A 72,089-nucleotide genomic window follows, 5' to 3' on the forward strand; every position below is an offset into this window, starting at 1 on the left:
AGAAGGGGACAACATAGGATGAGATAGTTGGATGGCATCACCAACTTAATGGACATGAATTTGACCAAGCTCCAGGAGTTGGTGATGGACAGGGAAGCCTGGCTGCTGCAGTCCATGAGGTTGCAAAGAGTCGGACATGACTGAGTAACTGAACTGAACTGAACTGAATGTAGGAAGGTTGAATAGATAAATAGGCGAGTTTTTATGGTGGTGAAACTATTTTTCATGATCTTATAATACTGGATACAAGACCTTAAGCATAGTATTTTCCATCATAGAGCATTAACCATACTGCATGCAAAATTTTAAAAAATTAATAGTTGAGCTGATTCAAGTACGGAATACTGAATGTGATGTAAGTACATTACAAAATGAATGAAACGGGCTTAGTGAATGGAGTCATTGATATTTCTCCTGGCAATCTTGATTCCAGCTTGTGATTCATCCAGCCCAGGATTTTGTATGATGTACTCTGCATATAAGTTAAATAAGCAGAGTGACAATATGCAGCCTTGATGTACTCCTTTCCCAATTTTGAATCAGTCTGTTCCATGTTTGGTTATAACTGGTGCTTCTTGTCCTGCACACAGGTTTCTCAGGAGACAGGTAAAATGATCTGGTATTCCCATTTCTTTAAGAAGTTCTCATAGTTTGTTGTGATCCACACAGTCAAAGGCATTAGCCTAGTCAGTGAAGCATTTTCTTTGGAATTCCCTTGGTTTTTCTATGATCCAATGGATGTTGGCAATTGATCTCTGGTTCCTCTGCCTTTTCTGAATCCAGCTTCCACATGTGGAAATTCTCAATTCAGGTACTATGAAAACCTAGATTGAATATTTTGAGCATTTCCTTGCTATCATGTGAAATGAGTGCAGTTGTGTGGTAGTTTTAACATTCTTAGAATTGCCTTTCTTCAAGATTAGAATATGACCTGACCTTTTCCAGTCCTATGGCCACTGCTGAGTCTTCCAAATTTGCTGGCATATTGAGTGCAGCACTTTAACAGCATCATTTTTTAGGATTTTAAATAGCTCAGCTGGAATTCCTTCACCTTCACTAATTTGTTTGTAGTAATGCCTCCTAAGGCCCAGTTCATTCCCTCTGAAGGATGTCTGGCTCTAGTTGAGTGCCCATACCATCATGGTTATCCAGATCATTAAGGTTTGTTTTTTTTTTTTTTTCACAGTTCTTCTGTGTATTCTTATCACCTCTTAATATCTTCTGTTTCTGTTAGGTCCTTGACTTTTCTGTCCTTTATTTTGCCCATCTTTGCATGAAATGTTCCCTTGAAATCTCAGATTTTCTTGAAGAGTTATGTAATCTTACCCATTCTTTTTTTCCAGCAACAGACAAAAACAATGTATCAATTATGAATCACTAATTGTAATAAATGTACCATACCACTATGAGTGCAAGACACATCAGTTCAATTCAGTTCAGTTCAGTTCAGTCACTTAGTTGTGTTCAACTCTTTGCGACCCCATAAACCACAGAACGCCAGGCCTCCCTGTCCATCACCAACTCCCAGAGTTCACTCAAACTCATGTCTATCGAGTCGGTGATGCCATCCAGCCATCTCATTAAAAGACACATTGGAAACCTCTATACTATCTTCTCAATTTTTATAAATCTAAAATAGTTTTAAGTAAAAAAGTGTTTTCACAAACAGCTCCCAATTTAGAAAGTCAAGATACTGTTAATATTATTTATATTGTGCAAAGTTAAGAGAGATACTCTGGGTCATATTGAAAAATCAGAGGAAGGTCATATACTTAAATCTGTAGAATCCTTAAAAATATTCAGTATTTGTGAGAATTATAATGATAGTGCAAATCCTTAGACAAACTTGTGGTATAGGGGTTACTTTTCTCCTTTTACAGATGAAAAAATGAATTGAACTTTTGACAGTGATGTGACCTGTCTACTCAAGGCACCTGTCCAGTTCCTTAAATCTGTCTGACTCTGAAATATGATCTATTTAGCCACTATGGCATTTATTCTCTGTTATAACTGTGATCAGAAATATTTTTGGAATATTTCTTAATAATGAAGTGATATCCTGTGCATAAAACAATTGAGTGAAAAACTGCAGGACTTATGCCTTGGCTCAAGTTAAGTAAAACAAACCACCCACTCCAAAAAAAGATTCTGATGTAAATCAGAAATTAAGAATTTGAGGCCTGAAAATTAGTTAGGGAGCTGAATCATGTGTGAGCTCATAGAGTTTCAAATACAGGGGGTATTCTGAATAAAAATTAAAGCCTATCTGAAAAAAAGAGGGAACATGGTAGTTTCAGGAACATGGTAGTTTAAAGTGGTTTTATCAGGGGCTGCATTTGGAACCATGATGAAAAATAGAAGGCAGGAAAAGTTAAACAGTAAGTTACAGGTGGATAAGTTAGTATCAGTTCAGTTCAGTTCAGTCGCTCAGTCGTGTCTGACTCTCCGCGACCCCATGAATCACAGCACGCCAGAGATCCCTGTCCATCACCAACTCCCGGAGTTCCCTCAAACTCATGTCCATCGAGTCGGTGATACCATCCAGCCATCTCATTCTCTGTCGTCCCCATCTCCTCCCACACCCAATGCCTCCCAGCATCAGACTATTTTCCAGTGAGTCAACTCGTCGCATGAGGTGGCCAAAGTATTGGAGTTTCAGCTTTAGCATCAGACCTTCCAATGAACACCCAGGATTGATCTCCTTTAGAATGGACTCGTTGGATCTCCTTGCAGTCCAAGGGACTCTCAAGAGTCTTCTCCAACACCACAGTTCAAAAGCATCGATTCTTTGGCGATCAGCTTTCTTCATAGTCCAACTCTCACATCCATACATGACCATGGGAAAAACCATAGCCTTGACTAGATGGACCTTGGTTGGCAAAGTAATATCTCTGCTTTTTAATATGCTATCAAGGTTGGTCATAACTTTCCTTCCAAGGAGTAAGTGTCTTTTAATTTCCTGGCTGCAATCAGCATCTGCAGTGATTTTGGAGCCCCAAAAAATAAAGTCTGACACTGTTTCCACTAGAATTAATGCTTTTTAGAAGATTCTAACCAAGGAGCCATATAATCTAATTCACAGTTCAGAAATAGCCTTTTGTGAGAGTTCTGAATAAAACATAGGGAAAAGCTCCTTGACAATTACTCCTTGGAAGAAATGACACACAATGTAAAGACAAATAAAGCAAACATCAACAAATGGGGCTATATCAATCTAAAAAGCATCTGTACAGCAAAGAAACCATCAACAAAATTAAAAGGCAACTTGTGGGATGACAAAAAATATTTGAAAATCGTATATCTAATGAGGTAAATATCCAAACTATGTAGGGAACTTATACAGCTCAATAACAAAAAACAATCTGGTTTCAAAATGGACAAAATACCTGGAAAGACATTCTTCCAAAGAAGACAAGTATATGAAATGTACAAATAGCCAAGTACCTGAAAAGATGTTCAACATCACTAATCAACAGGGAATTGCAAATCAAAACCACAATGAAATATTACCTCACACCTGATAGAGTGGCTGTTATCAAAAAGTCAAGAGATAAAAAATGCTGCAGAGGGTGTAATCTTTTAGCAGGAATGTAAACTGGTACAGTGTGGAATTTCCTCAAACAAAAATATGATTACTGTATGATCCATCAGCCTCACTTCTAAGTATATCCTAAAGAAATAAGTATCTTAATAAGAATGAAAAGGTTATCTGCAATCTCATGTTCATCACAGCATTATTTGCGATAGCCAAATCATGGAAACAACCTAAGTGTCCATCAGCAGATGAATAAAGAAAATTGTGTGTATGTGCATATCCAGTCATATTTAAAAAAAGGAAATCCTGCCATTTGTGACAACATGGATGGACCTTGAGGACATTATGCTAAATGAAATTTAATGGGGAAGATAAATAGTGTATGATCTTCCTTGTATGTAGAACATAAACCATCCAAACTCATAGAAACAGAGTAGCTCGGTGGTTTCTAAGAGCAGATTGGTGATTTTGTGCTGTGCTTAGTCACTCAATCGTGTTCTACTCTTTGGGACCTCATGGACTGTAGCCTGCCAGGCTCCTCTGTCCATGGAGATTCTCCAGGCAAGCATACTGGAGTGACTTGCCATGCCTTTCTCCAGGGGATCTTCCCAGCCCAGGGATTGAACCCAGGTCTCCCACATTGCAGGCAGATTCTTTACTGTCTGAGCCACCAGGAAACTGAGGAAAATGGGTAAAGCTGGTTACAGAGTACAAACTTCCAGTCATAAGATGAGTAAGTTCTGGGGACGTAATGAACAGTATGGTAACTATAGTTGATAGTACTGTATTCATTATTTGAAAATTGCTAAGAGAATTGATCTTAAAAATTCTTACCCCTACACACACAGAGACTTACGCAAACATAACTGTGAGGTAATAGATTGATGCATGTGTTAACTAATCTTATTGTGGTAATCATTTTACCACTGATATCAAATCATCACATTGTAATACATCTCAAACTGACAGTGTTATAGGTCAATTATATCTTAATCAAGTTGGGAAAAAAGGAGCATATAGTGATTGAGAGATTGGTTAACATGTTTATAGTAATCTAGTTAAGAGCTGATGAGGCATGAACAGTAAGAATAAACAGGCAGGTATGCATTTGAGAGATGTGGAGAAAAGGGTTCAATACTATTTGAATCTTAAATGAATATGAGAGATTTTTTAAAAGTAGTTCATTCTTGGGTGATTCCCAAGGTTTCAACTGAGAACTCAAATCAAAGCTGTAACTATTATAGGGAATAAGAAATGGGTCTGAATATAAGGGTACAATTATGAATTTAGCTTTTTGTATGCTGATTTTTGAAATCCCTGAAGATTTCACAAGAGTAGTTATCCAACAGGTAAGTGGACATTTGATGTTTTTCAGTAAGTTCTCTGTAATATAGATGTGGAAGTTAAACTAACCAGGGTTCAATTTCAGATATAATTCAATCTTGCAGATTTTTGTAGAAAAAGATTTATTACAAGTTATTTTAGATTTCATGTCTACTGACAAACTGTCTAAAGGAACAGACTCAGGCCTGGACTTCTAGGGGAAAATGACTCAGCCATAATCAAGAATCTGCTGAATCAGGAAGTGATTTTTGCTATGGCTAATAAAAAAAAAAATTACTACCTATGCCATGATTAAAGAGCTGCCTCTAAGATACCGACTACAAAACTATGAAGGGGAAATACCACTCATGGCAGCACAAACACATGCTTATTACATAGTCTGCCTCCTAACTTACTGTGAGAAGCTGAATGATAACCGGGGAAGCTCGGCCTGTTACCTAACATGGCAAAAAGGGCTTTGCAGATTGTAATTAAGGGTATGGACCTGGACATGGCTAGATTGTCCTGATTATCCAGGCGGTCCCAATTGTTAGAGGAGGTCACTTAAGTGACTGCTGACTGATCTGAGAACAGGACCCTGGCAATCAGAACTTCCTCACCCTATCTCCTATTCTTGGAGTGTATGTTTTGCTCATCATTTTCACTCCAGGAGCTGTTTCAGGAACTTAGACTTAAGAGGGTAAAGAGCTATTGAGATCATCTGATACTGAACCATTCCCTGATATGCAGCAAGATAAAATGCTGAGATGCCAAGGTTTGCAGCAAATATAGGGTTATTTTCAAGGCAGCTAAGCAGGGAAATGGGAGAAAAATTCTTAAATCTCCCTGAATGCAAGGGGCTTGGGGTACTTCTGAGATAAAGCTACAAAGCAGTCTGAGGCGTGCGGGGCGTGGGGAAATGTGATTGGGAAAAGGTGCAGCAATGAGCAATCCTCCTTCTGCGCAGGCATAAGGAGGCTGTAGGCCTCGGCACTTTTCAAGAAGGAGTTTAGCAGAAGGCGCTTAGCACGGTCTGAGGCTGGAGTTTTCAACTCTCTGGCATCCAAAGGTTCAGGAATGGTCTACCAGCTTAGCTAGAACTGGACAGAGCTGACTTCAGGTTCCTAGAAAAACAGCTCTGGCAAACATCTTACTGTTTGGACTGTTTGCCACTTGGAGGATGCACACATCTTAAAAATCACTTTTATTAGTGAAGCAGGTTATAGGTGAAGCGGATTCAACTAATGATAACCCACAGTTTCACATTGGGACTGAATTCATGACTAAACCGCCTTACGGCCTTTTAATAAGCCTTAAGATTCTAGCAGGTGGAATAGGACATTTCTTCTTGCAGCCATTCAAGACAAGCCTCCTGTGTGAGTTCCCTTGCTTATTAAAGCTGCTGCCCCTCAGTCTGCAGCGATCTGCCTTTTTCTTCAGTCTCTTGTCCTCGGTGTTCAGCAACTGGTTTTAGATTTTCCCAGGGAACTGCCCAGTTTGTGACCCAACAGCAAGCTAATCTCGTGGGTTGTTACAAGTAGAGAGAACCCTTTACAGCTTCAGGGAATCAGAGATTCAGCATAAGGAGGATTCAATCCACCTGTTGCTGGCTGTAAGCTGGAGGAAGGCAGCCAGAAACCAGGGAACGGAACTCTTTCTGGAAGAAACGTTCTCCAGCAGAAATACAACCCCTACTGACACCTTGATTTGTTTCCACTGAGACCCATGCTGGATTTCCAACCGATAGTACTCTAATAAGATAAGAAAAAATAAAATTGTGGGTGTTTGTGTTTGAAATACGCCTTAAATTTTTAAAAGTTTCTAATTGTGTTAAATATACAAAACATGAAGTTCACCGTTTTAACTGTTACTAACTGGCAGAAAGTGAAGAGGAATTAAAAAGCCGCTTGCTGAAAGTGAAAGAGGAGAGTGAAAAGGTTGGCTTGAAGCTCAACATTCAGAAAACAAAGATCATGGCATCTGGTCCCATCACTTCATGGGAAATAGATGGGGAAACAGTGGAAACAGTGTCAGACTTTAGTTTTGGGGGCTCCAAAATCACTGCAGATGCTGATTGCAGCCATGAAATTAAAAGACGCTTGCTCCTTGGAAGGAAAGTTATGACCAACCTAGATAGTATATTAAAAAGCAGAGACGTTACGTTGCCAACAAAGGTCTGTCTAGTCACGGCTATGGTTTTTCCCGTGGTCGTGTATGGATGTGAGAGTTGGACTGTGAAGAAAGCTGATCGCTGAAGAATTGATGCTTTTGAACTGTGGTGCTGGAGAAGACTCTTGAGAGTCCCTTGGACTGCAAGGAGATCCAATCAGTCCATTCTAAAGGAGATCCGTCCTGGGTGTTCATTGGAAGGACTGATGCTAAAGCTGAAGCTCCAATACTTTGGCCACCTCATGCGACGAGTTGACTCACTGGAAAAGACTCTGATGCTGGGAGGGATTGGGGGCAGGAGGAGACAAGGATGACAGAAAATGAGATGGTTGGATGGCATCACCGACTCGATGGATATGAGTTTGAGTGAACTCCGGGAATTGGTGATGGACAGGGAGGCCTGGCATGCTGTGATTCATGGGGTCGCAAAGAGTTGGACACTACTGAGTGACTGAACTGAACTGAACTGTATGTACAGTTCATTAAGTATATTCACAGTATAATTTTCGTCCAATCTCCAGAACTATTTTTGTCTTACACTGAAGTTTTATACCCGTTAAACAATGATTCCCCCATTCCCTCGCTCCCTCCAACCCCTGATAAGCACCATTCTATTTTGTCTCTACGAATTTGACTGCTTTGGTTATATCATGTAAGTGGAATTATATATAGTATTTGTCTTTCATGACTGGCTTATTTCATGTGACATAACTCTTTAAGGTTATGCCTATTGTAGTGTCCAAAATTCTTTCATTTTTTTAGGCTGAATAACATTCCACTGTATGTATATGCTGTATTTCATTTATATATTCATTCTTTGATGGAAGCGTGAGTTGTTTCTATCTTTTGACTATGAATATTTTGCACAATGCTGCTGTGAAACGAATGTACAAATTAGTGTTAAGCCACTAAGTTTGTTGGAATCAGTTTACTGACATTTTGTTAAGGCCGTTTGTATCTGTGTTTATCAGGATATTGGCCTGTAACTTTCTTTTGGCTCCCTCATTTGGTTTTGGTATTAACATGAGTTCCTGTCCTAAAATGAGTTGAGTGTTCCCCTTCATTTCTAGTTTTTTGGGAGAGGAGGGAAGAATTTGAGAAGGGTTGAGATTAATTCTTTAAACGTTAGATGAAATTCACCAACAAAGCTGTCTTGTCCTGATGTTTTATTTGTTGGGAGGTTTTTGATTTTTGATTCAGTCCCCTTACCCATGATTGATATGTTCATATTTTCTATTTCTTCATGAATCAGTCATAGTGGATTGTATATTTTTAGGAATTTATCCATCTCTTTGAGATTTAAGCCACTAAGCTTAAGTAATTTATTAAAGAAGTAAGAGAAACTAACACATCTGCTTTCAGTCTTTTTGAGATCCTAAGTGTATTCATCCATTCAATAAACCCTAAGTCATATCCATATATCTAGCTGCAAGGGGCTCTGAGAAATGTAGCATTTACTTTTTTCATCTCTGTAGTCAAGAAAGCTTACTAATTCAGAATTTGGAAATACCACTCACCAGAGCACCACAGGAGTTAATTGCTGTAAATGTGGTAATTGATGCAATGGGTGGGGATTAAGAATACGTAGGACTTTTATTTATTACTTTCCATGGATTGAAGAGAAAAAGCAATATTGCAAGTTGAGCAGAGGGGAAGGACCTAGTTCATATTACTAAAGAGAACTACCAGTATTTGTGTGTGTATGTGCTTATGTATGGTGTGTATGTTAGAGAATATGAAAGAATATATGAATATAGTATGGAACCAAAAGTATGGTTTTGAGGATGAGTCAAATGGCCAAAAGGGTCAACTGGCATATAGGAGACAAGAAGGATAAGGTTTAGAAAGGTCGAGGTGGTAATGTTGGTGAGAGCAGTTTCTGGAATTTGTATCAACAGAACATAAATTGCAGTGAAGTGAAAATGACTGAGGGATCAGGATATTTCTCTCTTTTTGTTTTCCATAAATAACATAGATTGATAATTTGATACTTCTGAGTCTATATTTCTCCATATCTTAGAGAATTTGAAAACAAGTTATGTATTCTGCACATACCTGAAGGAAAACCTTAAAAGCAATCATAATAAAAGAGAAGCAAAGCCTAAGCAATGCAGGGAGAAAAAATGTTAGTCTCAACTTTTTCAAAAAGGTGGTATCTGGTAGAAGAAGATAAGAAACAACTTAATACTCTAGTAGGGGGAATCTCCCAGGTAATAATCAGCTTGAAAGATTTTGTTTGTATGTTTCCCTCTAAGTTGAGGAAGGTCTCAAAAGCCACTCTGACCTCAGCTGTAGAAAGTATTTTCATAGGAGTCTCTTACGAGTGGTTTGCTGCAGGCATTTTGCAAAACACAGAGGGAACTTGAATTCATCACTTCAGTATTGGGACAGATAATAAAAACAGAAATATCTAAAGGGAAATAAATATAAGTGATGTCCCTGTGTAGTCAAGGTATATATATTTTAAGAAGGATCTTTAAACAAAATCAGATGAGAAGGTGATGAGTGTTTTGTTGGTAATCAACATTTTCAGTTTCAGTGTATGCCAAGAGGGCCTGCTTGCCTCATAACAATAACATGACACATACTCCCACAGCCCAAATTGAGGTTCAGGATCATCAATTCAGGACATGCAAAAGGAGTGTCTAAATTCCTTTCATGCTTCTTGGCTCTAAACACTTGGGATTATGATAGAATTGTATTGGAGACAAAGAGAATTTCAACTTCCCTTGCCATCATGGAGGGGGATGAGGTAGGAGAGGTCTCAGTTTTCTCTTTCTTCTGGGATGATGAGAATAGCCTTCTAGTGATAGCATTCCAGGATAATAAAAAAAGAAAAAAAAATCAGCTTTACACATACTTCAGTCCCACTGAACAGAACAGTGCAGCTACTCAAACCAGTACTAGTACAAGGGGGACATTTTATTTCCCTTACAAAGTTGGAATCTCAGGAAAAGCTAAATTTGTCTTTTTCCTCACTTTCCCATTTCCAGACTAAACCAGACTTGATAGAATAAACTCTCTCTGAAACTTTTCAGAATTTTGTTTACTGGACTAGAAGCAATAACTACAACACTGAAACTTTTTTTTTTTTTTTAAAAACCTGAGGTTTTCTTGTGATTTAAGAGTAAGCAAATAAGCTTTAAGTCTGCTGCTGCTGCTGCTAAGTCACTTCAGTCGTGTCCGACTCTGTGTGACCCCATAGACGGAAGCTCACCAGGTTCCCCCGTCCCTGGGATTCTCCAGGCAAGAACACCGGAGCAGGCTGCCATTTCTTTCTCCAATGCATGAAAGTGAAAAGTGAAAGTGAAGTTGTTCAGTCGTGTCCGACCCCTAGTGACCCCATGGACTGCAGCCTACCAGGCTCCTCCATCCATGGGATTTTCCAGGCAAGAGTACTGGAATGGCTTGCCATTGCCTTCTCCGTAAGCTTTAAGTCTAGGTAGAGGTTTTATTCTGAAGCAGGAAAAATGTATCCCCACCAAATAGATTTCTACAAGTGTGGAGAAGATATATTTGCTTTATGATAACACAGTATGAGTCTTGTTCTCTAAATAAGCTGTATATAAACTAATCTTTTCTCCTTGTCCAAGAACATGTGTAACCAGAGGAAAAACTCATCCTTCATATTTCCTCAGGCTTTTCCCTTAGCCAATTTGTCTGTGCTAGTCTTCCTCATCTGCCTACATTCTTGATTTTAAACATTGACTTCTCATGTGAACTCCCTCTTCCAATTGTTTTGATCTTTTGCTGGTTGAGTTAGGTTCTTGATGAGCATAACTCTTCAGTCAAAACCATAGGCAATTGCAGAAGAGATGTTCTGAGTCATCATCTGAGCTAACTAGCTCCCTTCTCTGTGAGTGCAGTATCCTTCACAGACTATTACTGAGCTGCATACATCTGATGCCAGATATCAGTTTAGGGAAACTAATCTGCTTAGCAAGAAAAGCTATGCATTAAGCCAATAAATGATTTATATTTTCTCACTTGACCTGTTTGCTGGCCTCTTTACTGTAGAACCAAAGGGACGAACTGCTCATGATCCTTGCTTCATTTTCTGTTTTATTGCATCTTATTTTTTCTGACTTAGAAGAGTAATAAGACTTTTCTGATTATGACATTGTAAGTCACATGAAGATGATGATATGTGTTTTGTAACATGCAGCATTAAATTGTCAAGATTCTCTCACTTAATAGCATATTTTTTTTCAGTTCACCATATCCATCTGTATTGGGAGTGGATTCAATAGTATTGCCAGCCAGAGTGCACAACACAAAAGTGATGGTGTCACTCTGGAAACTCAAATGTCTGTTAAATTTGCTGTAGAATTTTTTACATTCTATGCAACAAGCCATAATTACTGTCCTGATCTTACATTTGAAATACTGAACTGGTATTTAGGCAGTTTCAATGCACATTAATACATTTTTAAAGGGTTAGGGAAGGCACTATCTCCTGTCAGATGTAAATGTGAAAAGTTGATTTCAACTCGTCGTGGGCAATTTTTACACTTTGTCAAATTGCAGTGGAACTGGAACCTTTACCCATTTGTTGGTTGACAGGGTACTTTAGTTTCTGAATCTCATGGCAAGCTACCTGCAGAGAACTGTTCTTTTTACTGCTGAAGAGCAAAGGTTCGGATTGAATTGAACTCATTCCAAAAATCAGGTGCAGCAAACCAAATGTTGAGATAGCAAAGTTTACAACAGTTTATTCTAAAGGCAGCCAAGTAAGGAGACAGGAGGACACATTTCTGTTGGTTATGAGTTTCTGTTAACACTGTAAGCCTTGGTTTTGGGATGAGTTTTTCAACGCTATTTGGCATGGTTCCAAAGCCACGTATCTCTTGAGAAAGTTTCCCCTCTTGGATTGTTATCCACTTTGCACTCTTCATTTTCCATCAGAGGAAGGGGAGACCACATTAAAAAGGAAAAAGTAAGGGAGCCAACTAGACAGTAGAGGAGATGCTTTTACTTTCCCTCCCCCTAAAAGCCCAGTGCTATTAACAAAAGTGAACTACTGCACTACTGTCTACTATCCACACCACTTTTTCTCAAATGGATATCTCACTGCCCCTGAAGATTTTTTTCTCCTTTCTAACATGCCATGACCTCCACTGTTACATCCACTTCCAGAGAAGACCTTCTGAGTCTTCCCTAGAGTGAGATCACCCTCCATCTGGTGAAACTTCATTATAGCTTCCAATTGCCATACACAGTGGAGTTTGTTTTAAAGACTGTGCATAAAAGTGCATAAAGTGAAAATGACACTTGATAATTTCTTAAATCTTAAAAATCACCTCTGAAGTTGGTAATTAATACACTGTCTTCCAGGAAACTTTTCTTAACTCTAACATGAAAAACTTTCCCTAAAGTTAGAATGCATTGTTCATTCTTAATTGTGTATTTGATATAATAGAGGCTCATGCTTTGGAAAACAATGCTGTGTCTAAACAATTGAAGCACCTCACCACTGCAAGATGCTCATGCTGGGAGAGGCACAGGGATTGAGACAGGCTGAGAAGACTGTAGTCTCAAGTTCCCTTCACACTTCCCTGCAAAAGTCTCTTGAATTTCATGGAAGGAAAAATGATCAACATATATTTATCTGAATTGTTTTACTCCATCAGCTTCATTAGGTCTAACTTTCTTTTCTTCCTCCCCTTCCTTTTTCTCTGTAAGTCTAAAATTCCCTCTCTGAAATTTAAGTACAATTCTCTCCTCTTACTGGCCTTTGGTCTCAAGGTCAAGGTACACTTCCGAGCTATCTAAATGCTTAGCAAAATGCTTAGCAAAGAATAGATTCTCAAAAAATAGCTATAGGGTAAATGTTAAAACTTCTGGGTCAACAGTACAGTAGTTCTGAACTAATCTGTGTTAAAATTTTACTGGGTGTGACTTTTAACAGCAGAACCCTCAATAAAATGAATTCATAAAGAAATGCATAAAATATTGGTGAAAGCACAAAAACAAAGGTTGATACAGGAGTAGGTGGAGTTAAGATTAGAGAGCATTGTGGTTATTTCTGCTCTTCATTTGGAAGTCCTTAAAGGGGCCCTGCAGAACCCTAAAATGGTTGAAACTTTAGTCCGAGAATCACTATTTTAGGGTAGTTATTTATAGAGTAAGTTCTGCCATGTGAGAGTGCAGAAAAACATGACGCTTTAAATGCCATATTGGGGGTGCTGCTGCTGCTGCTAAGTCGCTTCAGTCGTGTCCAACTCTGTGCGACCTCATAGCAGCCCACGATGCTCCTCTGTCCCTGGGATTCTCCAGGCAAGAACACTGGAGTGGGTTGCCATTTCCTTCTCCAATTTTAGGGATAAATAAGTTGGAAAAGAAAACATTTAAAAAAAAAATACAAGATGTAAATGGAAGAAAAATTTCAAATGGAGTGTTAGAGTTTTTTTGATCTAAATTCTAGTGAACGTATTCATGCCATATCCTTTGTACATAATCTGTGTAGAAATGGCATGTAACTTAAGACATTCAACTAATTTGGAAATGTATCATCAATAGGAGAAAATGTTTTAAGAACAGAAAATATGAAATTTTTCTACTATATTGTCTGTTAGCATGATGTATAAAAGTTAGAACAAATAATAAAATTGTGTGACAAAAAAAATAAATAAATAAAATTGTGTGACAAGTTACAGTAATACATCTCCTAGAGGAAATATTAGTGCCTCCAAATTTGTTACGATTGAGAAAATGGTCCCTATTCTGCAGTGTGTTCCCAGAAACATCAATAAAATGCAAAGTAGCTGATCTACCATATAATACTTTAAAAAGATAAACTGAGGCAGAGGCATATATTAAACATTTAGAGTTTATTTAAGCAAAAGCCATTTCAAATGGGGCAGCATTCAATCTAGCAGAAAGAAAGAAGCTCTGAGAACTGTACAAAAGGAGCAGGAACAAACAAGCTATACTACACAAAATAAGAAAGGGTTCGTTATTGCAAAGTTATTTTTCTTTAGAGGATGGTGAGGATCTCTCAGGCAGATTATCTAACTAGAGCTGATGAGGTGATTCTTTTTTATTTATTTATTTATTTTTAATTTCTTTTTTTTTTTCTTAATTTCTTTTTTATTTATTTATTTTTGGCTGTCCTGGGTCTTCATTGCGGGGCTGCTTTTATTTAGCTGCAGCAACTGGAGGCTACACTCTAGTGGCAGTGTGTGGCCTTCTTGTTGCAGTGGCTTCTGTTGTGGAGCACAGGCTGTAGGGCGCCCACGCTTCAGTAGTTGCAGGATGTGGGCCCAGTGGTTGCACCCTGGCTCCAGAGCACAGGCTCGGTTGCTCTGTGGCGTGTGGAATATTCCTGGGCCAGGGCTGGAACATGGGTCTCCTGCTTTGGCAGGAGGCTTCTTTACCTCTGAGCCACCAGGGAAGCCCTGGTCGGGTGATTCTTGATTGGCTTTTTGGAGAGTTGAAACTATAATTAAGTCTTACTTTGGTGATGTGGAATTTGGCATCAGCATAATCCATTTTGGGCCTGTTGACTTATATAGGTTAATTGTATTTTTGTCAAAAATAAGGGGAAATTTTAAAAATCCATTAATTTTATCAGTATTAATAGTAACAGCTAAAACTTAGATCAATAAGCAGACCTACTTGAAAGGTATAAATCAAGCTTCATTTTTTTCATGTGATTTGTTTTCAGGGAATATATATACATATGAAATTGTGTTGTAAAAATCAAATGCGTCTATAACTATGTACCTCACATGATAGTGTAGATATACTGGTGATTCATTAATAATCAATTAGAATAACATGGGAAAATTCTGTTCATTGTGAAGCATATCCAAAAATAAAAGCAGGACTAATATAGACATTAAGAAAGGGCTGTCCATATTTGTTTTCCTATGTTTATACCCTTTGTCGTCGTTAGACATGACAGGAAGTATATGTTAGGCCCACATAGTTGGTTTGTTTCCCAGAATAACCTGTCCAGGGTCAGTGGTCTACCTCCTCTTCCTGCATCATGGTTTCCTTTGCAGAATAATTTTTCTTTAGCATGTTTCAAAATAGCTTCTTCATGGAGCTAGAACCCAATACTTTCTCATGCGCTTTTTTTTTTTGCTCTTTAAACAGAAGCATATTCTGTTATTCTGTTGGCTCCATTGTTTCCAATTAGTCACTGGCCTGAAATGATAGCATATAGTGACCCTGTTTTTGTTATATATATTTGAACACGTTTGTAATAAAGTAGAATTGGTCAAATAATAAAAATAAGATGAACAGTATAATAGACTAATCATAAATTAAACACCTAGCTTCAACATGCCAGTGTTGACTAGTCTTATCTATTTGCCATATTTTTTGCTTCAGTATTTTTAAACTACCCCTGACATACCATTTCTCCCTTAAATACATCACTGTGTGGTATCTCTAAAGCTTAAGGATTTCTTTAAACAACACGTTATCACATTTATCCAAATTAATAGTAATAGTAATTCTTCAATGTTAGTTGATACCTAGCCTGTCAAAATATTCCTGGTTGTCTCTCAAAAAATTTGTAAGTTTGGTTTGATCAAAAAGGATCTACATCATGTCCACATATTGCATTTCACTCATGTGTCCCTTAAATTTCCTGTAATCTGTGATGTCTTTATGCTCAATTATTTTTCATAGCATTATTTGTTGAAGACTTGCTCTGTAGACTTCCCCACATTCTAGGTTGACCAGTTCCTTTCTAATAGGATCATTTAACACATTTCTTTAGCTCCCTGGGTTGCCTCTAAATTGTATATCAGTCTGATGGCACCATAAAATTCAAGTTGAATTTTTAGCAAACATAGTAATTAATAATATATCTTAACTGGTTATGCATACTTAATATTATCATATCAGTGTAAAAGTATAACCAAACAGAAACCTCAATAAATAGTGCTAAGAGTCCAGAAAGGGGACCTGCCATGTTCTATGAGGATGTCAAAGCTCAACAGAAATACAGACTTCTCTTTCCTGGCAAGGACTCAGCCAGTGAAAAGCCATGGCCTCTTTCTTGACTGTAGCTTTCCCAATTTCCTTTTCCTCTGCATAAACACAGTTTCCTCCTCTTGCTCTGAAAGTACTTGCATGTGGCTTGCCTTTGACCCCAAATTATAATTCTCTGCTAATCCAGAATAAGCCCATTTTTGCCAAAGAGATAACTGGCAGTCTGTTTGCTTCAGGTCAACACTAGGAGTCACTGGATGTCTGATTGTCCCAAATTTAGCCATCTTAAAAAAAAATGAGTTAGTGTATAGTTTGTCTTTTCATTTACTCTGTATTTATTAACTGGACTTTGTTCTTTTAATAAAGAATAACTTTATCAACTACATTTCATAAATCTAAAATACAGCTCATAAGAGAAAAACCAAATAAGTTGCTTTGCTATTTTCTTTAATATATCTTGGTTCTTGCCATTTACTAATTTGAACTTTCTAATTTTACCATCTTATAGCAATTTGACCACCTCATGCGATGAGTTGACTGGAAAAGACTCTGATGCTGGGAAAGGTTGGGGCGGGAGGAGAAGGGGACAACAGAGAATGAGATGGCTGGATGGCATCACCGACTCGATGGACATGAGTTTGAGTGAACTCCGGGAGTTGGTGATGGACAGGGAGGCCTGGCGTGCTGTGATTCATGGGGTTGCAAAGAGTCGGACATGACTGAGAGACTGAACTGAACTGAACTGAACTGAAGACTATTTATGTCAATAATAGCATTAAAGACAGTTTAGTGTTTTTTTGTTTATATTCTTTTCATAGGATTATTTCACCTTGAACTGTCAAACTGTGGTGTTTTAAAATCTCTTGCAATAAATATCCCCTGGGCAATTATGCCACAAACTTAATAATACAGTTTAATTTAATCCCCATTTGTTTTTAAATTGTAGGAATTTTTTAAAAGTTTGTTTTGAGTTTTATAAAGCATTCACATTGTTTCTCATGTCAAAATTATAAAAAATGGAATTTCAGAAAATTTTAATTTCTTTCATTTATGCTCTTCATGTTTTTTTCTCCTACACGTGGCTGTCTTTAATAGTTTTTGGCTTATTCCTTTTACTATTTCTTCTTAGAAATACAAGCAACTGTGGGCATATTTCTAATTTTATTTCCCTGAGTCTTTTTACACAATCTGTGCTTACCCTGTAGAGATCTTCCTTGCATATCCATTTAAAATAAGCATGGAACTCTATTGTGCGGCGGTAACATTTTTGTTACTATTTTGTTACTTGTCTTTGTTCCCAAGAATGATGTAAAAATGAATAGCCTTGTGTATACACCATTTCACATTTTTGCCATTGTATATCAGATTCCCAGAAGACAGGCTCATGTATAATTTAGCTAGGTATTGCCAACACAATGGTGATTTCAAAATATTGCATTTGCACCAACTATTTGAGAGAGTTTGTTTCCCTATGAAACAGTCTTAGAAGCTTATTATGTTATCAAACTTTAAAATGTTCTGAATTAGGTGAGAAGTGACATATCAATGCATGTTTCACTTGTATATATATAATACATATGAACTAGATTATCTTTTCATATTCTTGGAGATATTTGTGTTTGTTATTCTGTTCACTGAATTTATATGTTTTGCTCATTTTTATTGGTTGTTGATTTCAATGTTTTGAAACGTTTTGTATAATAAGGCTATTAATCCTTTCCTGGTGGCTCAGAGGTTAAAGCGTCTGCCTCCAATGCGGAAGACCCGGGTTCAATCCCTGAGTCGGGAAGATCCCCTGGAGAAGGAAATGGTAACCCACTCCAGTACTCTTGCCTGGAGAATCCCATGGATGGAGAAGCCTGGTAGGCTACACAATCCATGGGGTTGCAAAGAGTCGGACACGACTGAGCGACTTAAAAAAAAAAAAAATATATATATATATATAAGTACATGTTTTGGTCATTTTCCATTCTTTTTTTAATGAATGAGTTTATATTTTGAGTATGTAGCTAAATCTAATTAGCTTTTTTTTTTTAATAGACTCTGAACTTTAGGTCATAGAAAAATTTCTTTTGCTTCTCAAATAGACCAGGACCAGTATATGGTACTTGGCTAGTTTTATTGTTTTGATTATATATTGATACTATTGGATGACAGGATTTAACACAATCTTATATTTTTCCATCTGGATGTACAGTTGTCTCAGCACTTTATTAAAATGACATTTTCTTCCTTTATCATAAATTTCCTTATACATTTAGATCTATTTTTGAATATTTTAGTGTAACGTTTCTCTGTGTATTTTTAATTTATAAGAATACCCTTTTAGTTTATAGAGCCATATAATGTACTTTGGACTTCCCTTGTGTCTCAAGGGGAGAATCCACCTGCAACGCAGTAGATGCGGGTTCCATCCCTGGGTCATGAAGATCTGGAGAAGGAAATGCAACCCTCTCCAGTATTCATGCCTGGAGAATCCCAATGGACAGAGGAGACTGACAGGCTACAGCCCATAAGGTCGCAAAAAAGTCAGACATGACTAAGGAACTAAACAGCAACAACAAATAATATACTTTAATATATTTTAAAATACTGTAATATAACATCGTTCTGCTTCCACTGATATTCTTCAGTATTTTCATGGCATATTTATTCTTACAAGGGATTTTTAAAATCAAATTACCTAGCATCCAGGAAGAAATGCAGTTCTTATTGAATCATTCTTTCCAAGAATATTTTCTTTGTTGGAAATGCTTACCTTTTATTCAACTATACTCTTGTTTCTTTCAGGAGTATTATACTGAATTCCTTGTTTTTCCCCTCCATCCCTCCAGATATTTTCTCTTGTGTGTTTATCTAGCTGACTCTTTCCCTGTATGTAGAATCTTGTGTTATATCATCTAACTGCTTATTGTCTGTGTACATAAAAAATCCTTCAATTTAAAGAAGCCAAATTATCTCTACTCACAAGCAGTTCATATCCGATGGCATGTTTCTACAGTTGCAGATAATCCTAATCCTTCCATATGATTGGATTTCTTTTTCTTCAGAATGCGTAATTTTTAAAAATATCTTCATAAGAATCGTTTGGTTCTCTCCTATCTTAGTATATATAAGAATGTATGCCATTGAATTTGTTAGAAGACTTTACAGGCTGAACAAATTCCCTGTTGATACCTAATGAAGTTCTAAAGTTGATCTACTATATTGAATCAGTGGATCACTGGCTTGAATTTATTTTGTTAAATAAGGAAATGTAAATATGTTCAAAACAGAAGGTAAAATTCTATACTGTCACAGTTTTCACCCAGCTGGACAGTACTGACATTTTCTGATGCCTGGAATATACTGTTTAAACTTGGATCATGAATCAGGAAAAAAAAAGTTAACCAGAATTGAACAAAAAATGATTTATTGAGTTTATTGGCTCTCCATGCAAATCATTAACAAAATTAGAGTAAATCTTTGAAGAAGGTGAAGCTTTGTTGTTTTTTTTAATTTATTTTACTTTGTTATTTTTTCTTGTCTTCCAACAAATATAGAAATTAACATTTATAGTGGTAATTTTCATACAGAAAAGATACTTTTAAATTTAATCTTTTCCTGTCCCTTAGTGTTCTCTTTTGCCCCCGTTTATTTAAAAATTCTGTGTGACTTCATGCAGGTAGCTTCAAAGAAGCCTCCTGTCCTTGTAGGAATATTACCTGTGTTAGTCATTCAGTCACATCTGACTCCATGGATTATAGTCCACCAAGCTCCTCTGTCCATGGAATTCTCCAGGCAAGAATACTGGAGTGGGTTGCCATTTCCTTCTGCAGGGGATCTTCCCAACCCAGGGATTGAACCCAGGTGTCCTACATTTGAGGCAAATTCTTTACCATCTGAGTCACCAGGGTGTGGTTGATTGCTAATATCACATGTAGACTAAGTTCACTGTGTATTTTTGCTTATTTGGCTTGATTAGTGTACCTGTCCCTAGTCATGTTCACAGCTAAATTCCATGGCTAAAACTGAATTCTGTTTTGTACTAGGGATATAACAGGAAAGAGGTACCTGTTTTACTTTGTTGTTTAGTTGCTAAGTCTTATCCGACTCTTTGTAACTCCATGGTCTGTAGCCCACCAGGCTCCTCTGTCCTTGGGATTTCCCCAGGCAAGAATACGAGTATGAGTTGCCATTTCCTTCTCCAGGTGATCTTCCTAACCCAGTGGTTGAACTCAGGTCTCCTGCATTGCAGGCAGATTCTTTACCATCTGAGCCGCCAGGAAAGCCCTCTTGTTGCAAACAAATTAAATGCCGCAGTTCTTGTCTTCAAGAATACCCTTAACTATGGATAATGATAAAAATATGTACACAGACAACATATTTTTGAAATACAATATACATGTGAAATGAAGTGCAGCTGTAAAATAAATTACTGTTAATAAAAATAACTGATAACATTAACAAAATGAGAAAATAATACTTTTGAGCACTTAAAGGTTATATCTGACAAATTTAAGGAATTTTGAAGTGTAATTGTGACTATGAAGAACATCCAAAGTCAATACCTAAATCATATATAAAATATGCCTTAACTGTATATGGGAACTTGGCACAGACAATTTAGAATGGAAAGAAATAGATTTGTATGGATGAGTTGAAGTAGGAAATAGTACTTTCTCCCCATAGGCTCCAAACATTCCCTAGTGGCCCCCACTTTGAACCTTTGGAAGCTTTGGGAATCACTCTTAACTGAAGGGCATGGACTTCATTACTATACTAAATTATCCCTTTCATCCCATTCATATTCTGTAGGTAGAGAAGGGAAGACAATTTAGCTGAAGGGTGTCTCTGCTTATTTATTCCACAAGAATCACTGCTTGATAAATTAAGCTAATCCTCTACAGAAATGTTCCAATCACCTCTGTAATTACTTACTATATGGAAACACAATGGATGTGGCCTTAATTACTTTGCTATAAGATACGAAGTCTTCAACACATTGTTATCTACATAAAATGGAAAGGCGCTGTGTATTCATGAAATCTTAGATTATGTTTAGTGTGAAATGGTTTTGAAGGTCATAAGCAAACTTGCAAATTAAAAGTTGCTGATAAGACTTACTCTCACACTTTCTTTACCATATAATGGCATACATAAGTTAGATAAAAAAGCCACATTTCCATGGTTAGAATTTGAAATCTGTTCAATTTGACTGTGCTGAAATTCCTGGTCACACAAAATTTTAAAAGTAGGTTATTATCTAGCATTTCTCCCTTGAACAGTCTGCATGATTCAGTCTATCATACAAAATAGAGAAGCTCTAAATTAAGGCCAGTGGATTAATAATTCTGATTTAGAGCAGAGGCAATTTTAGCCTGGCTAATTTTTCATATCTGCTCAATTAACCTCATAGTGCTTTAGAACAAAAGGCAGCATGACGAGTGTCATTTAAATTAAACAAATGCCATTTATCTGTCAAGGTGCTGACTTATATCAGCCACTCTAAGCCAAGACCACGGTATCAAAGGGGTGGACGAGTAGTGAGCCACCAGGATTTAATTTTCCAGCATTTCAGAAGTCATGCACAGCATAATATGTGAAGCTTACCATTTAATGAGCTCTTCCAGATGATCCAGAAAAGCAAAACTGGGTTAGCTACCCAGCAGCATTTGTAAAATACCTAGTTTATATTCTACTATGACCCCTCTCATTGAGGAGAAGCACCTTCTTTTGGGAGTGATGTCAATGATTTCTAATTAAACACAATACCCCACATTTTACATTCAAGTCAGTTCTTTGCAGAGATTGGAAAACAGATATCATTATCCTGGCCTTCTGAATAACTTTCTGTTTAGCAGCTGCAGCCTCTAATGCTTTTCCATTAGGTATTTCAGATCTAAATAGATACAAATTTTGAAAAGAAATTAACTGAGCATCATTATCATTTACTAGAGGAAGGAACTGTTCCTACTTAGCATTTACACTCCTTAAGTAGACAGGCGTTATACATTTTCAAATCATCTATGCTTTTATAGTCAATAATTTATCGGTTTAAGTTTGATCTCTCAGTAATTGAAAGAAAGTTTACCTAAACATTAGCTCAATAATCACTATGTAGAAACCAACTGTATTTTGAATTTTAGCATGAAACAGCAAAGTGCCCCTTTGAGACAAAGCCATTTTTCCCTTTGTTCAATAATATTAAATTGTCTTCAGTAGTCTCTATTAAACTTTTGAGGCTACATAGCCAATCTTTGTGGTCCCAGTTTTAGACTTTGATATGTATAGTAAGCATTCCTTAATGAACCATTGATAACAGTAGGATGGGAGTTTATATAGAAGAAGGACTTAGCAGCTGAAGTTTGATTTAAGCTAGTGAAGGAGCATTTGAAAAGAAGATTGTTTATCTACTTCAGCATTTTCCCGAATAAGACTAATAGAATCAAGTCAAACCCAGTAATCAGGGTTCTTTGAACCAAAAGATCTCTCTATTTAAAATTTCAGTAAATACTGAATACCAAAAGGCATCACAGCTTGGTGGTGACAATTATTCTGTTGCTGATAAATACAGTATTAACGATGGAGTTTTCAACTTGTTTCAACTTTGATGTTTGCAGCCATGGGTACTGGAAAGCTCAGGGGTACCAGCCATCATGTCCTTCTAGTATCGGGAAAAAAATAGAAAATTTAAAGAACATTGTGAACAGACTTTCCACTTTGGGCATGCGCAGTAATTTAAAGACAGAACCAGATTCAGTTCAGTTCAGTTCAGTCGCTCAGTCGTGCCCGACTCTCCACGACCCCATGAATCACAGCACGCCAGGCCTCCCTGTCCATCACCAACTCCCGGAGTTCACTCAAACTCATGTCCACAGAGTCGGTGATGCCATACAGCCATCTCATTCTCGGTCGTCCCCTTCTCCTCCCGCCCCCAACCTTTCCTAACATCAGAGTCTTTTCCAGTGAGTCAACTAGTCACATGAGGTGGCCAAAGTACTGCAGTTTCAGCTTTAGCATCAGTCCTTCCAATGAACACCCAGGATCGATCTCCCTTAGAATGGACTGGTTGGATCTCCTTGCGGTACAAGGGACTCTCAAGAGTCTTCTCCAGCACCACAGTTCAAAAGCATCAAATCTTCGGCGATCAGCTTTCTTCACAGTCCAACTCTCACATCCATACATGACCACGGGAAAAACCATAGCCTTGACTAGACGGACCTTTGTTGGCAAAGTAATGTCTCTGCTTTTTAATATATTATCAAGGTTGGTCATAACTTTCCTTCCAAGGAGTAAGCGTCTTTTAATTTCATGGCTGCAATCAGCATCTGCAGTGATTTTGGAGCCCAAAAAAATAAAGTCTGACACTGTTTCCACTGTTTTTCCATTTCCCATGAAGTGATGGTACCAGATGCCATGATCTTAAGAAGGAGGAAATGGATATTTATAAGTTAGAATGAATGCTCATCACTTATCCCAGAATCACTCAAATGTGACTCTAAGAACCATTTGGGGCAAAATGGCATGGCACTAGTGTTTCTAAAGGGTCTGCAGGAAAAGGACTAGAGAACTTCAGTGATGGTACTTAAAGTTTTCATCCCAGTTTAGGGTGGGCTACTTTTGTGGCTCAGCTGGTAAAGAATCCACTCGCAATGCTGGAAACCTGGGTTCGATTCCTGGGTTGGGAAGATCCCCTGGAGAAGGGAGACGCTACCCACTCCAGTATTCTGGCCTAGAGAATTCCATGGACTGTCACACCACTGAGCAACTTTCACTTAGGGTGGGTTAGGAAGTACAGCTAGTTCAAAATATTCATATTTTCATTTATTTAGGACAAGAAGTAAAGGCTGATGAATTATTTTGTAAGGCTGTTCAGTATCTTATTGAAATATCAAGTGCTGAATCTAACTTCCTAGAATCAATACTAAGGTTCTGAACAACCTTGAATATATCTGATGGATAGTCATGTGTTTTTACTTCAGATTTATACTCATAAATACTAGTAGCAAGTTCACATTCAATATTGGCAATAAATGGTGAAATTCAGAAATTTATTGTAATTTTGTTGGGATCCTTTATTTCATTGAAGGCATCAGTAATTAGAAGTCTTCTGAGTTTGACTGAGTACAGCAACGATCAGATAAATTCCTCTTTCTCATCAGATTGGATCTCCCTCTCTCATAGTAGGAGCTCCTGCTTAGACTGAGTGGAAAGAAAAGCTTGCACACTGATGTAGTGGAAACCTCTAGTTTCCCCCTGAGATCAAAGGCCAGGCTGCTGTGACTCCATCCTGGGGTCAGCTGCACCTTGACTCAGCCTTGTCAACGGTGGACACGACTTCAGCCCTGGCTCCCCCACTTGTGATATATCGACATTTTAGCAGTAACAATTCTAAAAGTCACTTCTCTTCCTCCACAGTGATAGGTGTGTAGAAGTCTTCCCAATTCTTCATTCATCCAATATCTTGTATCCTACCCTACCCCTTTTAAAGAAATTCCAGTTGGCCTTTTGATCACCCTATAAACAACATTAGGTGGATCATATGCTAGCTTTAGATTATCAAACTTACATATTTTCTTGGTACTAATGAAATATTCTGGACAAAATGTCCCTGCATAGAGATGGATTAAAGTCTATAGCTTTTTGTTAGCAATTTGCAAAGTACAGACAAGAAGAATTTCATGTACCATTTTGTAAAGTCAAAGTCACATTCAAGAGAAAGTTGCTTTAATGAAAGCAGAACATCTATCCATCTACTACTAATTAACACGGAATGTCAATTGAAATGCTTTATGTAGAAATATCACTTACCAATAGTGTTTTAGTTTTCTTTGAAACAGTATTTCATGTTGATGCTGAAGCTGAAACTGCAATACTTTGGCCACCTCATGCGACGAGTTGACTCACTGGAAAAGACTCTGATGCTGGGAAAGGTTGGGGGCGGGAGGAGAAGGGGACGACAGAGAATGAGATGGCTGGATGGCATCACCGACTCTGTGGACATGAGTTTGAGTGTACTCCGGGAGTTGGTGGTGGACAGGCAGGCCTGGCGTGCTATGATTCATGGGGTCGCGGAGAGTCAGACATGACTGAGCGACTGAACTGAATATGACTATGGTTTTTCCAGTTGTCATGTATGGATGTGAGAGTTGGACTGTGAAGAAAGCTAATCGCTGAAGAATTGATGCTTTTGAACTGTGGTGCTGGAGAAGACTCTTGAGAGTCCCTTGGACTGCAAGGAGATCCAACCAGTCCATTCTAAAGGAGATCAGTCCTGGGTTTTCATTGGAAGGACTGATGCTAAAGCTGAAACTCCAATACTCTGGCCACCTCATGCGACAAGTTGACTCACTGGAAAAGACTCTGATGCTGGGAGGGGTTGGTGGCGGGAGGAGAAGGGGACGAAAGAGGATGAGATGGCTGGATGGCATCACCGACTCCTTGGACATGAGTTTGAGTGAACTCCGGGAGTTGGTGATGGACAGGGAGGCCTGGCGTGCTGTGATTCATGGGGTAGCAAAGAGTCAGACATGACTGAGCGACTGAACTGAACTGAACTGAAATTGAATAATATTTTATTTCCCAGGCTGGAAGATGTATTGAAAAATGTTCAATCAATTTCACATTTTTCTTTTAGAGATTGCGTTCTTTGTTAAGGACAAAAATGTTCAGATTTGACACACAAAAGGACATTTCACTTAGCTAGATTCCCTTCCGGATCTTTACTGAGCCCTCTCTTACTACTCTTCACTTTGGATGGCATCTCTCTTCTTCTGAAGACTCTGACTGTCTTGAGTACAGTGATTAACATTTTGTTAATTGTGGTGATGCCTGGTACAAAATATAAGTTTAAAAAAATAAACTGATAGTTTTGAACTTGGTTTTAATTGTAACAAAATACAAATGATACTAGATTTTTCTCCTTATCGAGGATGAAAAAATAAAAGTTTATCGTACTTATAAGTAAATTTTAAAATGAATATCAAATATTTCTCATTTGCAAGGTAATCTGTGTTTAGTATGCGTGTGTGTTTGTATGTATGAATGTTTTCCTAAGTATTTGTGAAATGAAGACATTTTTTCAAAAGCAATTAGAATGCTTGTTCAAGCTACATAATTACCAAAGAGGGGCAAGAACCCCTCTTTTTTACTTAAGCATGAAAGTGTGTTAGTCACACTTGGAATTTTTCAGTTACACTCTGAAAGTTGCTGAGTATTGTCCAACTCTTTGTGACTCCACAGACTGTAGCCTGCCAGGATCCTCTGTCTATGGAGTTCTCCAGGCAAGAATACTGGAGTGGGTTGCCATTCCCTTCTCCAGGGAATCTTCCCAACTCAGGGATTGAACCTGGGTCTCCTGCATTGCAAGCAAATTCTTTACCATTGGAGCCACCCAGTAATGTGTGCTACGGACACACAGGTATAGTGATGTCGATTATTCCAGAGCATTCTTCCCATGCCAACTGCTTCCTGTAATGCAAGAAACAGAAACTGTTAATGGATGTGGATGTGTATAGTTCTTAGAATCTAGTTCTTAGTCTTTGTATTGCAACCTATATTAGCCAGTTTGCAATATTCTGGAAACCACATTTTAAACTCTAGCCATTTTATTTGATCATTTTTTGAATTTAAACCTGCTTACTTACAAAATGCTAGAGACTACTCTCCCAATGAGCAGTCTGAGTATGAAACTGCCAAATATATATATATATGTGTGTGTGTGTGTATATATATATTTATACACCCCATAGACAATTGACTCTGCTAATAGAAAAGATTTTCTATTTTTTATGCTATCTGTGCTAATGAAATAGCCTTGCAAACTGCATAAAGTATTAGCGACAGTGATGCCAACATCCTTTAATTTTGGCGTTGCAAAGTATTTGTTTACCTTTGAATATGGACTTAGCTGATACTCTGAATTTGTGCTACTTCACACAAAATAATGAGGGTATTCAATCAGTCTCCAATCTCACAGTCACAGCATTAACTGTCAGCTCTAACCAACCTCCATTATTTGGTATTTTTCAAACAGTTCTTAAACTAATTACTTGTGTCCTCTTTCATGCAGCAATTTCAGTCCTGTATTTCTTATTATCCAGTGTCTGAAAATTAGTACCTAAAAGTATATTTTATGCAGTTTTGTAGTTATTTATGGTGGAAAGGCAAGTCCAATTATAATTACTACGTCATGGTCAGAAGTCGAAGTGTCTCAATGAAATATTCAAATATATAATCTAAGTTTCTTTTGAAGAAAGTAGAACTAGTATGTGGCAGGACTGTGAAAACTATAAAGTCATTATACTTATATTAGATGGTTAGGTGAATAATTGAATGATTCAGGATTAATACATAGCCTATTTAATTTTCTCTTTAGCCCTCTTTTCTAATTTCTGAACTTTTCTCTGTCCTGTGATGGTATTCATTACATCTTAGGCTCATAAAAAGTTTCTGTTAATGTTTTACTACCAAGTTGTCTCGTTGCAAATGCTCTCTCAGTGGAAACTATACAAGTTCATTTACTATTTCTTAAAATCTTCTCGTATGATTTTGGCTATGTAAAGAAAACAAATATTTTGTACTAATTAGAATGAGGTCCTAAAACTTTTTAATAATTAGATTTACCCCACACATCTTTTCTTTTTCTAACAAGGTGACTTAAATTTACTCTTAAAGCTATAGCCTTATATAAAGATTTATTTTCATGTTATAAAACTGACTTTCACTTTGAGCACTAAATTTATATAACATTATTTGCATATTCAGGGTGTTTCCATAAAGTAGATTTGCTATATATGTTCAAATGTACCATATAAAACCAGGTTCAATTTGTGCATCTTAAATTTGAAAATATATCCTATATACAGTACATAGACTCTCAAAAGCATTCTTATTGATGGCTTTTTAGAAAGTATTTGCACTATAAATGATATATCAAAATGCATAACAGAGATTTTGCAGGCATTGTCTCAATTTTTATGGGTGATTTCCGTTCTAAAACTTTTTCATCAGTCCTATTTCCTAATTTCTTAGAAGAGGTTTATTGTTTCAGCCTACAATCTAATGTGAAATTGTAAGATTCTGGCTAATTGCCCCTCATAATAAACCACTGCATTGTATCTTTTATTCACAATATAGCTTGGCATCTGTACTGTTGAGGTCAGTGGTTTAACACAGATATGCTTAGAAAACAGTAAGTCTTAGGGTTATTTAAAAAGTGATATCAAATCTATCCATATTTCATGGAAAATTCTTAGGAATCATTTTAATTTAAGAACATTTCTTAACAAAAATGTAACTAAGTTAAAGGAGACCCAGATTGAAGCTAAAATTTTGACTTGTCACATAAATCAGTAGAAGGACCATTTCATGTTGCAGTGATTATATTAGAAATAACACTCAATGAGGACACATCAAGATAGCAGAATGGGACATGGAACTCACCTCCTCCTACATATATATCTAAAATAAATCTGCATGTAGAATAGTCCTCAGAAGACCAGCTGAATGCTTGCCATATCGTAGACAATCAAAATTTCTAGAAAGGTCATCATGTAACTAGGTAGGATGAAAGAATTTTGTTAAATAGGATTGGGACTAGACCTGTGTCCCTGGGAGGGAGTTGTGAAAGTGGAAATATTCCCTCTCTTTGCGGAGCTCTTTCACTGATGGGGAGAGATTAGCTGACACAGAAAGGGAACTTCAGAGGATCAGAGAAAAGTTTGGAAGCTGGCTTGTGGCAGGGAGAGCAGAGAGAGATCAGAACAGAGGGTCCTAGCCACCTCCCTCTACTCCCTAGCCTGAGATGCACATCTTCTGGTACACTTGGGGACTGGGGACTGAAATTCAGACTTTTATTACAGACTTGAGGGGGAGGCCTGGGGTTGGCTGCACAAAGAGAGCCTTAAGGTTTGAGTCGCAACAGGAGATGTACACAAATACAAACTTCTATATATCAAATAGATAAATAACAAGGACAGGAAACTACATCCAATATCCTGTAATAACCCATAATGGAAAATAATATATATGTATATTAATATATATGAAACTGAATCACTTTGCTGTATACCAGAAACCAACATTATAAATCAACCATGCTTCAATAAAAAAAATAAACTGAAATAATACTAAGAATGAACCTCAGAATCTTGATTTTTATGAATCAAGGTAGATTTTTTTCAAAGATCGTTCATAGATTTAGATGATTTGCTTTTCAAATAGAATATCCAACAAACATTTTGACTGGGACTTTCAAGTATGTGGCTGCCTGTATTGTATGTGTTATTTCTGTTGCAAGTAGAAAACATCCTCTGTCCCCAAATTACCTCCTTTTAAGCCTGTAAAGAAACTTGAAATGCCAACATTTGAAATTCATTCCCTTTGTTCTTAAAATTAGAACCATTTTTGAACCTTTGTTTTGGAATTGTTTATCGATTAACCAAATGTTTACTAAACATCAACCTCATACCAAACTATGCTTAGGGATACACAGAAAAGTAAGTCAGAGCACTGTGAGAGAGGCGTGTGAAAGTGAAGTCGCTCAGTTGTATCTGACTCTTTGCAATCCCTTTGACTTGTAGCCCACCAGGCTCCTCCGTCCATGGGCTTTTCCAGGCAAGAATACTGGAGTGGTTTGCCATTTCCTTCTCTGAAGATCTTCCCTACCCAGGGACTGAACCCAGCCTCCTGCATTGTAGGTAGATGCTTTACTGTCTGAGCCACGGGAGAAGTCATGGACGTGCTATTTTATGTGACATGGTGACAGAGGTCTCAGATGAAGTGACAAAGAAGCAGAGACCTGAATGATACTGAGGAATGTGTACTGCGTAACTCAGGAAAGAGAATTCCAAACAACAGTTCCTATAGAGAACTTGAAATGGGAGTATGTTTGTGAAACAGTGGGCCAGCATTGCCAGAATGGAACAGGTAGGGAAAATGTTAAAAAATAAGTTCAGAGACCCTTCCAGGAATACCAGTGGCTTAGACCTTCTAGAATTCCCAAATCCTATTCTTGTTTTTCTTATCACATGTATCTAATAAATTCCGTCAAATCAGATGTCAGTTTTTAAATTATATCTCAGAACCATTTGACAGAAACCCCCCTACTGTATGTCCACTTTCACTGTTTTAGTTTAATTTGCTAATATTCTTACCTTGGTATTAAAAATACCTCCTAACTTGGTATTTTCCAGAAGTACATGGCCTTAAAGAAACTGTTAAACTCCCTAAGGCCCTAGGTAACATATTTAAAGGCAGGACTCTGAGCAGATATTTCTTAAACATGTGCCTTATTTGAATCAGCATGTTTTTGTTTTATAACTTCAGTTTTCTATATTCCTATCAGAATTTTCATCCCATCCTCCTACCAAAAATTCAAATCTTTCTGCTTTATAGTTCTTTGCTTGCTTAAATATCTCAATAAATACGATGGTATACTTTTAAATTCTTAATTTATGTAATCTTTTTCAATTTAATAGTAATCTACCTTCCCTACCATCATCTCACGACTCTTCTGAATCATATACATACACATATCTCTCTTGCACTGATAATCAACCAAAATCTAGTACGGTATCAGAGTTCAGGCATTTTTATAGATCTGCTTCTTTGCCTTTCTCTTTCATGTGTATGCATGTGTCTACCTCCTCTGCTTTGATAGCTGTTTGGCCTTTTAATGGGTTAGAATAAAGCTAATTCTCCATCAAGAACTAGGTAAATTTTTTTTCTGTTAGCAATTGGCAAATGTGGTTGACCTCCACTGTACTCCACATCTGTTGCAGCACTTGAGACACTGTCATAAGTAAATTATGTAAAGTTGATATGTAATATTAAATGTGCAATATTAAACATTTAACTTCTTGGTTCTCCATTAGAGTGTGAACTTATTGAAAGCAAGACTAAATTTCATTAATTTTTGATTTGCAATTATAAAATTCATGGACCAGCTATACTCCAATGAAATGTTTGCTAAATGATTGAATAAGTTTAGTATGTTAAATTGACAAAAATCTGGGTGTTTAAAATGTAGATTCTATTCTCAAGAGTTCATAAGCATGTTAAATTAATGATGCTCTAGACTCATTAATTTAAAAATTCTAATTCTTAAAGTTTACTTTTTGGAAAGATATACTAAATCTCTTTAACAGGAGAGTTTAATATTTTTTATCAGTTTATAATAATTTTTTGAACTCATATTTATTTCATGTTCTTTATTATCTGTTTTAAAAAGACCTCTGTTATTTATTGATATGTTTCAACTACTACTTTAAATCCAGGCATGAAGTTTTCCAGATCATTCATTCACTGCCTGTTCAGAACCAATTTCATGTATTTTTATTACCAAAGCACTTGATTTAATAGAAAATCAGGTAAGGGGGTGCAGGGAGAGAAGCTGAGGAGGAATAGAAAGAGAAATAAGGAAACCTAGAATAAAGTAGAATCAATTAGCCAAAGGAAGAGAGAGACGTTGGGCAGTGTATCAGAATAAGATGAGGACTTATGCTTATGTACACAGTTCAATTCAGTCTCTCAGTCATGTCCAACTCTTTGCAGCCCCGTGGACTGCAGCATGCCAGGCCTCCCTGTCCATCACCAACTCCTGGAGTTCACTCAAACTCATGTCCATTGAGTCGATGTTACCATCCAACCATCTTATCCTCTGTTGTCCCCTTGTTCTACAGCCTTTGATCTTTCCCAGCACCAGGGTCTTTTCCAATGAGTCAGCTCCTCACATCAGGTAGCCAAAATACTGGAGTTTCAGCTTCAACATCAGTCCTTCCAATGAACCCTCAGGACTTACCTCCTTTAGGATGGAGTCCAAGGGACTCTCAAGAGTCTTCTTCAACACCACAGTTCAAAAGCATCAATTCTTCAGTGCTCAGGTTTCTTTATAGTCCAACACTCACATTCATACACGACCACTGGAAAAACCATAACTTTGATTAGATGGACCATTGTAAGCAAAGTAATGTCTCTTCTTTTGAATATGCTGTCTAGGTTAGTCATAACTTTCCTGCCAAGGAGAAAGCATCTTTTAATTTCATGGCTGCAGTTACCATCTACAGTGATTTGGGGGCCCAAAAATGTATCTGCCACTCTTTCCTCATCTCTTTGCCATGAAGTGATGGGGCCGGATGCCATAATCTTAGTTTTCTGAATGTTGAGCTTTAAGCCAACTTTTTAACTCTCCTCTTTCAGTTTCATCAAGAGGCTCTTTAGTTCTTCTTCACTGTCTGTCATAAGGGTGGTGTCATCTACATATCTGAGGTTTTTGATATTTCTCCCAGCAATCTTGATTCCAATTTGTGTTTCCGCTAGCCCAGCGTTTCTCATGATATACTCTGCATATAAGTTAAATAAACAGGCTGACAATATACAGCATTGACATACTCCTTCCCCTATTTGGAACCAGTGTGTTGTTCCATGTCCAGTTCTAACTGTTGCTTCCTGACCTGCATACAGACTTCTCAAGAGGCAGGTCAGGTGGTCTGGTATTCCCATCTCTTTCAGAATTTTCCACAGTTTATTGTGATCCACGTAGTCAAAGGCTTTGGTATAGTGAATAAAGCAGAAATAGATGTTTTTGTGGACCTCTCTTGTTTTTTCCATGATCCTTTGGATGTTAGCAATTTGATCTCTGGTTCCTCTGCCTTTTCTAAATCCAGCTTGAACATCTGGAATTTCACAGTTCATGTACTGTTGAAGCCTGGTTTGGAGAATTTTGAGCATTACTTTACTAGTGTGTGAAATGACTGCAATTGTGTGGTAGTTTAAGCATTCTTTGGCGTTGCCTTTCTTTGTGATTGGAATGGAAACTGACCTTTCCCAGTCCTGTGGCCAGTGCTGAGTTTTCCAAATTTGCTGACACATTGAGTGCAGCACTTTCACAGCATCATCTTTTAGGATTTGAAATAGCTCAACTGGAATTCCATCACCTCCACTAGCTACTGGAGACCAGTGGTGAAATAACTCCAGATAGAAGGAAGAGACAGAGCCAAAGCCAAAACCATAACCAGCTGTGAATGTGACTGGTGATGGAAGCGATGTCCAATGCTGTAAAAAGCAATATTGCATAGGAACCTGGATTGCTAGGTCCATGAATCAAGACAAATTGGAAGTGGTCAAACAGGAGATGGCAAGTGTGAACGTTGACATTTTAGGAATCAGCAAACTAAAATCGACTCTAATGGGTGAAATTAACTCAGATGACCACTCTATCTACTACTGTGGGCAAGAATACCTTAGAAGAAATGGAATGGCCATCACAGTCAACAAAGAGTCTGAAATGCAGTACTTGGATGCAATCTCAAAACTGACAGAATGACCTCTGTTCATTTCCAAGGCAAATCATTCGATATCACAGCAATCCAAGTATATGCCCCGACCAATAATGCTGAAGAAGCTGAAGTTGAACCGTTTTATGAAGACCTACAAGACCTTTTCATGTATGGATGTGAGAGTTGGACTGTGAAGAAAGCTGATCGCTGAAGAATTGATGCTCTTGAACTGTGGTGCTGGAGAAGACTCTTGAGAGTCCCTTGGACTGCAAGGAGATCCAACCAGTCCATTCTAAAGGAGATCAGTCCTGGGTGTTCATTGGAAGAACTGAGGCTGAAGCTGAAACGCCAATACTTTGGTCACCTCATGTGAAGAGTTGACTCACTGGAAAAGACTCTGATGCTGGGAGGGATTGGGGGCGGGAGGAGACAGGGACAACAGAGAATGAGATGGCTGGATGGCATCACCAACTCGATGGACATGAGTTTGAGTGAACTCCGGGAGTCGGTGATGGACAGGAAGGCCTTGTGTGCTGTATTTCATGGGGTCGCAAAGAGTCAGACACGACTGAGCAACTGAACTGAACAAGATCTACTAACACCCAAAAAAGATGTCCTTTTCATTATCGGGGACTGGAATGCAAAAGTAGGAAGGAAGTCAAGAAACACCTGGAGTAACAGGCAAATTTGGCCTTGGAGTACAGAATGAAGTAGGGCAAAGGCTAGTAGAGTTTTGCCAAGAGAACACACTGGTCATAGCAAACACCCTCTTCCACAACACAAGATTAGACTCAACACATGGACATCACCAGATGGTCAACACTGAAATCAGATTGATTATATTCTTTGTAGCCAAAGATGGAGAAGCTCTATACAGTCAGCAAAAACAAGACCAGGAGCTGACTGTGGCTCAAATCATGAATTCCTTATTGCCAAATTTAGACCTAAATTGATGAAAGTAGGGCAAACCATTCAGTTGTGACCTAAATAAATCCTTTATGATTATACAGTGTAAGTGAGAAAATGATTTAAGGGACTAGATCTGATAGAGTACCTGATGAACTATGAACAGAGGTTCATGACATTGTACAGGAGACAGGGAGCAAGACCATCCCCAAGAAAGAGAAATGCAAAAAAGCAAAATGGCTGTCTGGGGAGGCCTTACAAATAGCTGTGAAAAGAAGAGAAGTAAAAAGCATAGGAGGAAAGGAAAGATATAAGCATCTGAATGCAGAGTTCCAAAGAATAGCAAGGAGAGATAAGAAAGCCTTCCTCAGCAATCAATGCAAAGAAACAGAGGATAACAATAGAATGGGAAAGACTAGAGATCTCTTCAAGAAAATTGGAGATACTAAAGAAGCATTTCATGCAAAGATGGGCTCAACAAAGGACAGAAATGGTATGGACCTAACAAAAGCAGAAGATATTAAGAGGTGGCAAGAATACACAGAAGTACTGTACAATAAAAAGACCTTCACGACCAAGATAATCACGATGGTGTGATCACTCACCTAGAGTAAGACACACTGGAATGTGAAGTCAAGTGAGCCTTATGTAGATGATATGAATGTAAATTGATATTCAAGAAACACAATTGTGAGGAGGGAAGAGATAAGATAGTATAGTGAGGACGGATGTGTTTGGGGCTTTGATTAAGATGTTTAGTTCAGTTCAGTTGAGTTGCTCAGTCGTGTCCAACTCTTTGCGACCCCATGAATCACAGCACGTCAGGCCCTGTCCATCACCAACTCCCGGAGTTCACTCAAACTTACATGCATTGAATCGGTGATGCCACCCAGCCATCTCATTCTCTGTCATCCCCTTCTCCTCTTGCCCCCAATCCCTCCCAGCATCAGAGTCTTTTCCAATGATTCCACTCTTTGCATGAGGTGGCCAAAGTATTGGAATTTCAGCTTTAGCATCAGTCCTTCCAATGAACACCCAGGATTGATCTCCGTTAGAATGGACTGGTTGGATCTCCTTGCGGTACAAGAGGCTCTCAAGAGTCTTCTCCAGCACCACAGTTCAAAAGCATCAATTCTTCGGCAATCAGCTTTCTTCACAGTCCAAATCTCACATCCATACATGACCACTGGAAAAACCATAGCCTTGACTAGACGGACCTTTGTTGGCAAATTAATGTCTCTGCTTTTTAATATGCTATCTAGGTTGGTCATAACTTTCCTTCCAAGGAGTAAGCGTCTTTTCATTTCATGGCTGCAATCAGCATCCGCAGTGATTTTGGAGCCCAAAATAATAAAGTCAGCCACTGTTCCCACTGTTTCCCCATCTATTTCCCATGAAGTAATGGGACCAGATGCCATAATATTAGTTTTCTCAATGTTAGATTTTATCATTTTTTTTAAAGCATGAATGATTTAAACATATTTTTATTTAAAGAATAAGAGACAGACATTGAGGTGGGTGGAAAGTTAAATTTGTGAGAAAGGGGGAAAATGTAGTAGTTTTGGAAAAATTAGATGTGTGAATAGAGGACTGAGAGCCAGGAAAGGGAGTCATTTTAGAATTCAGAATGAGGGAATTGCCTCTGGTGGTATTGTTCTTAAAAGAACATTTTTCTTCATCTTCCATTATAATTACTTTTGCTCGGCTTAACTGAAGTAGCCTCTACTTGGATCTATTATAATTCCTCAAACTGTTGTTTTTAATTGAACCCTGAATAATTCTAATGTGCTTATCTGGCAGTTCATATCTTTGGAGATATTTCTTTCTTCTGAAATTTTAAAACCCTCTTTTATAGTCAGCTTTTCAAGAATAAACACCAAAAATAACCTAAGAGAAGTTGTGATCTATAACATGGTGCCAGTGGATTTGGAACTAGTAAATTTGGGTGTGCACATTTATTATTTGGAAGATACAGTATCTGATTTTAAGACCTATTATAAAGCTACAACAGACTGGTTCCAAATAGGAAAAGGAGTACGTCAAGGTTGTATATTGTCACCCTGCTTATTTAACTTATATGCAGAATACATCATTAGGAACGCTGGGCTGGAAGAAGCACAAGCTGGAATCAAGATTGCCGGGAGAAATATCAGTAACCTCAGATATGCAGATGACACCACCCTTATGGCAGAAAGTGAAGAGGAACTCAAAAGCCTCTTGATGAAAGTGAAAGAGGAGAGTGAAAAGGTTGGCTTGAAGCTCAACATTCAGAAAACGAAGATCATGGCGTCTGGTCCCATCACTTCATGGGAAATAGATGGGGAAACAGTGGAAACAGTGTCAGACTTGATATTTTGGGGCTCCAAAATCACTGTGGATGCTGATTGCAGTCAGAAAATTAAAAGACGCTTACTCCTTGGAAGGAAAGTTATGACCAACCTACATAGCATATTAAAAAGCAGAGACATTACTTTGCCAACAAAGGTCTGTCTAGTCAAGGCAATGGTTTTTCCCGTGGTCATGTATGGATGTGAGAGTTGGACTGTGAAGAAAGCTGATCGCCGAAGTATTGATGCTTTTGAACTGTGGTGCTGGAGAAGACTCTTGAGAGTCCGTTGGACTGCAAGGAGATCCAACCAGTCCATTCTAAAGGAGATCAATCCTGGGTGTTCATTGGAAGGACTGATGCTGAAGCTGAAATTCCAATACTTTGGCCACCTCATGTGACGAGTTGACTCACTGGAAAAGAGTCTGATGTAGGAAGGATTGGGGGTGGGAGGAGATGGGGACGACGGAGAATGAGATGGCTGGATGGCATCATCGACCCCATGGTCATGAGTTTGAGTGAACTCCGGGAGTTGGTGATGGACAGGGAGGCCTGGCGTGCTGTGATTCATGGGGTCGCAAGAGTCGGACGTGACTGAGAGACTGAACTGAAAACTGAAACTGATAAAGCTACAAAAATCAAGGGAATATGAAATTAGTATAAGATTACATAGTAAGACCAAGGTAACAAAACAGATGATGCAGAAGTAGAATGAACATTCAGTATGTTGATTTTTTTTCCCCCAACACGTGCACTAAATCAAAAATTAAGAATTTTTGTTTTCATTTTCACAGCTGGACATCCCTATAGGAATAAAATGAATCTTAATCTCTGCCTCACACCATACATTTTTAATTTGAGATTTATTGTAGACAGAAATGTGAAGAATAAATTGTAAGGTTTCTAAAAGAAACAACATACTTTTACAACCTTAGAGTTAGAAAAGGTTTAAAGAGAAGAAACATAGAAGTAAAACAAAAGGCTAAATATACTTAATTTAAAATTTCTGTTAGTAAAAATACACCACCGAAGAAAATGAAAATGCAAGCCGTAAAGGGAAGTAAATAACCATTGTGATTTGACATTGTAGCAGTTGCGTTGGAATATATAAAGAATGCTTATAACTCATTAATAAAATGATCAACAACTCCAACAGCTCCCCTGTCCCCAAAAAGCCAAAGACATAAACAGACACTTTAAAAAAGACACATACAAATGAAGGCATGTAAGCATATGAAAAGGTTTTCAGCAGCATTAATCCTCAGGAAAATGGAAATTAAAACCATGGTATACCACAATATAACATTTTTTAAGGTGTCAGCATACAGTTATGACTTAGCAATTATGCTCATTAATTATCAATGAGTGATAAAAAATATTACAAAAGAAGGTTCATAGTGGCTTTATAGCTAAAAACAGAAAATAGTCCAAATGTTCAGTAACAGGAAAAGGATCAATCAATTTGTAGTTTTGTCAAGCAGTTGAATGCTTCTTAACAGTAAATGGGAATAAACAACAGACATGTAAAACATCAGTTCAGTTCAGTTCAGTCACTTAGTCGTGTCTGACTCTTTGCGACCCCATGAACCACAGCACGCCAGGCCTCCCTGTCCATCACCAACTCCCGGAGTTCACTCAAACTCATGTCCATTGAGTCGGGGATGCCATCCAGCCATCTCATTCTCTGTTGTCCCCGTCTCCTCCTACCCCCAATCTCTCCTAGCATCAGACTCTTTTCCAGTGAGTAAACTTGTCGCATGAGGTGGCCAAAGTAAAACATAGATGGATATTAAAACCATTGTGTTGACAAAGGAAGGCAGTACCGTGTACAGTTCTATCTATATGAAGTTCTAAATGAAGCAAAACTAAAAACTAATACATGATGATAGAAAACAAGACATTGTCTAGAGAGTGGAGGCTGTGGAGATTGAAAAAGAGCATGTAAGAATTTTCTGATTATGGAAATAGTCTATAACCTGAGTGGGAAATTGAGGCATAAACTTTTTAAAATTGCATATAGGTTTGCTGAAATGAGAAATTAGATTAAGGGAGACCTTATCCCTTTTTCCATCAATAAGATGCATTACTCTACCCTTTGAGAGAAAAGCCATATCTAATCTTTCTGCAAAACCCATATAATTTCATATGGGTTTATAATAAACTTTTGCAGAAAAAGTTATTTTTATAAATTTAGACTCTTTTATGAGAACAAAATTATATTGTTGAATATAATTGTATTTACATACTGTTTCATACATGAGGCTTCATATAAGTACACATACATATACATACACATGTATATACATACATGAAATTATGTTGAACTGGGGAACCATTTCTTATTTGAGTCTGAAATGTGATGATAATGTGAAAATATAACCAAAAATATATCCAGGACATCAATATAATAAATCAGTCAACTACTGAAACTGAATTTAAAATAGATATAACATTTCTTTTACTCACTTATGTGAATACATGTGCAAATATACTGAAGAGCTTCACAGAGGTTTCAGTCATTAAATTAAAAAATTATTTGTGTAAGTTAGGAGGTAGGAAGTGTCCTTGAAGTGACCTACCCCTTTTATCTTAATGGAGTTTCCCATTAGCTTTTTTACTTATCTGCATTGTTTCCTAAAATCAAGAAATTTGTTGTTTATAATTCAAACTAAGCAATATTCATCTGCCTAATTCAAACAGATATTTCACTTAATTATTTTGCACTAATGAACTATTATGGAATGGTAGCAAAAAAATAAAAATTACCTCTTTTTAATGCTCTAAACTGAGGTAATCAAACTCCAGGATAAAACAACTTCCTCTCAGCTTTCCATTAGCAAGCAATGTATAGTGCTTTGTGGAATTACTGTTTTTCACGAAGGAAGACATTTCCCCTTAGTAAAGAAAGTAAATACAGCAATACATCATCTTTTGAATTAAATTTTGTGTTAATCTTAAATTGTATCTTTTGAGCAGTACAAAGTTTATCAACAAAAAAAATAAAGTCATGAGACAAGATGGCCCAATATGCAACAAGTCCCATACTTAATTGTTTAGATCACAAGATTTTTAGTATTAAAGGAATAATCCTTGATATAAGAGAAGGTGGAATGGAATCTTTTCTAATTGTTTTAAGTCAAAATTAAGGATGTTCAATTCCGTCATAAAACTTCCCTCTTTATAACATAAACTCGAAACACAATCCAAAATTTGACTTGTTAATAGAAGTATATTGATAAGCATTTATAAAGCATTCATTTAAAGAATTGTACAGATATAACTTGATTGGTCTTTTAAATCACTCGGCAGTATCAGCATGTTCAAAGAATATTTAAATGGTTTAAATTATTTTAATTCCCCAGGTATTATAAATACCATTATAAATCTCACTTTCTTAAGAAACTGCATGGTGCCTTTTGGGGAGGTTTTCTCTATGCATTCATTTTTTTTAAGTTGTACTTTGCGTTGTTGATCTGCTGTTACTTTTATCAGACTCCCTTTTCATTTATGGCATCTTAAATGTTAGGCTCCATTTCTGTTTCGGTTACTTGTATCCTTCAATCTTCACATAACATTCACATCCTAAATGTTTAGTAAACAAACCTTAAGCAAGAATGGCAACATAAACAGAATTCACTACTTTCCCAGGGTCACAAACACATATATCATTGGGTTAATACAAATGGCAACCTAAAAATGAACAGAATTTAAAGTTGAGGGAGGAATTACCTCATGGTTTATATCCTATGGAGATTAACTAGTGTTTGTTTTATGGAAGTTAGCTAGTGAACTTTTGGCATTAGATAGATATGCAGACACATGAACATACAAAGCACTTGATGTAGTCTGTGTAAATGAATATTTATAAGGAAAGCTTTGAAGATTTATTCTACTTCTTCATAGATCTGACTGAATTTCACCACTTTATTCATTGCTAGGGCTTGTCTGAATATTACTCAATTACCCAAATGTTTTGTTTTTATATGCCTTCGGTCCTCCCAACCTTAACTTAGATTAAAACCACACACACACACAAATCCATTTTTAAAGCCACACTAAGAAAACACTACATCAAAACTGTTAATATACACCTCAAAGAGAAAACATGCATGTCTTCATTTGTCTTTCACCTCATTTATGTCAGCCTGTATCTTACTGCAAAAATTGCTTTCCAGCTCTAGACAATCTAATTTGACTGTGATGCTTTCTGGCCCTTGAGTATAACGTGTTCCTTTAGTTCAAGTAAAAGATTTGCAAAACCAGTCCAAAAGCTTTATTATCAGGGCAGAGCATCAGTGCATTTCTTGGACATTCATCACAAACAGAATGTGTGAAAGCTGGAGGAGAATGAATCATCCTAGATTACCTATCTAGGAGTTGAGAGGCCTACCACAAAACAGCAACAGCAGAGATTAACTTGCTGGAGTCCCCAGGAAATTTACAGAGGTTGTTCTGTGGAGAAATAGAAACCCCATTTGCAAGATCCTTACCTGTGAAAGGTATCTTAAATCAGAGGAAGCCTGGACATGAAATTCTGTGAGGGTGCCCCACAGTTCAAGGTAATCTTGATAATCTTTCCAAAAATCTCCTTTTTCACTGGATGTTTTTAATCTTTAAAAACATATGTATATTTACATGCAGAATAGCTTGACTCAGAAATAGAAATTTAAAATTGATGTTACCATGGGAAGTTTTACATCGTTCTGGAAAGAAAAATCTCATGCTTTTGCTCAGGGAGTGAACTGTGATCCGATATATGCATGCATCCTCTTTCTAGCCACCAATTTTCTGTCATCACTCCCAGTAAGCTGGTTTTTCTGGACATTTTAATCAATTAGTGTGGCTTAGTAAGGTTATACACTGGGATTCTCAAGTGGTTAAAATGCCAACCTTTCTCTATGCTGATCTTCTTTCCAAATTCTACTTCAGTGAATTGGCATACTCATAAGCATACTGCATTGACGTTGAAAGAATCCAAAATAGCTAGCTACTTTTCAAGGATTTGGGGATTCCCATTGCTCTGTAAGCAGAATACGTTTGAAAAAATTTGTCTTCCTATTCTACAAAAATATGCCTGTGCATCTGATATTCTTGTTTGAAATGTTCATTTCGACTTAGGCACTGAGGACTCTGGGCAAAGTAATATTCGAAATAATCTTAAAATCCACATGTAATGTATTAAGCTAAGATTGAAAGGTCATTGCTTGCTGGTAGAACATAGTTAGGAAACCAATTATTTTCTTTCTCATCACTTGCATTCTGTCTATTGAGACAGAACAGGGCATCCCAGTCAAAATGTGTAATTTAATATGAAAATGTGTCTGTACATAAGAAAAAAAATTATATCCTTGATCATCAGAAGGCAACCCTAGAGAGTACCGTTTATTAATAGAATATTTAAAGGAAATAATTATTTTTTTTAACTTCTTTGTTTAGGACACTAGATATAAGGGCTTATAAAGGCCTCAAATCAATCACTGTGTTGGTCATGATGGAAGCATCTGGTGAGTTCTGGTAGTCTAGCTACCAGAACTAATTTAAGAATCCCTCCTATTCCTTCCAGGTATGTGTGTCCTTTTATTATTCTCCATAGTGGTTCTGGACCTTTGGCTTATTCTGGGTCTTACTTTGTTCACCTTCCTTTGTCATTAATACTAAGCTTTCCATTCAGAATGAAAAATCCAATACATTTATCTGGATTGGCACACTTCATAGCTTGTTGTCATTTTCCTAAAGTGTATTCAAACTTCTGTGTCTACTATCTAAAAGGTATAATTTTGGTTAGAAATGTATAGATTATTACAATATCTTCACTACTTGGTTGACTATATTTTTCCATATTAATTACATTTTAAACATTTAGAACAATAAAACTGGTCATTAGTTTGTCCTGAAGAAAAATATTGAGTAATTTCATTCTTCTTTCACTTGGAAATCTTTTTTCTTTGGTGTGTTTTAAAGGACACGAGTTTCTTAACCATTTCAGAACAAGACTTATTCCAAGTTGGATAGATACTGCTGAGCTCAGTATTGGAGTATTGAGCTTGTCAAGCAATTCTAATTTACAAGTTTAAACTTCTGAAATTACCGGCAAAAGCAATTGTAAAACGGAGATTTCCAAGGGAATATGACATTGCTTACATAAATTAAAAGACGCTTACTCCTTGGAAGGAAAGTTATGACCAACCTATATAGCATACTAAAAAGCAGAAATATTACTTTGCCAACAAAGGTCCTTCTAGTCAAGGCTATGGTTTTTCCAGTGGTCATGTATGGATGTGAGAGTTGGAATGTGAAAAAAGCTGATCGCCGAAGAACTGATGCTTTTGAACTGTGGTCCTGAAGAAGACTATTGCAAGTCCCTTGGACTGCAAGGAGATCCAACCAGTCCATCCTAAAGGAAATCAGTCCTAGGTGTTCATTGGAGGGACTGATGCTAAAGCTGAAACTCCAATACTTTGGCCACCTCATGCAACGAGTTGACTCACTGGAAAAGACCCTGATGCTGGGAGGGATTGGGGGCGGGAGGAGACTGCGACAACAGAGAATGAGATGGCTGGATGGCATCACCGACTCGATGGACATGAGTTTGAGTGAACTCCAGGAGTTGGTGATGGACAGGGAGGCCTGGTGTGCTGCGATTCACGGGGTTGCAAAGAGTTGGACACGACTGAGCGACTGAACTGAACTGACACCATCTTGAATTGAAGATTGATTGGGTTTCTTTGTTATAATAGCTTTAATATTACTTCTAATTTTATTTGTGAAAAAATTCATTTTTATAAAAATAACTTCACAATGAAACAAATGAACATAACATTGCTGTCTTTGTTTGGTCTATAACAGGAGAGATTAGAAGTTAATTTATCCAGAAACCAAAGTCTAGACATGGTTGTACAATAAACATTACCAGCGGCAGTAATCAGACCATGGATTAACTTGATCCCAAGCACTCACTTGTTTTGTAATCCAGGTTTCTGAATCCTAGCTTCAAGGACATGTTTTATAAATTAAAACATGTAAGTCCTGCCACAACAAAGAATATATCAAATAAACCGGTGAACGAGGTAAGGACTCTGCTTTTTAAATCTAAAAATATATTCACATCTAGACCTCTATTCAGACCCATTATTTCTGAGAGCTGCAAAAAAGAAAAAAGTGCAAATGTTTCCTTTGTTAGTCATGACAATTACCTCTAACTGCTTTGGAGTTTAGAGCCAATAGTTTCTCCTTTGTCTATTGCGGTGCCAGAAAACAATGTATCTAGTGCTCCCATATCTGCTGCTGCTGCTAAGTTGCTTCAGTCGTGTCCGACTCTGTGCAACCGCATAGAGGGCAGCCCACCAGGCTCCCCTGTCCCTGGGATTCTCCAGGCAAGAACACTAGAGCGGGTTGCCATTTCCTTCTCCAATGCATGAAAGAAAAAGTGAAAGTGAAATCGCTCAGTCGTGTCCGACTCTTAGCAACCCCATGGACTGCAGCCTACCAGGCACGTCTGTCCATGGGATTTTCCAGACGAGAGTATTGCTGCTGCTGCTGCTAAGTCGCTTCAGTCATGTCCGACTCTGTGCGACCCCATAGACGGCAGCCGACCAGGCTCCGCCGTCCCTGGGATTCTCCAGGCAAGAACACTGGAGTGGGTTGCCATTTCCTTCTCCAACGTATGAAAGTGAAAAGTGAAAGTGAAGTCGCTCAGTCGTGTCCGACTAGTAGCGACCCCATAGACTGGAAGGCCGCATGACCGAAATTCAGGAGATGTGAATAAGCCAGAACTGGCTCACTTTTTGTCATTCAAAGCTCCCCACACTAAACACTGAAAACAAAACAAATGAAAGCTCACATAAGTATCATACCCATAAGATTCTTCTGGTCTTTACAGTTCTCTTTGAATTCAAGGATAGTTTTTTTCATAAGCTCATCAACAGCTCCATTGGAAGGTGCACATATGAGGACACGGTTCTGCTTGATCTTGGCATTGGAGTTTTCATCTGAAAGCCCCCTCCTTTGGTTCTCTGGCAGCAGGCGGTACAGGATGCCAACAATGGTTTTTGATTTTCCTGTTCCAGGTGGTCCATGAATCAGACAGATTTTGGCAACTGATAAGGAGTGTTTCACCATGGCATATGCAGTTTCTATCGCTTTCTTCTGGTCTTCATTGAAATCTTTTAAGTAGGCAACCCACAATGAGAGTATTGCTATTGTCTGTCTTATTCTCCAGACTATGTTTACTCTAAGATTATATAAAAATTACATAACTTGGTTTGTATGTTTAATTTGTAACATATAAATTGAATCCCCATTGTATGAGGAATGGGGCAGATATATTGGAGATTTATCTCCAGTATATAACCAGGGGCTTCCTGGTGGCTCAGATGGTAAGGAATCTGCCTACAGTGTGGGAGACCCAGGTTCCATCCCTGGGTTGGGAAGATACCCTGGGAAAGGGAATGGCAACCCACTCTAGTATTCGTCCATGGACAGAGAAGCCTGGCAGTCTTGGGGGTTGTAAAGACTTGGATACAACTGAGCAACTAACATATATATTGGAGATAGAGATATATATTTAATGTAATAGTCATATTTAACTATGACTTTTTTAAAAGAACTGCAATACTTTCTAAAATTATTTGCCTATAAATTGGAATTGTCTAAAAATTTTCACCTAAAATAATATATATTATAGAAATATGGTAACTATGAAAAAATTTAAAAGAAAAAATGTCAAAGTACCCAAGTAGACAAACTTTTCATGCTTTGATGTAGTGGGACAAAAGTTATCACTTTGTTTCAAGTCACAAATATACACCTGTGTTATGTCACCATCATTCCAAAGGAATTCCAAACAAGAATCAATAATGTGGATTAATCTCCATAATACAGAACAATATAAAGGCACACTTCATTTTTGATGACTGATAATACTTCCTGTATTAGTAATGACACACTTGCTATTATGTCTTTAGCCATGGTTTTAAGAGTAAAGAAATTAAAAATTCGCTAGTAAATGATATACTTTCATCACATGTCCTGTTGCAGTATTGCATTCACATTACTTTTATTTCTACAATTCAGATACAGTTTTCTACATTTATATAGAGTTCAGATGGGTTTGAAACATATCCTACTCCTTCTCAAAAGTAGTTAATGCTGTTTTTGCTGGTACACCCAGTACTTTGATATCATTTTGAAAAATAGAGTTTACTTTCTAGAGCAGTTTTAGGTTCACAGCAAAACTGACCAAAAGATACACAGATTTCCCAATATATACCCTGCCTACACACATGCATTTGTTGTTTAGTCACTAAGTCCTATCCGACTCTCTTGCAACCCTGTGGACTGCCAGGCTTCTCTATCCATGGGATTTTACAGGCAAGAGCACTGAAATTGGTTGTCCTTTCCTTCTCCAGAGGATTTTCCTGACACATGGATCGAACCCATATCTCTTGTATTGGCAGGTGGTTTCTTTACCACTGAGCCACCTGGGAAGCCCTTCACACATGCCTATCCTCCCCCTTTTCAATATCCACCCCCCAAAACTCCAATATTTTGGCCAACTGATGCTAAGAGCTGACTCATTTGAAAAGACCCTGATGCTGGGAAAGATTGAGGACAGGAGGAAAAGGGGACAACAGAGGATGAGATGATTGGATGGCATCACTGACTCAATGGACATGGGTTTGGGTGGACTCCAGGAGTTGCTGATGGACAGGGAGGCCTGGCGTGCTGCAGTCCATGGGGTCACAAAGAGTCGGACACAACTGAACAACTGAACTGAACTGAAAGGTACGTTTGTTACAACTAATAAACCTACATTAAACACATCATGATCATGCAATGCCCACAGTTAAATTTCACTCTTGGTGTTGCATATTCTGTGGGCTTGGACAAATAATAGCAGGTAGCCACCATTATGTGATCAGAGTAGTTTCATTCCCCCAAAATTCTCTGCACTACTCTTACTCCTTTCTCTCTCCCCACTAACCTCTTCCCTGGTAGCTCAGCTGGTAAAGAGTTCACCTGCAATGCTGGAGACCTGGGTTCAATCCTGGGTTGGGAGGATCCCCTGGAGAAGGGAAAGCCTCATAGTATTCTGGCCTAGAGAATTCCATGGACTGTATAGTCCATGAAGTCACAAAGAGTCATATATGACTGAACGACTTTGACTTCCACTTTTTCCACAACCTCTGGCATCTGCTGATTGTTCTTTTTATTGTTTTCATAGTTTTTCTTTTCCCAGAGTATCATATAGTTGGAATCATACAATGTGTAGCCTTTTTATATTGGCTTCTTTCACTTAGTAATATCCATTTAATCTTCCTTCATGTTTTTTCCTGCTTGATAATTATTCATTGTTGTTTTGTTTTTAGTGCTGAATTCCACCATTAGGATGTATAACAGTTTAGTTATGTGTTCACCTACTAATGGACATCTTGTTTGTTTCCAAGTTTTGCAGTACTGAATAAAGTTGTTATACATAACCATGTGCAGGTTTTTATGTGGACATAAGTTGTCAACTCCTTTGGGTAAATACCAAGAGGCACAATTACTGGAACATATGGAATGAGTATGTTTAATATTGTAGGAAACTGTCAAACTGTCTTCCAAAGAGGATGTACTATTTTCCGTTCCCACAAGCAGTGAATGATAGTTTGTTGTTCTACATCCTCACCATCATTTGGTGTTATCGGTGTTCCAGATTATGGCCATTCTAATGGGTTTGGAGAGGTAATTCATTGTTTATGTTTCATTTCCCTGATAACATGTGTAACATTTTCATATGCTTAATTGCCTTGTGTATATCTTTGAAGTGTCATTTAAAGTCTTTGGCCTATTATTTAATCAGGTTGTTTTTTCTTACTATTATTTTTTAAGGATTCTGTGTATATTTTGGATAGTGGTCCTCTATCATATATCTATTACAAATATTTTCTCCCAGTATGTGGCTTATCCATTTGTTCTCTTGGCAGTCTCTTTTCTAGAGCAGAGAATTTTAGTTCTAACAAAGTCTAGCGTACAAATATTTTCTTTCATTGATTGTGCCTTTATGTTGTGTCTAAAATGTCATCACCAAACCCAAAGTCAACTACATTTTCTCCTATGTTATCTTCTAGGAGCTTCATAGATTTGCATTTTATATTTAGATCTGTGATCCATGTGTAGTTTATTTTGTTTGGAGTATAAGTTTCACATTTAGATTTATTTTTTCACATGTGCATGATCAGTCTTGCCCACACCATTTGTTGAAAAGATGATCTTTGCTCCATTTTATTGACTTTTCTTCTTAGTCAAATATCAAGTGAGTATATTTGTGTGAGTTGACTTTGGGCTATCTATTCTGTTTTACTGATTGATCTATTTGTTCCTTGACTGACTTCACACAGGCTTGATTACTATATAGTTTCATACTAAACCATGAAGTCAGGTAGATGCAGTCCTCCAACTTTGTTCTTTTCCTTCAATATTGTGGTGACTCTTTTGGGTCTTTGGCTTTTTCATATAGACTTCAGAATAACAAGTCCACGAATTAACTTGGAATTTGGATAGGGATTGAATTGAACCTGTAGATACCATTGAGAAAAGCCGACATATGAACTGCACTGAGTCTTCATATCTGTGAACATGCAATACGTCTCTGTTTCTTCAGTTCTTCATTTACTTGCTTCATCAGAGTTTTTCAGTTTTTCTTATGGAGAAATTGTACATATTTGTTAGATTTATATATACTCATTTGGAGCTGTGTTAATGTAAATGGTAAACATCTTCATGACCCAGATAATCACAAATATGTGATCACTCACCTAGAGCCAGACATCCTGGAATGTGAAGTCAAGTGGACCCTAGGAAGCATCATTAAGAACAAAGTTAGTGGAGGTGATGGAATTCCAGTTGAGCTATTTCAACTCCTAAAAGATGATGCTGTGAAAGTGCTGCACTTAATATGCCTGCAAATTTTGAAAACTCAACAGTGGCCAAAGGACTGGAAAAGGTCAGTTTCATCCCAATCCCAAAGAAAGGCAATGCCAAAGAATGTTCAGACTACTGCACAATTGCTTTCATAGCACATGTTAGTAAAGTATTGCTCAAAATTCTCCAAGCCAGGCTTCAACAATATATGAACCATGAACTTCCAGATGTTCAAGTTGGTTTTAGAAAAGGCAGAGGATCCAGAGACCAAGTTGCCAACATCCACTGGATCATTGAAAAAGTAAGAGAGTTCAAAAAAAGCATCTATTTCTGCTTATTGACTATGTCAAAGCCTTTGACTGTGTGGATCACAATAAACTGTGGAACATTCTGAAAGAGATGGGAATACCAGACCACATGACCTGCCTCTTGAGAAACCTGTATGCAGGTCAGGAAGCAACAGTTAGAACTGGACATGGAACAACAGACTGGTTCCAAATAGGGGAAGGAATACATGAAGGCTCTGTATTGTCAGCCTGTTTATTAACTTATATGCAGAGTACATCATGAGAAACGCTGGACTAGATGAAGCACAAGCTGGAATCAAGATTGCTGGGAGAAATATCAATAACCTCAGATGTGCAGATGACACCACCCTTGTAGCAGAAAGTGAAGAACTAGAGTCTCTAGATGAAAGTGAAAGAGGAGAGTAAAAAAGTTGGCTTAAAGCTCAACACTCAGAAAACTAAGATCATGGCATCTGGTCTCATCACTTCATGGGAAATAGATAGGAAAACAGTGGAAACAGTGTCAGACTTTATATTTGGGGGCTTCAAAATCACTGTGGATGCTGATTGCAGCCATGAAATTAAAAGACGCCTACTTCTTGGAAGGAAAGTTATTACCAATCTAGATAGCATATCAAAAAGCAGAGACATTACTTTGCCAACAAAGGTCCATCTAGTCAAAGCTATGGTTTTTCCCGTGGTCATGTATGGATGTGAGAGTTGGACTGTGAAGAAAGCTGATCACTGAAGAATTGATGCTTTTGAACTGTGGTGCTGGAGAAGACTCTGGGGAGTCCCTTGGACTGCAAGGAGATCCAATCAGTCCATTCTAAAGGAGATCAATCCTGGATGTTCATTGGAAGGACTGATGCTAAAGCTGAAACTTCAATACTTTGGCCACCTCATGCAACGAGTTGACCCACTGGAAAAGACTGATGCTGGGAGGGATTGGGGGTGGGAGGAGACGGGGATGACAGAGAATGAGATGGCTGGATGACATCACCGACTCGATGGACATGAGTTTGAGTGAACTCCGGGAATTGGTGATGGACAGGGAGGCCTGGCGTGCTGTGTGATTCATGGGGTCCCAAAGAGTCGGACACAACTGAGTGACTGAAATAAACTGATTGCTTCCTTGTTCTTCCTTGCTTTACATTGTTCTCACTTTCCAACCTATAGTTTGCTTTTTTCTACAGAACTTCTTTTAACAGTTCTCGTAAGACAAGTCTACTAGCAAAGCATTTTCTTCTAAAATAGTCTTTGTTTTTACTTCACTTTAAGAATGTTTTCACAGGGTACGTAATTCTAGGTTAGCAGGTTTTTCCTCTAAATCATAATATTTCATCCTACTCTCCTAGCTTGTGTGGTTTCTGAGGAGAAGTTGAATGCAAATTTTATCTTTGTTCCTCTACACGAAGGTGTTTTGTTGTTTTTTTTTTTTTTGCCTCCAGGAATTTTTCATCTTTGATTCTATGTTGTTGTAAAATAATATGCCTACATGTCTTTCTCTGGCATTTATGCTTGATGTTCTCTGAGTTTCCTGGCTCTGTATTTTGATGTCTTACATTAATTTGAGGAAATTATCAGTCATTATTGTTTGGAATATGTATTTTCTTTCTATTTCTATCCTTCTTGTATTACCATTATGCATTAGGTTTCAGTCTTCCGGTCAGCCTACGCCTCTGGACTGTGAACTTCACAAGCATTCTCAATTCACCCCCTCCTCTGTCCCGTTAGATGGGACAAGAGAGTTAGAGTGCACTGGAGTTGAGCATTTCTCATCCCTTAAGATAATTAGGCTCTGATAAAATCCCAGCAGGTTAGGCTAATAGTTTCTCCTGAGGGAAAGCCTTGATTAGAACAGAGAATTCTGATGTTTTTCAAAATGTTGACTTTCCCTCTCCTCTGCTGGAAGCATGAGTGAATTTTTCTCTGATACTTATTGTGAGAACTTAGGTCAGTTTATAGATGTAAAACTCAAAAAACTGTGCTCTCCTCCCTATGACTGGATCCTACTGGAATTTTTATTTTTTTACTCTCAGTGCTGCCCACACACACTGAGCATCTAATAATTAGTCAGTCACAGTTTAAGTTTTCCTACCTGGCGGTGACTTCCAGAGAGGTTTCTGCTCCGATGTTGCTGCTTTGGTAAGTTGTGATCTCTGTGTCTGCCTGTCTGTCTCTCCAATTTGGGAGTTGGGGAGGTGCGGTGAATATACTATGACCTCACTTTTCTTAGAGACCTTAAAAGAGTTGCTGATTTTTCAGTTTGTTCAACATTTTACTTGTTAAAACAGAGTAACAACTTCCAAGCTTCTTACATGCCAGACAGGAAACCAGAAGTCCTCTGATATCTTTTTAATGTCTGTTTTACTTTGAGGACAATTGCAGTGATAAACTATACTTTAAAAGAAATTACTTGAAATCCTTCCTCTATGTTTTATAGGTGATAGTAGAAAGCCTGATAAATGACAAAGCATTTATCATTACTCTGAATTTGAATATCGTTTTTACAAAATGATGACTATGGAGCTGTATAAGATCAAACAGAAAGCATCATCACTGATAGGCTTTATTTTCAACCCAGATATAGGTATATAGAATCTTGGTTTTATGAAACATTTTGCTTGTCATTAACTGACTTTCAAATAATGCATAATACTTAGATGCAGAGTTAAATATCAATGAACAATTAAATGTTTTTAACCAGTAATTTGGGTCTGGAGAAACGCTTATTATAAAGGAATCTGGTTTGATAGGACTTTTGATAATAAAAGGAAATGATGAAATAATATCAATTTATATACTTGAAAAAGTAGAAATATCTTTCTGTAGCTTACCTCTACTAACATTTTTTGTTAAATACTAAATTATGCATATATATTTACAGCTTCCTTTCTAATGTTTCCATACTATATTTCTCATTTTTGTTTTCTGAATTAGTTTTTAAGATTACCTAGTTTTTTAATAACACTAAGTTTTGGAATAAATGGCTGTAATCAGTTTTCTAATTGGCATACTGATGTATTCCAGAATTTTTAATTCTTATGTTTCTTAAAAGTTCTCTATTTTAATATATTTCTATTATTAGTGTTCAATGCATAAATATATTTCTTACATGTTCTTTTCTTCTACTGTGATGCCAATGTAGCATGCAGCATGAAAGAAAGAAATAAGCCTTGTTCCATTACTCTATTCATGCCCTTTGTGAAATAAAATAGGTAGGATCCACCCAATTCATTATTTATGAATAACATATCTATATAGGTATTTATGTATCTGTGGCTTTTTAAAAAATTTTCCCAATTAGCATTGAATGAGTAAAAACATAGTAAAATGAGTTTCCTACACATTCTGCACATGACACACCATGATTTTCAGTATCAGTAGCTAGATTTTGGAGAAGGAAATGGCAACCCACTCCAGTGTTCTTGCCTGGAGAATCCCAGGGACGGGGGAGCCTGGTGGGCTTATGTCTATGAGGTCACACAGAGTCGGACACGACTGAAGTGACTTAGCAGCAGCAGCAGCTAGATTTTATCAAGTGAAATACTGATGAACTGAAGTGAGGAAATTCAAGAGGGGGTAGACCAGGTGGTTTTCTTCCAGAGTCTAGGGATCAATAAGCCTGGAAGTCATATGTCCTGGATATATGCCTTGGAAGTCATAAGCTTGGAAGTCATATGTCCTGGATATATGCCTCTTGCACTTCATTTATACAATTTCTTAAAGTTCTGCTGTTGAAAATATAGTCATTAATTTATCTGAAAATACCGCTTCCTTTAAAAGTAATGTTGCTAATATTGGCTGCTTTATTTACCTGCTCTTCCTAGAATGGTTGAAGAGTGTGTGTTAGTCATTAAGTCGTGTCCAACTCTTTGTGACCCCAGGGAGTGTAGCCTACCAGGTTTCTCTGTCCATGGAATTCTCCAGGCAAAAATATTGGAGTAGGTAGCCAGTCCCTTCTCCAGGGGATCAAACCCTGGTTTCCTGCATTTCAGGCAGATTCTTTACTGTCTGAACCACCCGGGAAGCCCCAGAATGGTTGAAGAGTACTAGTCCTCCTTTTATATTTAAATCTAAGCTCTCCAGGCCTCTGCTTTCCTTTTGCTTTCACTCTCCCACATTTTGGTTTTTGGTAATATGAGGGTCAACGTAAATGCATTTTGAATCACGTAAAGAATTAGTTATTGCTGTTAACAGGAAGGTACTTAATATCTTTAAAAAAAAAAAAACTTAACTCACAACTTTAACTTCATCCTCTGCCAAATTCATTCACTTCAATTCTATCACTTTCTCTTTAATTATTTTGTTTTTGTTTTGTTTTAAATCTGAATGAGTCTGGAGAAGATTCTGCAGTGGTTCTGGAGCAGTAGTTGTCAAAATTGAGAATTTGCTTTTCTGAGAGTGAAAAGCTTGGCTTGAAGCTCAACATTCAGAAAACAAAGATCATGGCATCTGGTCCCATCACTTCATGGGAAATAGATGGGGAAACAGTGGAAATAGTGTCAGACTTCATTTTGGGGGGCTCCAAAATCACTGCAGATGCTGATTGTAGCCAGGAAATTAAAAGACGCTTACTCCTTGGAAAGAAAGTTATGACCAACCTAGATAGCATATTAAAAAGCAGAGACATTACTTTGCCAACAGACATCCGTCTAGTCAAGGCTATGGTTTTTCCCGTGGTCATATATGGATGTGAGAGTTGGACTGTGAAGAAAGCTGATAGCCGAAGAATTGATGCTTTTGAACTGTGGTTCTGGAGAAGACTCTTGAGAGTCCCTTGGACTGCAAGGAGATCCAACCAGTCCATCGTAAAGGAGATCAATCCTGGGTGTTCATTGGAAGGACTGATGCTAAAGCTGAAACTCGAATACTTTGGCCACCTCATGCGACGAGTTGACTCACTGGAAAAGAGTCTGATGCTGGGAGGGATTGGGGGTGGGAGGAGATGGGGACGACAGAGGATGAGATGGCTGGATGGCATCACCAACTCGATGGACATGAGTTTGAGTGAACTCCAGGAGTTGGTGATGGACAGGGAGGCCTGGCATGCTGTGATTCATGGGGTCACAAAGAGTCGGACACGACTGAGCGACTAAACTGAACTGAACAAACTCTCACATAATGTTCATGATGTACTATGTGGGGACCCCACTGGGGAAGCCACATTTCTGGAAGAAGAGGCACAGCAGATCTTTGTTTTTTTTTTTTTTAAGAGAAAAATCTTGGCCAATATGTATGTCAATAATGTCAGTAGTGTTTCTTCTTTACATTTACTTGTTAAACTTGCTAACCATAAACTATAAAACATTCATAGACTTATAGTGCTTTTAAAAAATCTTACATTTCATGTTTCCTTATTTGTTTTGCCTTAGAAAACTAGAACATTTAAGTACCCAATTACAAATCTGAAATTAAATCAAGTTTTCTTGACTCTCCAGTTCATTGGCCTTTCCTCCCATAGTTCTTTTTTGTTTTATGTGGTTAATATTGTGTAACACCAATAATAGATGAATGCTAATTTTAATTACCATAATACTTTGATTTTTCCAGAGTCATAAAATGCAGTTTCTTGTTGACTTTTAGACATCACTGTGAGGTTTATTGTGGTTTTCATCTCATGCTTTCTGTGAGTGATAAAATTAGGAAGGTTTACTAAAATATCTTTATATAAGCTTTACACTGGAGTTTAAAGGTCACAGTATTAAAAAAAAAAAAAGTTACTGCCCAGCTAAACCATAATACTAATTGGCTGTGAGAAATTAAATCCCTTTCCTGAGAAGTTTTTATTTTAGACCCTGCTTGGTCTACTGTATCAGAGGTATTTAAATGCCTCAGAGAAACCCAGAAACATTTCACTGCATCTCCTGTTCTGTATCTTTAATTACAAGTCAAACATATTCAAATGAGGTGAAGATGTGCCAGCTGTGCCTCTGCAAAATTGGAGGTGGACACTGCTTCAGGGCCTAGGGAGAACTTGAATGGGCTAGGTGCGTGGATAAAATACAGACTAAATGGTCATAGCAAGAAGAGTTAAGAAAGACTTCCTCAGTGAACAATGAGGAGGAAAGTAATAGGATGGGAAAGAATAGAGATCTCTTCAAGAAAACTAGAGATACCAAAGGAACATTTCATGCAAAGATGGGCACAATAAAGGACAGACATGGCATGGACCTAACAGAAGCAGAAGAGATTAAGAAGCGGTGGCAAGTATATACAGAAGAACTATACAAAAAATATCTTCATGACCCAGATAACCACGATGATGTGATCACTCACCTAGAGCCAGACCTTCTGGAATGTGAAGTCAGGTGGGCCTTAGGAAGCATCACTACGAACAAAGCTAGTGGAGGTGATGGAATTCTAGTTGAGCTATTTCAAATCCTAAAAAATGATGCTGTGAAAGCGTTGCACTTAATATACCAACAAATTTGGAAAGCTCATCAGTGGCCACAGCACTAGAAAAGGTCAGTCTTCATTCCAATCCCAAAGAAGTGCAATGCCAAAGAATGTCCAAACTACTGCACAATTACACTCATCTCACACACTAGCAAAGTAATGCTCAAAATTCTCCAAGCCAGGCTTTGACAGTATGTGAACCATGAACTTCCAGATGTTCAAGCTGGTTTTAGAAATGGCAGAGGAACCAGGGATCTAATTGCCAACATCCACTGGATCATTGAAAAAGCAAGAGAGTTCCAGAAAAACACCTACTTCTCTGCTGTTGACTATGCCAAAGTCTTTGACTGTGTGGATCACAACAGACTATGGAAAATTCTTAAAGAGATAGGAGTACCAGACCACGGACCTGTGTCCTAAGAAATCTGTATGCAGGTCAGGAAGCAACAGTTAGAACTGAATATGGAACAACAGACTGGTTCCAAATAGGCAAAGGAGTATGTCAAGGCTGTATATTGTCACCTTGCTTATTTAACTGATATGCAAAGTACATCATGTGAAATTCCAGGCTGGATGAAATACAAACTGGAATCAAGATTGTCAGGAAAAATGTCAGTAACCTCAGATACTCAGATGACACCACCCTTATAAAGCGAAGAACTAAAGAGCCTCTTGATGAAAGTGAAAGAGGAGAGTGAAAAAGTTGGCTTAAAACACAACATTCAGAAAACTGAGATAATGGCATCTTGCCCCATCACTTAACAATGGCGACAGTGAGAGACTTTATTTTGGGGAGCTCCAAAATTACTGCAGATGGTGACTGCAGCCATGAAATTAAAAGACACTTGCTCTTTGCAAGAAAAGCTATGTCCAACCTAGACAGCATATTAAAAAGCAGAGACTTTACTTTGCCAGCAAAGGTCTGTCTAGTTAAGGCTATAGTTTTTTCCAGTAGGCATGAATGGATATGAGAGTGGGACTACAAAGAAAACTGAGCACCAAAGGATTGATGCTTTTGAACTGTGGTGTTGGAAAAGACTCTTGAGAATCCCTTGGACCACATGGAGATCCAACCAGTCCATCCTAAAGGAAATCAGTCCTGAGTATTCATTGGGAGGACTGATGTTGAAGCTGAAACTCCAGTACTTTGGCCATCTGATGTGAAGAACTGACTCATTGGAAAAGACTCTGATGCTGGGAAACATTGAAGGCGGGAAGAGAAGGAGATGACAGAGGATGAGATGGTTGGATGGCATCACCGACTCTATGAACATCAGTTTGAGTAAGCTCTGGTAGTTGGTATGGACAGGGAAGCCTGTTGTGCTGTAGTCCATGGCGTCGCAAAGAGTCGGACATGACTGAACAACTGAAGTGAACTTGTCTTATTCCTTCTTTCACAGAGTATGATTGCCGTAGCCTCTTCCACAAGGAAGTGTCATTTTCTTAGTATTGAGTGTCCATTTTTCTTGGTTTTCATTATTTTAAAGGTATTCAATACAACAAATGAATGTGCATTCTCAATAGTAGCACCTGAGGGCTAAGGAATGTTTGGTATTATTAATTTATATTATTCTTAAATTTTTATTTATGTAGGTCTGGATGTAACATGTTTAAAGAATGATGCCAGTCTCTACATTGGTCACTAGATAAATATTAAACAATGGAACTGAAAGCTAATTTGTATCTAATACAATTAAATTTAGTTAAAAAGTAACTTTAAAACTCAATTATTTTAAATAATTACAAGTATTATTAGCTCAAATTGATAACAATGGCATTGGCTTTCTTGGCACTCTGTCTGCAAATGCAGAAGCATACTCTGTATGTGTGAATGTGCCATATATTGCATTTAGTTTAGATTGCTTATGGGAGTCATGACCTCAATTGTGCTATAATGATGCACATTTTGGGACAATTTATAAATTTAGTATAACATATTCTGAATCAAAGATGAAATATCTTGACAAAGGAAAGCATATATCAAATTTGATCTTACATGCACTCACAGACAAAATATGTCAATGAAATAATATTAAGGCAGTTTGATTACTTTTATCAAGATGCATGAGAAAATTTATAGAAATGATAGATGATTGTTAACAGCAAATTGTAGTTTCTGTAAATTGTAAATTATGCTCATTTTGTTCATAGTTAATATTTGTTTTCTTTAATGATGAATTTACAATGTAGAAGCTTGTTGTGATACTTACACTTTATAATGTCCAGTAATCTTGTAGAATTGAGCCCTTAGCATTCATTGTCAAATGAATTTTCTTTCCAAATCTAGCTATAATTATGGTAATTTTAGATGCTTCAAGTTGCTGTTTTCAGAGTGTTTTATCATACTGAAATATTAAAAATCTGAGATCTATATCATCAAAAATTTTCTAATTGTCATTATTCTCAACCAAGTACAAATTACACAGAAATCTTAATTAAAGCAGGAATTATGTATTTTCTGAAATTAAAATAGTGGACCTATGAAACAAAAATATGAATTGTTTTTATTACTCATCAGACAGCACCAGAATACTTACACATGTGTAATAAACATTAAATTCACTTATTTTACCGAGGTTAATTCATCTTAAAACTATAGGTGCTAAAAGATTATTTTGACAGTTAAATATTGTCCAGAAAGAAGGATAAAACATGCTTTACTTAAAATATGTGGCTTCATTCATAATTCCTAAAGCTCTGGGTATATAAGGTTGTATGCTGCTGCTGCTGCTAAGTCACGTCAGTCGTGTCCGACTCTGTGTGACCCCATAGACGGAAGCCCACCAGGCTCCCCCGTCCCTGGGATTCTCCAGGCATACACTTTTATCCAAAGCTCTGAAAATGCTAAAGGGAAACTTGCCTTATATCTTAGTTTCCTCAGTAAAAATGGTGTGTTTGATATTCTCTGTCTGCATCGTACATGTTTTTTGTGTTCATGAAAAGAAGAATGTTATCCTTGGCTTTTCCTGCAGGAGCCAGCTGACTCAGGGCCTCAAACTTCTCATAGATTTAGTAGCTTTTTAATTAGTGCCAACTATGTAATGATGATTAAGTTCTTTTTTTTTTAATTGGAGGATAGTTACTTTACAATGTTATGCTGGTCTCTATTGTACAGCAATGTCAATCAGTCATATATACACGTGTGTGTGTGTGTGTACACACATATACACCCTCCCTCTTGGACCCCACCCGCCGTCCTCTCCTTCTAGATCATCACAGAGCACCAGGCTGGGCTCCCTGTAATACACAGCAGCTTCCAGCCAGTTATCTGTTTTACACATGATAGTATATATATCTCAGTGCTGCTTTCTCAATTTGTCCTACCCTCTCCTCCCATGATTAAGCTCTCTCAATCCTGCACATTTCTAGTTCTGTGAAACCTAACCATGCAGTTAATTGAAAAAATAAGATTTCCGCTAACATTTATTTTTTCATGGAGATACCATGGGAAACACTCAGATTTTTTTGACTTGATATTTTTATCTACTGTGGAATAATCTCATATTTCTTTAAGTTGTTTCAGTTCAGTTCAGTTCAGTTCAGTCGCTCAGTCGTGTCCAACTCTCCGCGACCCCATGAATCACAGCACGCCAGGCCTCCCTGTCCATCACCAACTCCCGGAATACACTCAAACTCATGTCCACAGAGTCGGTGATGCCATCCAGCCATCTCATTCTCTGTCGTCCCCTTCTCCTCCCGCCCCCAACCTTTCCCAGCATCAGAGTCTTTTCCAGTGAGTCAACTCATCGCATGAGGTGGCCAAAGTATTGCAGTTTCAGCTTTAGCATCAGTCCTTCCAATGAACATCCAGGATTGATCTCCTTTAGAATGGACTGGTTGGATCTCCTTGCAGTATAAGGAACTCTCAAGAGTCTTCTCCAACACCACAGTTCAAAAGCGTCGATTCTTCGGTGATCAGCTTTCTTCACAGTCCAACTCTCACATCCATACATGACCACGGGAAAAACCATTGCCTTGACTAGACGGACCTTGGTTGGCAAAGTAATGTCTCTGCTTTTTAATTAGTCTGAAATCATTTGCTTTTGGGTTCTTTCAGGGACAGTGAACCACCGCAGCTGCAGGTCTCTGCCCCATCCGATGCCTGCTAGTAGTGACTACATGTAGAACATAGTATGAGTTCACTTTAGATATTTTACTTCAAAGGGTAATAACAAGTAAGGACTTTTGTACCTCAGGGATAAGTAAAAGAAAGATTTAAATGGGGTATTTTCTATCAGAGGCTGAGTCTCATTCTCCAGCTTCTGATTCTGGAAACAAGCAAATAATCGAGATTTCCTTCTTTATTCGAAATTACCGTATCCTCCTGGGATATATTTGCATAGTCTTACTATCAAGCAAATTGCAAAACTAAGCCATTTTCTTTGAGCATGTCAATAGAGAAATAACTAACTTATTGTGGAATAGCTTCAGGACTCTTGACACAAATGGAATTTTCTGATTTGCTGCCAAGAACAGCATCCCCAAATTAATACCCACTGAATGGATCTGCTAGTTGCAGATGATTCCATTTTTATTATTTGAATTTTTAATATCATTAAGAGACTACAAGTATTTTTTTGTTTGAGGTTATCACACTGCTTTGATGATTGAAATCACTTGTACTTCAGCCTTTACTCCTGTAAATATTCTATGGAGACAGAGGAAGGCACTTACTGTCAATGTCTTACTGCTCAATTATGAAGCACAGAAATTGCTCCTATGTGGGTAGTACAAGGACAAAATGGGCTCATACATAATAAATCAGGAAACAGGTCCTACTCATGTTGGTAAAATTCACATACAAAAGAGAAATTATACATTTATTTTTTTAGTTAGAGAATCTGCATAAAACCAACTTTGAAAATGAAAAAAAAAATGTATATTGGTACTGAAACACTGGTAGATGTATCACTTTGTGCAATAAAACTTAAATTAACAATTGTGTTCACTGAAGAATCACTAAGAAAGAGATGAGATAAAAATAAAAATGAATTCATATCTTACTTTAATTTAATAAGCTACATTACCACTGGACTTAATTTCAGAATGATAATCTTTTAAAATCCAAAATTCTGCTTTGCAGACTACCTAGGAAACAAATTCTAAAGTGGAATGTAGTCATCTTTCAATGAGCTCGTTTCATGAACTTATGTAAAGTCTTATTTATTACCTATTAGTGCCTGTTCGGAGTAGTCAATGGCACCCCACTCCAGTACTCTTGCCTGGAAAATCCTATGGACGGAGGAGCCTGGTAGGCTGCAGTCCATGGGGTCACAAAGAGTCAAACACGACTGAAAGTCTTCACTTTCACTTTTCACTTTCATGCATTGGAGAAGGAAATGGCAACCCACTCCAGTGTTCTTGCCTGGAGAATCCCAGGGACAGGGGAGCCTGGTGGGCTGCCGTCTAGGGGGTCACACAGAGTCGGACACGACTGAAGCGACTCAACAGCAGCAGCAGTGCCTGTTCGGCCTGAAGCAACTTCAAAGAAAACAGTTTCAGCTGATGTTTTCCCCTTGTCATGCTAAAAGAGATAATGAAAGTCTTTTTTTCAGTCATGCAAGTTACCGGTGACTTGCAGGTTTTTTGGCCTGTACAAAATTAGGCTTGACATAAAATGAATTAAAAGCTAGGCTCTTGGAAATCTTTATTCAAGTGATCAGTTAACATTTCTACAGATATTTGAATATACGTTCTACTTGCTGTAATTTTAGTCAGCATTTCTCCCGTGGTCATCATGATCATGTTTATTTTTGTTGATTTGTTTAGTATTGACTGTTCCACCCAATAGAGTGTGAGCTCAGTGTCTTCCTATTTGTACCAAAATTCACGGCACTTGGCACAATGCTTGGCAGTGATTCACTGATTAAAGTGAGTAAACAGATAGGCTTGTTAAAGCTATGATAATATTTTCCTTACTTTTCAACACTTTCTTTATACTAAGATTTATAGCTACATTTCATTTAGAATGAATTCAGAGTTGATTTTTTGACACTGTTCCTTGGTCTTAGGCATTTCTGTCTGTACACTACCAATTGGATCTTTTAAAGGCTTAGGAATTTTATGAGGGGGAGTTCTCCCTGGCACTGCACTATAATGAGACTGCATGGGGAGCATAGGTTCTTCCTAACCAAGACAGTAGTTTTTTGTATATGTATTATTGAAAGCAGACAAAATGCTAGAAATGTTTATATTTCCTAGAGTATGGATGAGTGGGAACTTAGGAGGTAAGAGTTTCACTTATAAACTGAAGCTTTCATGTTCCACACAGACAGAGCATAAATGATGTTAATCAGTGATGACAATACATCCCCTACCACTGAGAGGATGTTCCGCATGAGATAGAAATTGCTCTAACTCTTGTGATATACAACAATACTCAGTTAGCTCATCTGTCCCATTTGATAAACTCCGCTTTATCCTTGGATCAGGCTAGACCATTAAAAAGTCTTGACTTTGTATTACACCATTTGACTGTTTCATATAATTGCTTTCATCAAATTGAGTTCTAGTTTTATGCTACCAGGTAACACTGAAGGACATGAAAAAAAAAAAAAGTGAATACTGTAAACTAGTAATTAGGTCTGTTGCAGAGATGCTGCTGAGAATACCCTGCGGTGTATTTTTTCTCTGTCCTGAGTAAGATACTTCAGGGTCTTTTTACCTCCCATCCCTCCATCTGATATTGCTGGTACCCTCTTTGTTCTTCTGGGTGCTGGATTAATTCCCACTGTATAAAAACACTTTCATCAAACCTTTCTACCAATTATCTCTTTCTCTGTCACTAGACTATAAACTCTGAAGGCAGAGGTTAAATTATTGTGTATGTCTTAAATTCAAGAAACTTGCATAACTCCTGGCATATTATGAATATTCAGTGTGCTTGTCATAGGAATACTGGATTTATGAATGAATATATAAATGTATTATTAAATACTACAGAGTCTGTGTTAAGCATTGTTGTTGTTCGGTTGCTAAGTCGTGTCCAACTCTTTGTGACCGCATGGACTGCAGCATGCCATGCTTCGCTGTCCTTCTCTATCTCCCAGAGTTTGCTCAGATTCACGTCCGTTGAGTCAGTGATGCTATCTAATGATCTTATCCTCTATTAAGCATTAAAGTTTTACTAAAATGAAACCAGAGAGTAGCTGACTGACTGCTCATGCTGTGCTCCTCTTTCAGTCTGAGGAGTATACGATATGAAAATCATAAGAACAATGACTACTGCTAAAATATACTATGACACACACCGAAAGAACAAATTTATCTGCCTAATTCCAAATTTAAATATGAAACGAAAAATATTTGTGAATATATACACATAGGAATATTCAGTTATTGTAGAACTGCCAAAATTCATGTAAATTTAGACAGGACCCACCTATCACTAACGTTTGATTTCTTGGGGCCTCACCACCATCATATTTGCTTTTAATTTGAAGTCATCATTAGGACTGATGCTTTTTTATGTTACTGAACAAAAATTTAGGGCTATAAAACCCAAATTAAATATCTGGGGTAAGATTAGTCCTCGGTAGAAAGAAATGATACATGTAAGTATATCTAAAATTTTTCATTTTGTAGAATATTGATCTGAATTCTGTTATTCTGGTTTTCAGCTATTTTCAGAGATGGATAAGTAGATGAAACCATCAGTAAATATATTTCCAAGAAATCTTTATTTGGGGACTTTCCTGGTGGTCCAGTGGTGAAGACCCCACACTTCCATTTCATGAGGCACTGGTTTGGTCCCTGGCTGGGAAACTAAGATCTTTCATGCCATGTCACTGGTGCAACAAAAAAAAAAAAAAAAAAAAAACAACAACAACAAAGAAAATTATATTTTAAAGGCATTCCAGGAATACAATGGTATGAATCGTAATACTACTGTATGTTAGAAAACATACAGTGACCTTTTATTGGAATTTATGCTTTGTTCTAATAAATGTGACTTTTAAAGCTTTCAACATATGTCTTTAAAAAAATATTTATGACTGCATTGCATCTTCATTGCTGCTCACAGTCTTTCTTTAGCTGTGGTCCATGGGCTTTTCACTGTGATAGCTTCTCTTATTGCAGAGCACAGGCTCTAGGGCATTCGTACTTCAGTAGTTTTGGCACATGGACTCAGTAGCTGTAGCTCACAGGTTCTAGAGCAACGGCTCAGTAGCTGTGGTGCATGGGCTTAGCTGTCCTGCAGCATGTGGGATCTTCTCAGACCAGAGATTGAACCCATGTCCCCTTCACTGGCAGGTAGATTCTTAACCACCAGACCACCAGGGAACTCCAACATACATAGTTTTTAGACTCCTGTAGTATCACCGACACTCTGAATATAATAGCTCTTCAATCATGGATTGTGAAGATTGTTTGTGTATGTTTGTTCAGTCACTCAATCATGTCCAACTCTTTGCGACCCCATAGATTAATAGCCTGCCAGGCTCCTCTGTCCATGAGATTTCCCAGGCAAGAATTATAAGTGAGATTGTATAATCTTACATTATTCCATATTGAAGGAATCTTATCATTCTTGCCTAATCTCCATTAATATTGATTTAATTATAACCCAGATAATTAAAACAACTGGTCAAATCTTTCAAAAATTGTATAGTGTGGGAAAGAAAAGTAAATTCTTAGTCATAGATAAATGCCTTAATTTTGTTTCATATGATAGTGTATTAATCCATTCTTCATTCATGTAGTAGTATATCAATAAAGTTGTATCACATGTACAAGTCAGATTATCAATATATAATTTAGACCATAGAAGTAGGGATATAAAGGACTATTCTCACTAATACAAGATTTATAGAAGTGACAATTTATATTAATATATGAAAGGTATGTATATAGTGGCTCTCCACTTTGTCAAGATTAATGTTGTTCAAATTTTTACTTCTTCTCTGAAAATTGAGAATTTCAGGAACTTTGATTAAAACTGTCAGTAACTATTAAGCACACACTGAAATATTATTTTGCATACTAGATTAAGCAATTACAGTAACTATAATTAAAGAAGTTAATAGATTAGGGGATTAATGCCTATATAAAATATTTGAAACTGAAACCAATTATATAGATTAGCTACCCAGTATTTAGTGATGGTCTTATATTTCCAAGTATATTTTTCTTTTATTTCTTAGACCTATTAGGGCCATCTCAATTATGTTAAAGAAGGCAATGAGTGTAAAAATCATATAATTTTGAACTTTGCTTTTAAAAATACCATTTTTAAGAAGTAAAATTATCTTTTCTTAGATAGCTTGAACTTACATGTAGGAATCCCTAATGAGCTGGCAAAAAAAAAGAAATGCCTACTAGAAATAATAAATTCAACAGAGTTGCAGGACACAAAATTAACATGCAAGTCAGTTGAACTGCTACACACTAATAATGAACAGTCTGAAAGGAAAATTAAGAAAATAATTTTATTTACAATAATATGAGAAAGAATAAAATACTTAGGAATAAATATGACCGAGGAGGTAAAAGACTTGTATACTGAAGTGAAAAACTTACTGAAAGAAGACATTGTTTTTGCATAAATTGGAAGATGTAATATGGTTGACTGTACCCAAAGTGATCTACAGATTGAATTCAACCCCTATCAAATTTCCAGTGGCAATTTTTGCAGAAATGGGAAATAGTGAGTCTCATCCTAAAATTCATATGGAATCTTAAGAGACCAAAGTAGCCATAACAATTTTGAAAAAGGAAAAAAACTGAAGGACTCATGCTTCCTGATTCTAAAAGAAGCCTACAAAACAACAGTAATCAAAATAGTATGGTACTGGCATAAAGACAGGCAAACAGATCAAAATAATATAATAGAGCGCTCAGAAATAAACTCGTTATGTTATATTATCCCCTGGAAAAGGGCATGGCAACCCACTCCAGTATTCTTGCCTGGAGAATCCCATGGACAGAGGAGCCTGGTGGGCTGCAGTCCATGGGGTAGCAAGAGTCAGATATGGCTGAGCAGCTAACACAAAACAGCAACAATATATTATACCTTCAACACTGTTGTGAAGATCGCATCATACGGAAAGGAAAATCTCTTCAGAAAGCTGGACCTCCACATGCAAAAGAATGAAGATGGATCCGTCTCTTATATACAAAAAATAATTTTAAATGAAACGAGAAAATGAAACCTAAATCTTACAGCTAAAACTATAAAATTCCTAGGAGAACGAATATAGGAAAAGCTTTGTAACATTGGACTTGTAAATGATTTTTTTGGATATGACACCAAAAACAAACATAGACTAATGGGACTTTATGAAACTTAAAAACATTCATGCTTCAAAGGATACAATAGGTAGAAAAAGCAACCAATGGAATGAGATAAAATACTTGCAAATTTTATATTTGAGAGGTACTAAATATCCAGAATATATAAGAACTACAACTCAAGAAAAAAAATTGTATTAAGTGTGGTTAAAGTGTCTGCACAGACATTTCTCCAAAGATGATACACTAATGGTCAGCAAAGATATGAAAATATACTCAACATCACCAATCATCAGAAAGATGTGGATCAAAACCATAATAAGATCCCACTTCATACCCATTAGGATGCTTAACTGCTATCAATAAGCAGAGAATAACAATTGTTGACAAGGATGTGGAGAAATTGGAACATTTTTTACTATTGGTAATAATTGTAAAATAGTGCAACTTCTGTGGAAAACAGTGTGGGGGTTCTTCAAAAAATTAAAATGAGAGCTACATATGATGTGGCAATCCCACTCCTGGGCATATAGCCAAAACCTTTTTTGACATCTGGATCTTGAAGAGATACTTGTATTTCCATATTTACAGTAGCACTATTCATAATCACTAAGAGGCAGAAGCAACTCAAATGTTGATTGATAAATGAATAAGCAATGTGGTATATACACACAATGGGATATTATTCAGACTTACAAAGGAGGAAAAACCTGTCACATGCTACAACAGGTTGAACCTCGAGACATTATTTTAAGTGAAATAAGCCAGTCACAAAATGACAGTATATGATTCCACTTACCTGAGGTATCTAAAGTGGTCAAGTTCATAGAAGCAGGAAGTAGAATGGTGGTTACTAGAGGCTAAGGTGAAGAAGAGAGGGAGGAAGAGTTGTTTATTGGATATAGTTTGAGATTTATAAAGTGCCAGAGCTCTGTTTCATAACAGTGTGAATATACATAACACTACTGAACTGTACCCTAAAAAGGAATAAGGTGGGAAATTTTCTTATTTTTTTACTATAATTTAAAAAAATTATTTATATGTAAACCCTGTACATATTTCCCCTTAATTCAATATCATTGTTTTCTTGAAATATCCAGTAATTAATATAAACTGAAAGCAATAATTTATTCTGTATATACTCATCTCATTGTAAAATATGTGGTACAAAGATTAACATCTAAAGGAAGCTCAAATAAGAAAGACATAAGTGCATCATAAGTTTTGTATCCTGTACACTGAGGTTCCAAATGCCTCATTACAGCATATTCAGTTGCTTAGAAAAATCACTGAAGCAGCCCTTAGTCATTTTGTTTCACATGCAAAATAGGAATGGCTAATAATCTGGAAACATGCAACTGTATGTAAAAGCAACATGAAAAATATAGAGAAGTAACTTAACTTTACACATACATGCACACAAAATTTTTTCAAAATCAGTGTAAGGTACATGAAATAAAACTGTAATCAGAAAAATAAGTAGCAAATTTGTTAAACTGAACTATATCAAATTTACCAAGAAAAATATTTATAGATTCATTATTTCAAACTTCAAATCATATATATCAGCTTTCCTGGAAGTAATTTGAAATTTGTAATTTAAAAGTTGACAGAGTTTTAGACATCTTTAATTTTCTTCTCGAGAAAACTTTTGTAACAAGGAACTCTTAAAAACAATGAAATCTGAAAACATAGATACTGAGAAAATTTTAAATGTATTTAAAAATCATACTTTCTCTGACCTCCTACCTTTCTAATGCTTATTGACAATAATCAAATATAATTTATTAGCATTTGAAGCCTCCTTTCACAGTCTGGGCATTTTCAAAAAATTCTTTTTGCAAATAGATTTCACATACAATTTGTGCTGTGAAACTTTTTAACATAAAAGTGAAACCTCTAAAAGTTCATAATGGGAGTCAATGCTTCTAAGAAAATCTTTCTTATTTTCTCCAACCATCAGTTCCCTATTAGATGACTCAATTAGTGTTAATACTTATTAATAATTAAATAGCATCATTTTAAGTCAATTTTCTTGTGTCTTTGTCTATTTTATATAGAACAAAAACAAACTTTTGAAATAGATGGAAGTCCGCAATGTATTTTTCATAATCTTTCAGTTTAATTTTTATTTTTATTGGAGTATAGTTGATTTACAGTGATGTTAGTTTCTGCTGTATAGCAAAGTGAGTCACCTAGACATATATATATATATATCCACTCTTTTTTATATTCTATTCCTTTACATGTCATTACAGAGTATTGAATAAAGTTCCCTGTGCTATACAGTAGAATCTTATTTGTTTTCTATTTTATACATAGCAGAGTGTACATGTTAATCTCAATCTCCCAAGTTATCCTTCCCCAAACTTGGAAACCATGCTTGCCTTCTACATTGGTGATTCAATTCCTGTTTTGTAAATAGGTTCATTTGTACCATTTTTTTTTAGATTCCACACATCAGTGATATCATGTGGTATTTGTCTTTCTACGTCTGATTTATTATACTTCAATATTATACTATAAAATAGAATTTTTTTATAGCTGAATAATATTCCATTGTATAAAAGTACCACATCTTCTGTATCAATTCCTTTGCTGATGGACATTTAGGTTGCTTCCATACCCTGGCTATTGTAATCAGTGCTGTAGTGAACATTGGATTGGAGTGCTTGTATCTTTTCAAATTGTGGTTTTCTCTGGATCTGTGCCTAGGACTGGGATTGCAAGGTCATATGTTAGCTCTAGTATTGGTTTTTTCAAGGAACCTCCATACTGTTCTCCATGGTGGCTGTTATTGCTCAGTCACTAATTCATGACCCCATTAACTGCAGCATGCCAGGCTTCCCTGTTCTTCTCTATGTCTCTCAGTTTGCTCAAACTCATGTCCATTGAGTCAGTAATGCCATCCAATCATCTCATACTCTGTCATTCCCTTCTCTTCCTGTCCTTGATCTTTCCCAGCATCAGGGTCTTTTCTAATAAGTCAGCTCTTTTCATCAAGTGGCCAACATATTGGAGCTTCAGCATCAATCCTTCCAGTGAATAGTGATGATTTCCTTTAGGATTGACTGGTTTGATCTTGCTGGCCAAGGGACTCTCAAGTTTCTTATTCAGCACCATGGTTTGAAAGCATCAGCTGTTTGGTGCTCAGCCTTTTTATGGTCCAGTTCTCACATCCACACAAGACTATTGGAAAAACCATAGCTTTGACTATATAGACCTTTGTTGGCAAAGTGATGTCTCTGCTTTTTAATTCCAGTCTAGTTTTGTGATAGCTTTTCTTCCAAGGAACAAACGTTTCCTTTTTTTTTTTTTTAATTTCGTGGCCACGGTCACCATCTGCAGTGAATTTGGAGCCCAAGAAAATAAAATCTGTCACTGTTTCTACTTTTTCCCCATCTGTTTGCCTGAAGTGTTGGGACCAGATGCCATGATCTTTGTTTTTTAAATATTGCGTTTTAAGCCAGCTTTTTACGCTTTCCTTTTCACCTTCATCAAGAGGCTCTTTAGTTCCTCTTTGCTTTCTACCATTAAAGTGGTATTGTTTGCGTATCTAAGGTTGTTGATATTTCTCCAGGCAATCTTGATTCCAACTTGTGAGTCATCCAGACCCAGGATTTTGCATGATGTACTCTGCATAGCACTTAAATGAGCAAGGTGACAATATACAGTCTCAGTGAACTGCTTTCTCAATTTTGAACCAGACTTGTTCCATGTCCAGTTCTAACTATTGTTTCTTGTTCTGCATACAGGTTTCTCAGGAGACAAGTAAGGTGAACTGGTATTCCATCTCTAAGAATTTTCCACAGTTTGTTATGTACTAGTTTACATTCACACCAACAGTATAGGAGTGTTCCCTTTTCTCCACACCCTTTCCAGCATTTGTTTGTAGATTTTTTGGTGATGGCCATTCTGACTGGTGTGAGGTGATACCTCATTGTAGTTTTGATTTGCATTTTGCTAATAATTAGTGATGTTGACCATCTTTTCATATGCCTTTTGGCCATCTATATTGTCATTTTGGGGCTTAAACCTTCTGCTCACTTTTTTGATTGGGTTGTTTGTGTGTTGTGGTTTTTTTTTAACTTTTGCTGCATGAGCTGTTTGTGAATTTTGGAGATGAATCCTTTGTAGGTTGCTTTGTTTGTGAATATTTTCTCCCTTTCTGTAAGTTTTCTATTTTGTTGGTTTCCTTTGCTCTTCAAAAGCTTTTAACTTTAATTAGGTCTCATTTGTTTATTTTTGTTTTTATTTTCTTTAATCTCATCAAAAAATATGTTGCTGCAATTTATGTCTCTTTGATTTCTACTTTTAGAGTAAAATTTATCCTCAGGACTCAGTTGCTTATAAAGGTGTATAGAAAAAGAAATTAGTATTATAAGAAGAAAATAGACCAGGGCACCTGAATAAAGGTTGAAAAAGAACTCTCACATTCTAGAGCTCTTTCCTTCCCATATTCTCAGAATGAAAATTTGAGGAATGCAAACTTTCCTCTTGATTAATCAGTAATTCCCTCAAGAGATATTTAAAGTAATCTTTTACCTCCATTACCAAGCCATTAGAGGAAATTTATAATTCCCAAACCTTTAGGTAATAAGCCACAGGCCACTTAAAGGTACTACTGAGAGTAGAAATTTGGCATCAGAATATTCAGTCACAGATGGTAAATGGAATTTCCACTGTCTACTGCATACCAGGTACAAAGATTAAATCTCTAACTTATCTCCACATCTCTTAAACTATTTTTTGTCCTGTGAAGTTTATTTTGTTCTGCAGTATTTGAAGCTTCTGGAGAAATGGATGTCATTTCATTTTCTGGAGGGAAAAAAGTGATAAATTGCATTGTAAATTAAGACTCATGCTGTTATTGTCTACAGTACGTAGTAGTACTGTTAGATTGAACAGCATTGTGTTGTGGGCTGCTTATTAATTATGATGCTTCCTGATGCCATGCTGATTCTTTTTTTCTGATGACTTCACTGTGGAAAGCACAGCTTCTTTCAAAGAAGCCCATCACAATGCACGCAGCTCATTAACTTCAGCCTTCCCCCCGTTTCCTATGACAAGCTGAAGAAACTTCCCTAACTAACTTTAGAAAGAGATAATAAAGTTTTATTTCCCTTTCACAGAATTTCAAGGGCAGTTTATCATGTTCTTTCTTTCCAGACAGAATTTTGAACAGAAGTACAGGGACTCGGAACTTTATTTTTTTAATGTTCTGGATGTTAATAAATTAGAAGTAACTGTAAATGACAGCTCCTTACATTTGGTAGCTTCCATTTTTTAATTTTAAAAAGAGTAGGTATGTCTCCATGTGTTATTTGCTTCAGAGAAAAATAAATGAAATTCCTAGGCCTCTCTTTCCAGATTCAAGTTCTATGACTATTTTTCTTTAGCTTTCTTTTGTTTGCTAGCAAGGAGGAAAGTATTTACCTAATGTGAAACCCTTCAAATATGAATATTCTGTAGTCCTCTCAAATTCCAAAAATTCATAATTAATTTTCGTTTCTTTTGATTGTCTCTCCAGGCATTTTCTAACACTGTAAACATCTTGGGACATGGGTATATACCTGGATGATTTAGTGAATGCACTTGATTCAATCAGAATAGGCTGTGTTATACTGTAGACAACCCCTAAAATCTTAGTGACTAAATACACCACACACACACACACGCACACATGCACACACACACACACAGACACTGTTTCCCTTGCTACAAGTCTGATGTGGCAGTCAGCTTTAGCCATCATAGTCATTTAAGGATGGAAGTTGAAGGAAACTCCATCTCCTCATGTGTTTTTCCATGACTCCTGGAGCAGGAAAAGCAAAGACACTGGACTGAACACTGGCTTTCAAAGTTCCTTCAAGGAGTGGTTGATGCCTCCAAATCACAGTTGGTCAGCCAAAGTGAGTCCCATGACCATATATCACTTTAAAATGTTTGGAAAGTGTACATCTACCCAGACGGAGAAAGAACAGCACATTTGTGAACAACCCCAATGATCAACAGTACACTGCTGTAAATTAGTTCATTATACCACATTCTGGCTGATGGCTAGTAGGGTGAGAACTCGAATTTTGTATGCTTCTGGAACATAAAAAGCAAACCTGGGACGCACAGCAGAAACATGAGGGTAGGCACCTATCTCATATGCAGAAGCAATGTCCCCATTCACCAGCCTTTGGTATTCTTCACTAAATAGGGCAGTCTTCAACCAAGGTAAATTTTCTGAGTAATAAAATGTAATGCACTATTTTGGTAAGACACATATATGCAAGCAATACAAAATAAATGCCATTTATAAGGCTTTTTAAACTGGACCTTTCTAGGAAGTAACACTATAAATTTTTGATGAAATGGTTATAAACTCCTGACCTATGGTATAAGATTTACTATTCCCTAGAAAGAGGGACTGTGTCTTACAATTCTCTGTCTCCAGTTGATAAGTTACAGCTGATAATATTCATTGTAGCGCATTAAAAAAAAATAAAGTGGGAACTAAGTTGCCTAAGTTTCGGTCCTTGCCTGGCTACTTATTTGCTGAGTAACTATGAGCAAGTAATTGCTTTTGCCTACTTCGCATCAGTCTCTCCATCTGTGAGTGATGTCGTCATTCCCCATTGCTGTTTCTTAGATGACCCCAAACACTTATTCAGTCTCTGGTTCCATTGGAGTTCCATCTTATAGCTCATGGAATAGCACATATCCCACCAGAACCCATCCCTGTGCTCACAGTGATTTGTTTCAGAAAGGGATACGCATTCAACATTTTCCATGGGAGATTGTTTTTAACC

The sequence above is a fragment of the Moschus berezovskii genome, chromosome 8 (assembly GCF_049115385.1).
Source record: "Moschus berezovskii isolate FMDL1 chromosome 8, NW_MosBer_1.0, whole genome shotgun sequence".
In the NCBI taxonomy this organism is placed as follows: Eukaryota; Metazoa; Chordata; class Mammalia; order Artiodactyla; family Moschidae; genus Moschus; species Moschus berezovskii.